Here is a 72,089-nt window from a genome sequence, read left to right on the forward strand (position 1 = left end):
GTGTCTGACTTCCAAGACTAGGACACAAAAGACATTTTGGACTCCTCTCTCTGATTGCTCACACTGAAGGAAGTCAGCTGTTGTGTTCTGAGGACACTAAAGAAGTCTTATGAAAAAGTCCCTAACTTGAGGAACTGAGACTTTCTACCAAAAACCAGAGAGGAACTGAGGCTTCTTGCTAACTGTCATATGAATAACCTATTTGGAGAGTGGATCCTCTAGCCCCAGTAAAGCCACCTGAAATTCCTGACCCACAGAGACTATGAAATGATGTTCATTGCTTTAAGCCTCTAAATTTTGTGGTAATTTGTTATGCAGCAATAGATAACTAATACAGATTTGAGTAATGCAAGTGGAGTGATATCAAATACCTAAAATTGTAGATGTGTCTTTGGAACTGGGTAGGTGGAAAGCTAGAAGGAAGATAGTTTGGTGATTTCTTACAAAACTAAACATACTCTTACCATATGATCCAGCAATCACTCTCTTTGGTATTTACCCAAAGGAGTTGAAAACTCAGGCCCACACAAAAACTTGCACATGGATATTTACAGCAGCTTTCATCATAACTGCCAGAACTTAGAAGCAACCAAGATGTCCTTCAGTAGATGAATGGATAAACTATAGTATATCTTAACAATGGAATATTGTTTACCACTAACAAGAAATGAACTATCTAACTATGAAAAGACATGAAGGAAACTTAAATGCATATTACCAGGTGGAAGCAGCCAATCTGAAAAGGCTACATACTGTTATGATTCCAATTCTATGATATTCTGGAAAAGGCAAAACTCTAGTGAAAAAATCAGTGGTCGTCAAGGGTTAGGTGGAAGAGCGGGATGAATAGGCAAAGCAGAGGTGATTTTTAGGACAGTGAAACTACCCTATATGATACTATAATAGTGGATACTTGTCATTATACATTAGCCCAAACCCAAGAGTATACAACATCAAGAGTGAACCATTATGTAAACAAGGGACTTGTGATAATGTGCCAGTGTAGGGTCATCAGTTGTAACAAATGGACCACTCTGGTGGAGGATATATATATGTTTTTAATAAACTTATTTATTGGCTGTATTGGGTCTTCGTTGCTGCACATGGGCTTTGTCTAGTGGCAAGCGGGGGCTACTCTTCACTGTGATGCGTGGCACACGGGCTCTAAAGCACAGGTTCAATAGTTGTAGCACATGGGCTTAGTTGCTCTACACCATGTGGGATCTTCCTGGAGCAGGGATCAAACCCATGTCCCTTGCATTGGCAGGCAGACTTTCAACCGCTACACCACCTAGGAAGTCCCTGGAGGATGTTGATAATGGGGGAAGCTATGCATGGGGTGGTGGGGGGGAGGAGGAGCAGGGGTATTAGGAACTCTGTGTACATTCTGCTTAATTTTGCTGTGAATCTAAAACTGCTCTAAAAAATAGTCTATTAAAAAAAAAAATCAGGACTGTTTTCTAAAATTCCCAGATCCAAAGTATATAGATAGCATTGCCTATCTGTGGAGATACTTGCACATAAGTAATTGACAAAGAATTGGTATCCAGAGCATATAAAGACCCCCTACAGATCAATAAGAAAAAACAAAAACAAAAGGCTATAGAAAGAGGAAAATCAAATGGCAAAACCCATGTGAAGCAACCTCAACCTTACTAGTAATCACTGAAATGCAAATCAAAACAATGATACCATTTCATCTACGACAGATTAGGGTTTTAGAGTCTAATAACACCAAGCGTTGACATGGATGTGCTAAAATAGGAACTCATATGAGTTGTTGGTAGGAATGTACAACCCAGCATTGCCTAGTAAAGTTGAAGACTCATGGGGAAAAAAAATTTTGAAGACTCATGAAATCTATAACCCAGGAGGAATTCCATTTCTAGGCTTCTATGTAAACTTTGGATAAAGAAAAAACTTTAAGACATATGTCAAGGAGATATGTACAAAAACATTAATTGGGGCAGGATTTTTAAGTAGCAAAAAAATGAAAAAAACCCAACTGTGCTTCAGTAGGTAGGATAATGATAAATTGTGGATTTATGGATAAATAAGGGAAAACTATCACAACAGTTAAAATGACAGAATCTTCATTTATCCAGAATCTAATGTTGAGTTACAGTCAGCACAAGGATATATACAATGATACTATTTATGTAAAATTTTAAGATACTAAATGATGCTTTCATTATATACACATACATACATATACATGCACAAATACAGTAAAAGGAAAAAAAACTAAAGGAATAATAGGCATCAACTGCAAGATAGTGGTTATCCCTGAGAAAGGGAGAAAATGGCTGAGTGGGGCTTCAGTTATACTCTTAACATTCTATTTTTTTAAAACAAACAAAAAAGGGTAAAAATTAATATTGAATAAATCTAGGAGATGGATGTTTCATTATTTTCTGTATGTTTAAAAATATCACAATTAAAATGGTAAAATATTTCCAAAATTTTTAAAAAGAGGAAGATTCAAGTATCCTAAAAATAAGAAGTGAAATATCATAATTTATTCTTAGTTCCCATGTTATTCTTTGGTACTTCCCCTTTTGTAACTTTCCAGAATTAGGTTCCCACATCATCTTAATTTTCCTTTACCCCTTGGCCAAATTCCCTCTTAAAGCCCTCCTGGATCTGATCTTAGTATCTAAATAATAGGAATACTAGGTACACCAAAAAAAAAAAAAAAAGGCCATTGGCACTCCTGATTCTCAGGCCTTCAGATTTGGACTGTATTACACCACCGGCTTCCCCGCTGATCACTTGCAGACAGCACATTGCATGATTTCTCGGCCTCCATAGCTCCTGAGCCAATTCCTATAATAAATCTTCTCATATACATAGGATATATGAGATATATATAATCCTATTGGTTCTGTTTTCTTTGGAGAATCCTAATACATGCTTAATATTAGAAAAAAAGAAAACCCAATCAGCTATATTTGCACCACACTTTTCATATTGCATATTATACCTATAAAATTGTAAGTTGTAAGAAGCACCATTATTTTATGCATCTTAAAAAGAAACTTGCTGACATTTAAACTACAACACAATGCTTTCTTATAAAAATTTTAAAATGCATATGTATTGAAAGAGTTCTGTCTTTTGTCACAGGCATTTAAAAAGCAAATACCTACTCTTGTACTTTTGAGAAAGTGAAATAAATTGGTTACCATATTGCATAAGCTTCTTTGCATTCAAAATCACTCTTGTGAATCTCTGCTTGACTTGGCATCCCAGATGCCCATGTTTTTCCACACAACACTTGTGTCATTAAGAACCTTGGTGTTGCGGCATTTCTTGAGTTCTCCACTGAAAAAGGGGGCTTCCAGGGTGTTGGTAATAACCAGGGAGCTGATAACCAGGAGTGTATTCAACTTGTGAAAATTCATTGAGCTTAAGTACAATTAACAATACTTGTGCTTTTCTTCATGTATATATTCTACATCAATAAAAAGTTGAAAATTTTAGAAAAATGTTCCACTATTTTATTTCTGGAATTTTCTTACCAGTACTGACTCCTCTTCTGCAAGTTTTGATGCTGGTCCTTGCTTGATCTAAGCAAATGTCAGCTTAAGATTTTCAGACCAAGTTTATGAATGTACATGAATGTGCAACTATGTCAAGACTGTCATTTGGCTGCAAAAATTTTGAGACATCCCAATTTCACGAATTAAAATGTGAAAAATGTTTATGTCTTAAAATCACATTATATTGATACTTTGCTTTTGAAAATAATGGCACAGTATTTTTCACATTGCTGTAGTGTTTATACCCTATCTTTAAAATAACTTTATCAAAGTGATTGTTTAATAGTTGAATATTCCATCCGAAGTTGCTTAACTAGTCCTACATTTTGAGATATTTTCTTGCACCTACTTTTGCCACTATGAATTATTTTGCAACGAATATTTCCCTACATGTTTCCCTACATGATATTCTATCATGTGGATAAATCATAGTTTATTTAATCATTTCTGGATTGACAAAACAAAAGCAGAATCTGCAAAAGGAAGTAAAATTACCACCTAAGGTATGTGCTGTCTACAAACATATGGTACTTAAATTGTACAGAATTAGCTATGCTCTCAGTTCTTATGTGCGTATCAAAGATTCTGCAACAGGGAAGGAAAAGGTCATTTTCGTATAAAAGAGAAAAGACTCCATGTCAGTGCCCTACCTTCTATTTTCAAGATCTTTTTAAAATCTCAAAAATATATTCTGAAAATATGTAAGCAGTAGTTAATTTTTAGTTTTATTTTTATACAATGAAAGGATGTCGCTTGATAGAACAGTTTAAAATGTGTTATTATCTAAAACAGTTTGAAGAACAGAATACTCTGACTGATTAAACATTCTGGTTAATACTGAGTTGCCATGTAACACTAATAGATTATAAATTTTCAAAGAATTAGGATATAAGGTAATGAAAACAAAATTTATATTAATCATAACCTTTAAAAAATTATACTGGGACTTCCCTGATAACGCAGTGGTTAAGAATCCGCCTGCCAATGGAAGGGACACGGGTTCGATCCCTGCTCCAGGAAGATCGCACATGCCACAGAGCAACTAAGCCCATGTGCCACAGCTACTGAGCCTGTGCTCTAGAGCCTGCAAGCCACAACTACTGAGCCCTCGTGCTGCAACTACTGAAGCCATGTGCCTAGAGCCCATACTCCGCAACGAGAAGCCACCGCAATGAGAACCCACGCACGGCAATGAAGACTAGCCCCCGCTCGCCACAACTAGAGAAAGCCCACGCACAGCAGTGAAGACCCAACGCAGCCTAAAAATTAATTGATTAATTAAAAAATTATACCAACTTTTAAACCCTAACCTTTCTTTTATGATTCGAGAATTTATCTCCTACTGCTGCCCTATTCATCATAAGTATCAATGTGTTAGCAAACAGGCATTTCAGCAATGCCCCTAGTCCTGTGCCTGTGCCTTTTTTATACAGTCATTTTGTAAGTCTATTTCCTTCACTGGATTAAAAGTTTCTATATGGCAGGAACATTGTATCTGCAACCCACACAGCTTCTAGCAGAGTGCTTTGCACACAATGAGCATTCAATATACATTTTTATATTTCAAACAAGCTCCCCCCAAATGGATAAGGGGAAAAACAAATATTTGTAGCAACTGAAATTGTTGTTTCAAGTATATTAAGCAAAACAAAACATCTTAACAGATATCTAATCTTTGATGAGAATTTACTGAATGCTTTGTGGCAAATACCATGCTAAGTGCTTATAAACATTAGTTCTCAAAATTCTCAAAACAATCAGTGAGGTAGGTGGTATTTTATTTACAGAGAGAAGACTGACAGGGTTATATCAGGTATTCAAATATTTGTTGAGCACCTACATACTGGACACTGAACTAGCACTGAACAGCGCAGAACAGACTCTGCCTTCTGTGGAGCTTCTTTCCTTTTTTTTTTAAATAAATTTATTTATTTATTGGCTGCATTGTATCTTTATTGCAGTGTGCAGGCTTCTCATTTCGGTAGCTTTTCTTGTGGAGTACAGGCTCTAGGTGTGTGGGCTTCAGTAGTTGTGGCTCACAGGCTCTAGAGCTAGGTGCAGTAGTTGTGGCATGCACGGGCTTAGATGCTCCACGGCATGTGGGATTTTCCAAGAAGAGGGCTCAAACCTGTGTCCCCTGCATTAGCAGGCGGATTCCTAACCACTGAGGCCACCAGGCAAGCCCCGGGAGCTTATTTTTGAGTAGAACTTGCTAAGATTATATATATATCAGTATTTTAGATTTACACATCACTTCATATATATATTATGAGTTTGGACAATCTGAGTTCACCCCTGAAATGGACCCATTCTCAGTGTTGACAAAACTTTGAGGCTAAAAAACTGAAGTTCAAACCCTGGTGACTTCTTCAAGGTAAATGTCACCCTGAAGGTCACTCTGTCTTTGCTGGCAGCATCCTTGTGAGGATCTGATCTCCAAATTTAGAGTAAACAGAAAATATTCTCAAGAGAAGACTTATAAAATAATAAAAGGAATCTACTACAGGATTAAAGAAATAAAAGTTAAGACTATAGCTTTTAAAGCCAGATACCTAGCTTCCATGTAAACCTTGGTTAAGAGCAGTAGAAGAACAGAAGTCAGAACACAGAACGGACTGGCCTCTTGGCAGCTAAGTGGGGTGGGAAAGTCTAGAGGAAGGATGAAAGTTCCAGGCATCATCACAATTCATACAGTAAAGCTATAGACCCTAGGTGCTGGCAATTTTGAATTTTATTTACTTCTCTCTGGAGCTAGACACATAAGGAGACACATGAGTTCAAAAATGCAAAAAGAAAAGAGAGCAGTTTCAGGTCTGAAACATTCAAATGTGCATGGGACACTTCCTGTGAAACACTGCAGTTGCTGGGAAGTTAACTGAGGGCTCCTCTCATTAGGCCAGTGCAATTTAATCAGTAAACCTCAAGGTCTTTATAATAATCCCCAGTGGTAGGAAAAGTCAAAGTTTCATTCAAATAAAACTGAAGTTGAACTCAGAAAGTGAACAGAAGATGCTGGAAAAGGAGTAAGAAAAGTGGTTTTAGAAGCTGCTGAGTGGGCACAAAATTGCCTTTTACCCTAGTTTGAAGCAATCTCCCCAACTACCACAATATTACCTAAGAAATCCGAAAGGGCACCAAACTATTTTCAAATGTAACAACTTGCAAACAGCTGACCACCTCTCTCCTGCTGTGTCCCCTGAAATCTACTCAAGCATGCCTAGGGAAGGGAGATAACATACACCACTCAGCAGAAAGTACCTATTTGACATTAGAAACCTTTTATTGAGACAAGGCAAAGGTGGGATGAAAATATCACAAGGTGAAGGAAGGCTGAGGAAACCAATCTGATTTCCTTTTCCTCTATGCAAGAATGAGCAGCCCCAATGATGAACTGAAGCCACTGCAAGATTACTATTTATGCTTAAGGCGATGTAAAAAGTGAGGTTTTAACCAAAAAGCCTGTATCTGGCATTAAAAAAAAAAAAAAAGAAATTCATCTTTTGGATGGATGGACTAAAAAAGCTAAATTGTCTACCCAAAATCTGTACAGCAGGGACCTGTTTTCAGCAGGTAAGCCTATTTACAAGTAAGATCTTCTTACTCTTGTAACATTGTCCTGTTTTAAGAGAATATATAACTCCCAACCCCTGCAGAGGTAGTCCATAAGGCCTCTGTGACCCCACAGAAGTATAAACCCATCTCTACTAGAGAACTATTTATACAGCACTGTAAATACACATATACACACTTGCCCCTTGCCCCATCCTACAAAGAGGCTATAAATACTTTGAGTGAGGAGTTGTGGCTCATTCATTTTTGTATCTTCAGTGACAATAGGCTCTCTCTCTATATATATATAATTTTTTTTTGCATGAACACTAAATAAAATGATTTTACAACACCACTACTGTTTACATTTCAAACATTCCCACTATTACCCATCTCTAAAATAAGAACACCAAAAGCTACCAGGTTTACTGTGGTTTTTACAATATAGTGCTTTTGGACTTTTTAATGTAAACAAACATTCTTAATGTACTAGTTTTCAGAGTAATGACACAAATTTAGCATTCTCCCTGGAATGGAAATCTTGCTTGGAAGTTACTTCATTCTTTTTCTCTTTTTCAAGAGTGCATCTCGTAACGCCAGCTGGAAAATAAAGAAAAAAATATGTAAACATGATCTAGAGAAAAAGACCACAGAACCAGCTTTCACAGTGAACCTATGAACATCCTTACAAAGTCTTACAGGTCCCAAGAGGAAATAGAATATTAAATAAGAGATTGTGAAGAATAAACCCAAATTATAAAAAGAAGATAACCGAGATCAATGTACACATCTTAAGTGTGTGATGGGTTATTATTCCAGTAATTCCCAAGCACCCACCACTCTTTGAGTCCTTGAAACTTTCCACCCACTTTGGGGTGGAAGTTGCCTGGCTCTACATCTAAATAATCAAGCTTTTTGAATTTTATGACTTTACGTTATTGACTCCTTGCCTTTAGCTCAGATCTGGGTCTTGGTATGTCTTTGTAGGTAGGCAGAATAACTGGGATGCTTATGGTAGAGAAAAAAAAAAAAATCAACCAGTTCATTTTAACCTAATTTGCCTGGCTTAGAAGGTATTTCTCAGATTCAGCTATCTGTGTCTTATTTTCTCATTTGTAGTATCTGCTCATACTGTTCACATGAACTGGCACATATCCAATGAACTAACTTCCTCTTGGAAAAATTCTTTAATCTTCGAGAGAAGGATTTTATGCCTAAAGATGTACTGACTAGAACAAAGCAAAGCTTCCCTATCACACCAAAAAAAAAGCACACTGGAAAAAGAAGTAGGGGCTGGGGGAACAGCCCTAGATAAAATGTAGCAAGGTCACAAAAACCTCAAAATGAAGCAAGGCTTGCCAACTGGATGATCACTATTTTCTCAACTCAAAATCTTACAAAAGGCAGGGGAAGGATAAACTAATGGATTTAATCAATTCAACCGTACATTTAAATTGAATTGGCAAAATTCAGACTATTTAATGGCACTTTTCCTTTCACCTAAACTTTCAACAAACGCGAATCAAAATTACCATCACTTTATTCTTACATAACATTGTTGATGAGTTTAGAACTAGAAAGATTAAATAAACAGAGAGTTAGTCATACTGACTTGGTTCTCACACAGATGGAGCCCTGCCCTGGAGAGCTGGCTGTCCCATTCAGTCCTGGCAGGCTCATCCTTGGCTTGTAATTTAGGAATGCTGGTTCAGAATGTGGTACTTCTTTACCCTTGACCTGATTTCCTAGAGATTCTTCCTAGCACATTTACATATACACTCTGCTACACTCCCAGTAGAGGAGGATATAAAAACATAACTATGTTTTACTACAATGAATTATGAAATAAGCAAGCCAACAGAGCAGCACAGGACTACCCATCAAAGACTGAAAATGGATAAAACGAAATCTCGAAGGCCTGTAAAGAGATAATGGCTTTGCAAAAGGGCACACAGTGGAAGGATCATGCCAACAACAGAACTGTTCAGTTTGTACTGCTTTCCTGAAACTGTTACTGAGATCTTACCACACATAATTATTGCTCTTTGGAAAAAAGTATCAGGCATACAGTAAACACTCAGAAATTATTCTTCAGTTAATTTTGAGATATTTCACAGATATTCTAACATCAAGGGAATTTTAGCATAGGAATGAACATCAGAGATCATCTAGTATAAACTCCTTTATTTACAGAGAAGAAAAATGACCTCCTTTTAGTCACACAGCCGAACCTCAACCAAGTCAGGTCTAGGGCTTACAAGCCCTGACTGCTTTCCACCTCTCACGCTCTCTAATAATGCACCCCATTAATCCTAAGACACACATAACACGAGGTTTCAGAAGGCACAATTCCACCCAAATGTAGACAAGTCTTAGAACGACAATACCACTCTACCCAGTCAAGCTTCAAGTTGAACTCACCTGCTTTTCTCGGAAGGAACGCTTATTCTTTGACCGAACATTATGACTATACCGCATCATCATGAAGTTCTTCTGTTTTTTCTTCTCTTTATTTGTGGAACTGGAAAACGGATTCATTTTGGTTTTCTTCCTCACAAACTCTTTTCGGTCTGTTTTTCCAGCCTATCAGCACACACACACACAAAAATACCATTGCAGGAATCATCTCATCAACATACACATCTCCCCTGTGCCAGCTCTACTGGATGCCAAGGACACTAAGGTGGATGGAACACAGTCCCTGCTTCCCAGTGACTCAGTTCAGTCCAGGAGAGAAATGGCCATGATGTATTGTAATGGGGTAAGGGGAGCTCAGTGAAAGAAAAGGTTTCTTAGAGGTCAGTGGAGCCCCTGAGAAAGGGAGACCCTGTGAGCTGTCTTTTTGCAGGATGAAGGCCTTCCCAGTGAGGAAAGGAAGGAAGGGTAGAGCATTTCAGGAAGTAGGAATAGTATATGCAAAGGTGCGGTAGAGAAAGAACATGAGTTTTCAAACTTATCTAAACAAGTGTCAGTACAAATGGAATAGAGGGTGGTGTGGAGCCCGTTTGGAATGGTGGCTGAAAACAAGTAAAGGCCGAGAAAACAAAGTTGGAAAGGTAGGCAGGCTGCAGTCACAAACAGCCACAGCACTTGCCAGAGGCAGGCTCCAACTGCCCCTGGCTTCTCTTAATGACTGAACATTCCCCTGCTTTTCTCATAGCTCTGCTAAATGTACTGAGCCTCCCTGATACTGTGAACATGTAACGATGCCTTTCTGCACTCTACAGCTTGTCTTGGACGGTGGTTACGTGGCTATCGGAGTTGCTAAAACTCATCTAATTAAACACCTCTTATTTGTGCCTTTTATTCTATGTTAATTATACCTTTATTTAAAACATTAAAATAAAATACTGCAGTTCTATGCCTATACAAGTTCTGAGTCATATTTTACTTTATCTGCTTTCTGTTTAAAGAACTAGGCAATGACATGCCTCACTCACCATTGCAGTTGCTAGTCTTGTCTCCTTGTCAGACTTTGGCTTTTTATGAAGGCGTTCAATGTCCCGAAGAGAAAGTAACTCACCTCTGGGGTGAAGAAAAAAATAAAATATGAAACAAGGATGGAATTCCTTTTCCTAATACTTTCATAATCACGTGAGCTGACTGAAGACCTGGGGGACGTGCCATCTTACCTGGGCTCCTCATCACTGTCTATTTCGATGTATTTCCTCTTCTGGGCTTTCCCAGGGGCAGCGTCGAGTTCTTTCCTCATTTGGGCTATTCGGATTTTCTGGAAGTCTTCCTGACTTAACACTCGGCTAGTACTGACGGCTGCAGCTTTGGCTTTCCGCTCCTCCAAAGGCATGCTGTTCAGCTTCTCGAACTTGAAAGCACACAACACAGGCTTAAATGGCTATTAGCTCCAGTGAGGGCACAGCCCCTCAACACCGGGAACAGGACATTTTAGGACTTACGACTTCTTTCTGTTCTTCATCAGAAGAATGGTGCACATCAACCCACTCGCCGTCAGAATCTGCCTCATCACTGAGACTGGTGCTTTCCCATCCATCTGCGTGAGAGAGGGCACACCGTAAGCACTCACTTTATGTTGGGTGCTCATGGCACACTGAGACAAATCAAGCAAAAGAAAACTTAGGTAACGAACCTTAAATAGATGCTCACCAAGAACTGAGCAATTTAATTACGTCAAGGAAAGGCAAATAAGCACTGACCAAGTATCCACCACGAGCCAAAACTTTACAATCTTTCTCTAACCCTCAGGACTCAACAAAAGAGGAATAGCCTCTGGAGTAAAGTAACCTGCCCCAGGCCACACAATGCAGCCTACACTGAAATTAGGAAAATCATACATGACTCTAGAGCCCGCATTCTTTCCACCAAACCAACTGTGTCCATCGAAACTGTACTTACACATTTACAGTGACCACATACAAATTATTTAACTTGTCTAAGCAAATTTACACGTTTGAGAAATTAGTTAGAAACAAGTCATTCAGAGAACCAAGGCAGAAAATTTTGGTTGTGCAAGAACCTTGTAGACACCTTAGTAAAGAGGTATCAGAATTCCTAATGGAGCCACCACAATAAGCTTTCAAAATGAAGGATACCTGCAGTCTCTCAGCAGATGCCCATGTTCTGCAAGACAGTGTCCCAGCTCTTAGGCATGGCATATACAACCACTCATGATAAGGCCCCGACTCTATCTCTAGTTTCACAGCTTTTTGTGCATCACCTTGTATCCTACTTTCTAAGTTTCCTAATTCCTTCAGTGCTTTGCTCACAGTGTGCCTGGAAAGTCTCCACTATTCCACCATTGTTCACTCATCGTTCAAAATATGGTTCATGAGTCACCATTTCCTTGAAGCCTTTGTTGAACCTCTGAGGTGGACCTGACATCTCTCCAGGCCTTCTACCCCACTCCAATCATAAATCTTGTCAATGCTTTATTAGTTGTTTATGAAAGACCCTCAAGGACAAGAACCATATCATTCATCTCTGCTTTCACAGTAGCTGGCTCATAGCTAACGCTTATGAAAATTTTGATGAAATAATGAATGAATGAACAGGAAGAAGATGGACCCTAGCAACCAATGCAATAAATGCTAACCCTGGAAATGAGAATGGAGCTCCTCAAGCGTTCTTCAACAAGTTCAATAAGCTTTCTCCTTCAACAGGAGGACTGCTACAGACGAATCTTCATCATTTTTTCCCAGGCAACAAAAAACCCCGTTATCGTTCCCAAGTGTCAAACAGCAGGCCCTTGATGAGGGGCAGCCAATCTGAAGGACATGAGAAGGCATTTCCTACACTAGAACGTAACTTCCCTCAGAGCAGGAACCATGCCCATTTGACCTTCAGTGCCTGCAACAGGGCTTGGCACATAGTCGTTACTCAGTAAACATCTGCTGAAGGAAGTCCAAACAGTATAAAGATTTCAAGATCAATACAGATATAGTAGGAGTGATTTTTGTCCTGAATAATGGTGAAATAAAAATGAACCTTCATCGTCCTCAGCATTCTCTTCTTCTTTTTCAACTTCCAGAATTTCTGCTCCTGGAATGTAATCTTTAGCATCTAGTTCTCCATATTCTTGCACTCTTGCTTCTACGGAGGCCTCTGTAGGCTTACCCTAAAGGAAAGGAACTAGTTTTTAATAAGGTGCTTAGACTGTAAAACACTACTCATGAAAAGGATTCTCTAGGATTATGAATTTAGAGGGAGAATCACAAAAAAATGGAAACAACTGAATGACAAAAACAGTCCACCAATGTCTTGGTCCAAGCAAATCCCCTAGCCAGAACTTTGCCCACTGTTTTCCTGCTTTCTTTTGATCCACCGCAGGAGACTTCGACTTTTTTTTTTTTAAAGATCAAATTGGCTTTATTTAATTATTCATGAACTAGGCAGCCTCCTATCTTAATAGGAAGAAAGGGGATCCAAGGAACTGCACAAAATGGAAGACTTATAGGCAGAGTGAGGCGCCCTAGGAAGTTATTCTAGCAAAGAGTGGATTGAGGAAACTTCGATTCTTAAGTCTCGAGATCTCTCTTTCTGTTACAACCATGCTTCTTTCTTTCTCCCAACTAGAAAGAGGTAGTATCTGGTTAGGGAATAGCCTGTTCAATACTGGCATCTGTTACTGATTTGAAACAGTCTAATAGGTCTATAAGAGTCATTCATCATCAAAGAGCATATACTAACTGTAAAATAGTTAAGCAATAGTATTCAATCAATTTTATTCTGAGCTTAAAGAACAAAACTACATGTATCACCAATACTCCTAATGGAAGCATCAGAAATACTCAAACTCAAATTGTAGGAAATTACCCTCACTTTCTGACCAAATCCTTGATTAACATATGTGTGCTTCACCTACCCGGAATTTCTTTTGCAGCATCTGAGGATTCAGTGTTCGGAAGAGCTGAATCAAAGTTCTAGCAGACATCATCACATCTGGAAAGTAATACCTTTCATTAGAAACTTCAGAGCAAAGAGTCTATTGAGGTAAAAATAGTTACTCTATAATCTTTGATCTACTGAGAATAACACACCACTTACTCTTATCTTTGTGTGTTTTATACTGAGCCAGGTCTTGGAGAAGTTCTTCAGTCATGGCTAGAGGACATCGAGCTGTTATCTCTTTTATAGCATTGATTCTAAAAAAGGAAAAAAATGAATTAAAAAAACAAAAACAAAACAGCAGTTTCATGTGGTTCAACCTAAGAAAATTTTCTAAAAAGACTAAATCAAAAGGAATGTAAGTTGGGTTTTATAGGTCTTAGGTCTCTAAAACTGCAGCATGGTAGAATGTGAGGGTGGGCAGCCTCAGAGGGCTTTGATTCCAGACAGTTTACTGCTATTTCCTCTACTAGAAGAATAAGGAAGAGTGTAATCTCTGTGAAATACCGGCATACCTCAGAGATATTGCAGGTTTGGTTCCAGACCACTGCAATAAAGTGAGTCACACATACTTTTGGTTTCCTAGTACATACAAAAGTTATGTTTAAACTACACTGTAGTCTATTAAGTGTGCAATAGCATTGTCTAAAAAAAAAATTGTACTCACCTTAATTAAAACATACTAAAATTGCTAAAGATGCTAACTTTCATCTGAGCCTTCAATGAGGCATAGTCTTTTTGCTAGGAGTTTGAAATATTGTGAGAATTATCAAAATGTTACACAGAGGCATGAAGTGAGCAAATGCTGCTAGAAAAATGTCGCTGATAGACTTGCTCCACACAAAGCTGCCACAAACCTTCAATTTGTAAAAAACACAGTGTCTGCGAAGAGCCACATAGCAAAGGGCAGTGAAGGAGGTGTGCCTGCACATGAGTGGCGTTTACTCGCCAGCTCTAGGGGAGACAGTACTGGGTCAAAGAAGAAGAAGTTAAAGGTCTTTAGGGCTGTTATCCCAGCAATATCTTCCAAGGGAGATAAAAAGCCGTTGTTCAGAGTACTGCTTAGTTACCAGAACAGATAAGACATCCTTAAACTAGTGCTCACACTCATTAAGTGTTTTTGAATTACTCAAAAGGGCCACTGAACCGCCTTGGGACTGAAAAATGATTCAATAACGAATCATTTGTTCTAGGGAAAATAGGAATTCAGGGTAGAAGACAGGAGAAAAACATTTAGATTGCCACGCTAGCATTTATTTGAAAGAGGAAGAGCTAGTTAAAAAACAAACTGTTGATTGGAAGGACAAATATCTTTTCTCTGGCTCAAAATTCTGACCAACAAATTAAAAATACCAAGCCTCCTGAGAAGACTGAAATGTATTTTAAACTGTTTTTGAGGGGGCACATTATAGCTGAAATTTTACATCTTGGTAATGGAAAGCAAATGCAGGATATTAAAACCATATCCACTGCCCCAGCCACGTTCTACGTACCCCACTGTCATGACTTCTCCAGAGTTCTTGTCGGTAACAAAATTGTTGGCCACAGTCATGAGCAATGACTGTATGATCTGAATGGGAGTGAAAGAAAGGATATGAGTGCTGGTAAAACGTCTACACCTACTCAAACACTGCACAATGAAGGGACAATCAACTATTAGAGTGGAAAACCAGCTCTCCACCTTCAGTTTGGAAGTTAGAAGGGTCAAGACTGAGGAAGACAGAAAGAAAAACATTCCACTTTGGGTTTCAGCTTTCTTCTTGGCTAACCTCAGATTAAATTTGGCTCTCCTTTAATATTAGTTTTCAACATGGATAAAAATTGCTTTGACCCAGGATAATCCAACACTGTTTAAATCAAAGAAAGGAATTATCAGCTTTAAATAATAATCACTATACATTCACTGATATTCTTGCTCTCTCCAGCATAAAATTTGGCAATTAAACAAAACCAGAATTCTCAACAACTTGTCTAAAATAAACCTTACTTTCTAGAGTAAAATGTTTTTATTTTTATAAGTAAACGTCTATGTATACCTCCTTAAGAGCTAGTGTCTCTTCTACTCATTTTAAAAAAGGCAGGGAGGACAGTAATCGCTGTGGGTAAAGCCACCATGATATACTTCATGGCACTGCTCTATGTGCACGAGATCCTGAGAGAAGTAAAGTTTAAGAGTTCTCACCTCTGGGGGTACTAAGTGATGAGATGCTTGTGCAGCAAACAGAAGGATCTTCGTTACTTCTAAAAATGCAAGAGATCAGAAAGGCCACAGTCAGTTTATTGCCCTGCCCTCAGGACCACAGCAAACATGGCAAGTACCCACCAACTGCTGCTACTCCGCCTGGAACACCCAACCCCCAGACATCTGCATGGCTCACTGCCTCGTTTCCTTCAGGTCCCTGCTCAACTGTTGCCTTATCAAAATGTCTTTCCTGACCACATAACCAAAATAGAACCCACCCCAACACTCTCTATTGTCCTTACTGCTTCCTTTTTCCTCAAAATACTTACCTTCACCTGGACATATTACACACAGCACTCTGTGGACCTCCCTCTAGAATGTAAGCTCTATGAAGGTAAGGATGTTACCTTGTGTTCACTGGTGTCTAATGTAGTGCTCAGACTAGAAATCACTAAATAAATGAATAAATACAAATATATATGTATACACACACTCTCCCTTTAAAGGGGCAGTATATATAAAGAACAAGGCTTCTGGCAAAAGAAAGAAGTGAGGTGAAGCCTAATCAGTCATTATTTACTGAGTGATCTTGGTCTTTTAAGAATACAAATGAGGGCAATGAAAGCAGTAAAATAAACCCTGGTATCTATTATGAAGTTACAGTAAATAGTCAAAATTCATTTTTAGAATTTTCCACATGGGTATTTATGGTATTACAAAATGACTTCCTTTGAGAAACCAACATTGTTTTGTTGTTTTTTCCCCCAAATAATTGTTTCTTAAAAGTTGATGAGCAGAACAATTATCCCATGGCATAATCTGGAAAGAAAATACACGAATTTCTCTCCTTGTCTCTGAAACAGAAAGCATTTCACTCCTAACTCTTGTCTTTATGTTAATTTCAGAACAAAAGACTCTGGATGGTTATTCTAACCCTAAGGCCACCAAAGGAACATGGCAAGTGGAAGCCTTACCTCTCTGGTGGGGCTGCAGAAACCTCTGCACAAAGGGGTAGAAGTTGAAGAGAAAAAGCTGTGGAAAGAAGAATGCACTGGCTTTAATATTTATCTAGCTGAGCTGTGGAGTTTCATTTCTCCATGATGTAATTATATCACCAAGCTCAACTAACTGGGAATCATTTTTTTACTTTCATTTTTTTCTCATTCATGCTCCAGGATGATTCAATGTGCTGTATTAACCAAGGAAAAGAAGGGCTTGTTGCTATCCTCATTATGTCAAGGAAGAAGAAAGTGTACACAGAATAAATGTGTGTGTGTGGGGGGGAGCCAGTCAAAATGCAACATTCTTCTACTTTTAAATTAATGTCGCAGCAGAACCAATTTTTTTTATTCTTCAAAGGTAATAGTAATTCAAATCTGAACAGCGCCCAGTGTAATTTGATCACCAAAAAACCCACAGTCTAGTTTTGTTATTGGATACTAGTCTAACCATACTAGAGGAATTACTCTGAGCCCCATATTTTAGACAGAAAACACTAACACTCTGGAGTCTACCTAGATAAAGGTGACAAGGATCTAGTTATTAAAGCAATTGTAATGTTTAACTTCAAGAAGAGAAACTCTGGAGTCTTTTTCAAAGTTCATCATGTGAGAATAAATTTTTTTTCCATTTTAGCCACAGAGCAAAACCAGGACCAGAGAAGTAAAAGGGAAGACTTGGGTTCAATACAGAGACGGATGTTCAACTGCAGCCAGTTGTAAGACTCCAGTATCATTTCCATCAAACCATGCTCCAATTATGAACCACTTCTGCTTTTCCACTGAGCTCAAATTCAGGTATGACTTGAAATTACTGCACAAATGTAACAAGAATTGACCTGGTAATCCTGCTTTAGAATTGCAGCCCATGGAGAAAAAGCAATTTATTCACTAAAATGTTAAATTTTTCTTAGAGAAATGGAACAAGTGCATTCACTCATGTCTACTTTCAGTTTTAACTTGATATATGTCTATACTGTTTGAGTTCCAATAAAGAAAGCCTGTTTTACTTTTTTTTTGTTTGTTTGGAAGAAAGCAACACACTCACTGACGATCAGAACAGCGCTAGTTACGAGAGCAAAATGACAGGGAACAACCTCAATGGTCACTTCTTCATGGACTGAATTTTCGAGAATCCCTCCTTTTCTACAATGGCAGTTAGTCTGAGTATGTGTGAGGTTTCCATATGTATACACAATATAAATACATTATACCACCAAGGAGCTCTTGCAATCTAATTTAATACAAAATGAATGACCACAGAATTCAGCTTTGCAAACATGACCCTCCTACTAGAGTGGGCTGCAAGTCAGGAAAGCTATGAAGGGGTAAACTGTGAAATGTAGTAATAGTTGATAAAAGTATGTGGGTTATGTTGGCTCAGGAAAATGTATAAGTGAAACAAAGTTAAGCTGAATACGTGTACAATTCAACATTCATACTGACAAAGTGACAAAAACAGGTATTTTCAGAGTGAAAGATTTTATCCTTCTGTAAACTGTATGGGTTTAAATGGTTTGGGAGGATAAAATTAAGCCACTGCTCTACCTTTGTGTCCTTTCACCAAGAAAAATTCTACTGCTAATATTCACTGAGAACAGAATGCAATTCAAACCTCGTGAATTCCCACCAATCTGGAGATGAGGTTCATGAGCATCATCTTCACTTCAAACCTGTCCTTAGAGCCCTCTAGCTGCTTCAGCAGTTTTTCTGCAAAATCTGGAAAGGAGAACATCAGAGAAGTATTCTGTGGGCCCATGGTCTGCACAACACAATCTAACAGGTGTGGAGAAAAGCAGTAGTTTCATCACTGACTCTTGTATGGCTGTGTCTGAAATCACTCTGCAGAACCAGAGGCGAAAACAGCAGCATGACAGAAGGTGAAAAGAGACACACTGGCGAATACACCTTCAATGGTGCCCAAAGTTAAGTCTTAAGGATTTCCAAGATTTTTAGCATCAACATCTTGAGTTACTGTTGATAGATGTATTATGATAGAACTATTAAGGGTAATAGTTCTCTGGGGCCTTGCTTTTCAAATGTGGGCTGCAGGCCACCAGCAGTTGTCCAGCTAGTAGCTTGTTAGAAATACTGAACTACAGGCCCCAGCCCCAGACCAACTGAATCAGAATCTGTACTTTAACAGGATCCCAAGGTGATGTGCCTTAAAGTTTGAGAAACACTAACCTAGGGGAAGGGACAGCAAACTAAAACTAAAATATAGAAAGCATTTAAAAGCCCCACTGCCCAGCCATACCCCATATCAACTAATCAGTCTCTCTGAATAACAGGACCCAAGTATCAGTATAGTTTTATAAATTCCCCAAGTGATTCCAACGTGCATTCTAGTATGAGAACTAGTGTTCTAGAATAGGGTTTCCACAGACCAGTTCAAAAAAAAAAAGGGACTAATAAAAGATTGTCAATTTTTCATTTGGTCAAGTATAACGTCCTACAGTACAAGCACTGTGTTATTAAGCAGACGAATTGCAAAGAAATCTGTTCCTCCACATTTTTATTTTGCTGTGGATCTGGAATCACTGCTTTAGAATATAATTCTCTAAGCTACAACCAACAGGTAACAACTAAGCATTTACTGATTGTCTATTAAGTGCCAGGGATTTTATATTCCCCAGTAACCTTGAAGTTAAATAGGCAGATGAAGCCAATGAGGAACTTGTAAGGTCATAGTTACAGTACCTTGTGGATCATGAATCAAGTGAATAGCTGAAAAGTTAAACACCTCCGGTTTTTTCTTCTTCTTTTGTTTCTGAAAGAAAGGGAGAGGAAAATATTTACATTCTGAATTACAGGGAAGAGGCCCTGGGGATTGAATGTGCTAATGTGCTAACGGATGTTATCAAGTCCATCACACTATTCAAAAAGAAAAAAAACTTTGTTCCAAAAACCTTTCTTTCAACTTGAAGAACTAAAGGTGGTTTTTATCTTTTAAGATTAAACCTTGGTAATGTTCCAGCTATTAGCACCTCTGAGACTTAAAGGCATTTGGAAATATGAACATTGAAAAACACACAAGGGGGACTTCCCTGGTGGCACAGAGGTTAAGAATCTGCCTGCCAGTGCAGGGCACACAGGTTCAAGCCCTGGTCCAGGAAGATCCCACATGCCACAGAGCAACTAAGCCCGTGCGACACAACTACTGAGTCTGTGCTCTAGAGGCCTCAAGCCACAACTACTGAGCCTGAGTGCCACAACTACTGAAGCCTGTGCGCCTAGAGCCCATGCCCTGCAATAAGAGAAGCCACCACAATAAGAAGCCCGTGCTCCACAACAGAGTAGCCCCCACTTGCTGCAACTAGAGAAAGCCCACACGCAGCACCGAAGACCCAATGCAGCCAATAAATAAATTCATTAATTAATTTAAAACAACCACACAAGGGCCAAATTATGACTCAAATAATCATTACAAAACATAAAATGTACTTCATTTGTGTACTCTTCTGACATTGAGATCAAAACAAATGAAAATGAATTTAATCAAATTAATTTATTCAAGCCACAGATTTTGCTAGAGCTAAGAACATTTATTCATGTAAAAAATTAGTGCTTATGGGGCTTCCTAGGTGGCGCAGTCATTAAGAATCCGCCTGCCAATGCAGGGGACACAGGTTCGATCCCTGATCCAGGAAGATCCCACATGCCTCGGAGCAACTAAGCCCGTGCACCACAATTATTGAGCCTGCACTCTAGAGCCAGCGAGCAACAACTACTGAAGCCCATGCACCTAGAGCCCGTGCTTCACAACAAGAGAAGCCACAGCAATGAGGAGCCCGCACACCACAACGAAGAACAGCCCCCAGCTCACTGCAACTAGAGGAAGCCCGTGTGTAGCAATGAAGACCCAACACAGCCAATAAACAAATAATAAATAAATTTATTAAAAAAAAGAAATTAGTGCTTAAAAATTCACACATTTCTAAGTCTTTCAAAAATGCCATTTTCTTTATTTCAAATGCTTAAAAGCTTTTGCTAAAAACCACATATTCTGCATTCTAATGATTCCTATCTCATTTCCCAGGTACAAATCTCACCTTGAGGACTTTCATAGCCTTTTCCAACTTTTTCTTGTTTTTGGAGCTTTTCTTCCCTGTGGCATACTGCACTAGCAGGTCTCTTGCTGTCGGTCCTTCATCCTGAAGAAGAAACTACTTTGTAAAACTATAAACAAGGAAAATCTGCACAGAAGCAAAGAATAACCCTTTCAATCACTTCTTTGTACTTACACTCTTCACATGCAGCTATTAAAAATAAACACAACTTTAAAAATTCAATAAAAAATATGTGCCCATGTGCAGAAACAGGCACAAAGAAAGATTTTCACTGCAGCACAGACTTGTTTTTATTTTGCTTTTAGTTTTTACTGAGGTATAATATACAGATAGAATGCAACTTTGTTTTTATTTGAAAAAATAAACTGGAAACAAGTATTTATCAACAGAGAAATCAAACTATAGTACATCCATATTCTGAAATATTACATGGAGGTTAAAAAAATGAGGCAGATCTATATATACTAGTAGAAGAATATCTAAATGCACTGGTACATCTATACATGTCATCACAAAGAAAGGTTGCAAAATAATACATATATTACTTACATACATTCTAAAAACAGACCAGACACATAAGACAATATATATACACATCCACATATAAATGCACGGGAAATGAAATGGTTATCTATGAAGAAGGAACTGGAAAGTGGAAATAAGAAAGAATCAAGAAAACTTTTATCTCGAGTATTTGAAGTCTTTTACAGTAAGACTGTATTGTTCATACATTATTTAATTAAGTAATAACAGAACAAAAGATGTTATCTCACATTCCCGTATTCTTGTTACCAAAATGCTAAAATGGGAAGGGAATTTTTTTTTGAATTTCGTTTTAATATTAATAAAAATATTTTTAATAAAGAAAACTTCATGACATCATAAACCCTGATTCTTCCTTTTAAAGATGCTGTACTACCCTTCTCCCTTTCTCCACTCTAAACTTCCATGATGTCGACACTCTACCTCAAAAATATATTGGCAGTAATTTTTATTCTAAGTTTATATAGTGAGATACAGGTATAGCTTTAGCACTAAGAAAAAGGTTGAATGAATCTAAGTTTTATTAGTTATTTAACCAATCTTTCTGAATGTAAGTGACAAATTCTAAACAGAATAAAATCTCAGCATGGCAGAACTCAATAAAGGATAAGGGTACATTTAAGTTTCTTTCCAACTTTTACGATCTGTACCGAAAACAATAATAAAATCTGCTAAACTGTAAAAAGTTTAGAAGTATCTATGGTTAAACCAACCTCAGATTCTGAGTCACTGTCCTGTTTCTCCTCTTCATCTTTCCCAAGGAAGAATGTCAAAGCAGCAACTAATATCTAAAGACGAATTCAAACAAAGTCAATTACTCATCCCAATTTACAACAAAGAATAAATACTTCTGTCTATATTTTATACATGCATATGAACTAGGATCTGAAGGAAAAAAAACAAAGAGTGATAGGATTTGGGCTCATTTTTCTTAGCCAGGCTCTACACAGTTGTTATCCTTCAAGTAGAAAGTCAAGAACTTCTACATCCCCCAAAAGAAAAGTGATATTATAGCCCCTCTAACAGAAAGGCAAACGCGCCCTTAAATTTCTTTCAGCTGTGCCTGAGACCAATAAAAGAACAGTCAAGAATTACAGAGGAAAACATAAAATGAAGGCTAAGGCTATCATTTAATACAAAGCACTTTAAAAACTCATAATTTTGTTTGACTCCTCCAAAGCACAGATAAACCAGAGAAGCAGCCTAAGCACAAGCACGAACAGCATGTCCGCACACCACCTCTTCCTCGTATACCCACCTCTTTCACCTTCTAGCTGGAAAAGCTGACTACTCACAGACAGTGCCTTCACACAGCCCTACAGGCACTCACCTTGGTGACTTTAGAGAAACATGCAGTTGTGATCACATTGACAGTTTTGGCATCATTCCTGGGGGAAGACAGTTGAGGGTTTTAAAGTAAATTTTCATCCTACTGTATTTGACAGCATAGACAATGCCACAAAATAAATAATAAATATTTCTGACGTTAAAATTCATAGTTTGTAATGTTTCAAAAAGTCATGGGTTTCTAAATAGTCGACTACAGACACACATTTAATTCAATTTTAGCCCAGTCTTATGTCAGAAAATTACACAACCATTAAGATGTATTTTTGAAGAATTTTTAATGACATACAAACTTCTTCAAGATAACTGAGGAAAAGAAAACAATAAAAAAGTGCGATACAGCAAAATTCCAATCATATTTTAAAATTCACATTAAAGAAAAAGACAGGAGGAAATATAAAATATTAACTGTGATTATCTCTAGGTGGTGAGATTATCAATTAAAAAGTTTCTAGCTTCTCTAAATTTTCTGCTGCAACGATTATTTTTATATTTAAAAAATAGCAGTGAATAAGAAAAGCAAAAGATATGAGTTGGGGGCACTGTACCAACAAGCCAAAGTTTATAAAACATGATAATTTACATATACAGGATAAACCGATTTGAAAATCTGCAGAGAGGCAGAGCAGAAACAGCCTGGATTTCAGAGACAGATCTGGGTTTGAATTTCAGCTCCTTCTTTTACTAGCTACTAAACTTAAGCTCATGAACCAATAGGTTTCATTATCTATAAAATGGGGATAATTCCAGATAAGCTGCATTACACTGATCTGCAGGTTGAATGAGGTAAGACATGGTGCAGGTGCTCAGGAAATGGTAGCCAGGGACTTCCCTGGTGACACAGTTGTTAAGACTCCAAGCTCCCAATGCAGGAGGCCCAGGTGTGACCCCTGGTCAGGGAACTAGATCCCACATACATGCTGTGACTAAGAGTTTGCATGCCACAACTAAGGAGCCCACATGCCACAACTAAGAGCTGGCAAGCCGCAACTAAGGAGCCCACCTGCCGCCACTAAGACGCTACACAACCAAATAAATAAATAAATATTAAAAAAAAAAAACAAGAAATGGTAAAATGTTGTCATTAGTCCTTTGGATTGTCTCTGTATTTTTACTTCCAACTTAATCTATGACATATATTAAAGAGCTCAAGATCAAGAAAAATATTTATGCATGTGCTCTGCAGTAATTACAAATGAATAAAAGATTATCTCTCAAGAAACAAGTACATATATATTACCAGATGTTTCTTCTGTAGAGTTCAATCATCACATCCAAAGATATCTTGGCTGCAGTTGCATTGCTGTCTCTTAACATGGTATACATGAAATTCTGCAATACCTGAAGCAAAAGAGGAGAAAGAAGACTTACTATACTGCACGATACTGTAGTACTATGCTATAAACATGAAAAACAAAAGGGTACTTACTATATTCACTTTATTGTTCTTGTGTTTTGCATTTATATTCTTGATATCAGTCACAATATGAGTATATAAAGTCTGAGGAAAAGAAATAAAACCACATGCACATTAACCAACATTTCTAACCTTGCTTAATTTGCAGAGAAATACAAATGTACAGAAGGATTTAATTTTACCCACTTCTCATTCTATCACAAAATAGACCAAAAACAAACAAAACAAAAAGCAGGTAAAGCAAAATAAAGTTACTCTTAAAAGGTTAAATATGGAGTTATATGATCCAACAATTCCACTCCTAGTTATATACCCAAAAGAAATAAAAATACATCTCCAACCAATGTTCACACAAATATTCATAGCAGCATTATTCATTAACAGCCAGAAAATGAAAACAACCCAAATGTCCATCAACTGATGAGTGTATAAACAAAATGTGGTATAACCACAAAATGAAATATTATTTGCAACAAAAACTCGTGAAGTATTGACACATGCTACAACATGGATGAACTGTGAAAACATTTTAAGTGAAAGAAGCCAGTCACAAAAAAAATCACATATTATATGATTCCATTTATATGAAATATTCCAAGCAAGCAAATCTAAAGAGACCAAAAGTACACTGGTGGTTGCCTAGGGCTGGGATAGATGGGAGGATGGAAAGTAACTGCTAGTGGGAATGCGTTTCTTTTGAGGGTGCTATAAATGTTCTAAAATTGACTGTGGTGATGGCTGCAAAACTCTGTGAATGTACTAAAAACCACTGAATTATACACTTTAAATGGATGAACCATATGTAAATTACATCTCAGTGAAATTGTTATTTTTTTAAAAAAAGGAAAGTCACTCCATTTACCAAGCCCCTAAAGGCATGCAAAACAATACTGGGATTCTTACAAACATCACTGGTACCCAAGATATGCTCCTCTGGACCACTTTTATTCCACAAGTTAGACCAAGAAGTACAATTGCTAAAATCAAATGGTTGTAGTCTCTTAATACTTTGAAAAAAAAATTAAGTTAATGGATGTAAAATTTAGTTTCTCTTTCTTAAACCTTCAGCTTCTGGTCTTATACAAGCAAACACAAAGTCACAGGGAAATATTAATAACAAAAAGGTCAGTTTTGAGGGGAAGAGGGTGGGAACAGTTATAGCCACGAACGTCCATGCTCTAATTTAGCTAGTCAGTACAGTACAGACTTGGGTTCTCCCTCTTCCAGGGAGAGCCAGGCTGCCTGGGTTTATGTTCCTGCCTCACCACTTAGAAGCTGTGTGACTCTGGGCACATTACTCTATTTCTCTGTGCCTCAGCCTTTTCATCTGTAAAATAATAATAATAATAGTAAACCATATCTCATAGCACTTTGTGAGTAAACAAATACATAAAATGCTCTGAAAATGATAACCTAGCAAAAAGTAAACATTAAATGTTAGCTATTACCACTATACTGCATGCACATAATGGTCAGTTTTTTTCCTGTTAAAATTATTCTTAACTGTATTCAATAACATGAAGCATCAAAAATTCAAGAGACTCCAAACTCTGTTGTAAGTTTTATGTTGCTGCAAGGAACAATGAGATATGGGGGGATGGGGGAGCGATTTCGCTCTTTACCTTTCGCAGAAGCTTATCGTGGCAACGCAGAAGTTCAAAGAAGAGTTCTAGCAAACTTGATGGATTGATGAGATTCTTATTTCTCAGCAAGATCAAAGCTTTACAAAATGTCTCAGGAAGGAAAAAAAAAACAAACTATAAGATAATGATTAACTTAATATGAGAAAATGGAGCAAGTATATTCCAAAAGCGCTTTATGTCTTCTACTAACCAGGCATCAGAACAGAACAGATAGCCTCTGCCCTCGTGGACCTTACACTGGGGCTGGAGCAGAAGAGGGGACACACAAGCAAGTACGCATATAAACAGGTGTATCTCAGATACGAAGGAAATAAAACAGGGTAATATAGTTGATACATAGCAACTGAGGGAGGGCTCATTTACACAGGAAGTCAAGGAAGTGTCAACATAAGATAAACGCTAGTGATCAGTGAATCCACTGAGATAAGAAAGGTGGGTAACATTAACCTAACACACTAAATTGGAAAAATCAATCTGAATTTGTGACATTACAAGGCATTCTTTTGAAGTACTGTTAGTAGTAAGAACGGCCCAAAGGCAGTTGTAACACTCTTGCTTACCACCAACTTTCACCAGTACCCTTACCCCTCAAATTTTGGCCTCTAATACTATTCTCCATTAGATGGAACAAGTAATCCTTGGAGATTCAAGTCTTGGGACAGGAAAAACAGTGAGAAAGGATTTGGAACTATTTCTGCCAGAATGCAAGGATGCTTTCAAACACATTAGGGGCATTGCTAAAAACACTGGCCAGGTGGTGACACCTTGAACACGAAATAATAGGTAGTTATGATGTCAAAGAAAGAAAAATATAACAAATTCATTTCATTTATTTTATTAAGTAAATGTTAACATACATGCGTATTTTGTTTCTTCCATTAAGAAACACAGTCTGTTTATACCTATGTAGGCAGAAAAGAGTCAACAAAAATTTGGAAATGATTCAAAAAGTCCTGGAAAAATAGCAAATACGCTAGGGAGAAAAAGCCCAGCAGTTGATAAGGATTGGTGGTTATCACTACAGCTAACTAGAATGAGGATTCACCACTGTGTTCTAGTGATCCCTCTAAGAGGGATGCTAATTATACAGACTCAATCCCTTGTTTCCTAGCAATTTCCTAATTATTTTTAAAAACTTACTAATCATCATAAAACACCATAAAGAAATATGCACACACATTTATTTATTTAACAATGCCTGCAGACCAATTTTGTTGAGTACTGTTAGCACACAAAACTTAAAGAAATCCTAATTAGCTGGAAAGACACTAAGTCTCTACACTCAAAATCTCAAATTTGTATGGCCCTCAAGGACTCGAAAAGTTCCATGACCTAAGTAAAAGTCTTCTGTAATGGTTCAAATTTGAAGCCTCTTAGGCTGTGCAGCCAGGTTGCATGTCCCAACTGAGAGTTAATCAAAGACCCCAACCTTGGCTTGTCTGAGATGATATTGTTTTTCTTTTGGCCCTAACCAAATTAAGACAATCCTAGAGAAGTATAAAAACAGAAGAATTACAGAAACCCTGGGAAAATGTAAGAATAAGAAACAAAGTTGAATCTACAGACTTAGAATTTTTGTAAGTTTTGGTAAAGGATATTAGTATGTTTTGTGATCATAATATTTGTATAAGTTCTACCAGCTGTAAAGGTGTTTGAAAAGCTGATGTATGAAATTTGAAAATGCCTCTGGTTGGGTTCCCTAGAAGCAGAGTCCAATTCATTACAGAGGTTTATCCAAGGTGTGCTCTCTTCTAGAAAGAGGTAAAAGAAGCACGATAGGGCAGAGAAAAGCTGGGCAAGGATGTGTCCTTGGCTGGAGACTAGCTTTAATCTCATCACAGAGAAGCCCTGGAGTATGGGCTGCAACACAAAATTGGATCCACCTTGTGGGAAGGGTTTGGGCTTTTGAACCTCTGGGTTAGTCAGATACCACCTGTGGGCTGGGAGAGCACCTCCCAGGGGCTAGGGCTCCCATTTAGCTGAAGACAGTGCTCCAGAGAAAGGGCAGCTGGGGGCCATTAGCATCCAACATTCCCCACAGGTGGGGGAAGTGGGAGCACTAGCCTAGTAAAGGAGATTCCAGCCAGGACCCAACATCAGCCACTAAGGTAACAATATTTAAATGCTGAAACTGGCTACTTAATGGATAAATGTCTAAATTAAGCTTTATAAAAACTATAAGTTGTAATTAGGGTTCTTCATGCACACGCAATTTGAATGACTAGAAGGAATCACCTACTCAAAAGAGGGAAAAGAGCATCCTGGCAGGGTTAGCATGCTGGCCGAACAGAGAGATGAGAGAGAGAGAAGCGTAGCAGAAAAGGAGATGAGGTCGAAAATACAGTCAGGAAGCAGATCATGTAAGGACTTACAGGCTCAGTTAATAAGTTTGAGTTTTATTCTGTGTAAATGAGAAGCCACAGAAGGATTTTAAGGAACGGGTGACACACTAATTTACACTTTAGAAAGACGTTTAGATGACAGAATGTTCTCATTTAAACATATATTATACACACACATGAACACAGCACAATTTATCAATCCAAGTACTGGTCCTACCATTCGGAGATCTGGGTCCAAGACAGTGTGGTTGTAGGAGAGAAGATCTTTCAGCTCTTGGGGAAAGTTACTTAAATGTTCTGGGTAACAGTGACCAATCTGTAACAAAGCAAAGGCTCTTCTGAAGTTTTTCTTTCTCTCCTATAATTCATATGCACATATTACGGACTTTCTGCAAAAGGAGAGTAAAAGGCTACGTTTCACAGAAGTAGATGGCTCCAAATCATCTTTTTTTCTTCTACATGCTAATCTCTCTGACCCCTTTCATATTTCCTCTAGTCTTAGTAAATTATGTGACATGATTCAGAATCTGCTTTTATGGTGAATTTGAAGAAAACAAATAGTTTGAAAGCTTTTCTGCTCTGGGTTGGTTCTGTGAAAAGCTCTAGCGAAATCCTCTAACTCAACATAAGGAGAAAATAAGTTTTGCAAAAAGGGAAAGTTAATTTTTTTTTTAATTAAGCTTCCAGTGATGAATGGAATGAGGTTGTATATAAGCAGAAAAATATTTTGCAAGCTGTGTGCAACAACTGGTCTCTGTTTTACTCAAAAATCATCTTCTTACCTGTGCCATAAACATCACCAGCTCTGCCAGTTCTTTGCTGGGTTTATTTGGCTGTAATTTGAAAATCTCCACATTGGATTTGTAGTGGTTATACTGCTGTAGAAACTAGAAAAATAAAATTGAAATTGGTCACCTTCTATTATAAGACTTTCTCAGTACAGAATAAAAAATTACTTAGAAATCTTTGATAATGGCATTGAGCAAAGGTATATAGAAACACTACGTTTTCCTTATCAGCATTCTTCAAAATGAGTTTTGAAAAACCTGCACATATCACAGGTAATCTAAAGACCCTTTCCCTGATCATTAGAAATTTAGGTAGCAAGTTATAAAGAACAGTGAAACAAGAATCAAAAACTGAGATCTGGCTCTCTACTGCCATCTACTACCCAAATGACCCCCTACTGTATTGTCTGTGCATATACAGCACTAAGAGCTGCAGAAGTATGTGAATCAGAAAATGGGTGAGAAAATGTACACAAAGCTCTCCAGTCAAAATCCCCCTCCTTTTAAATAATAATTATGATTTTATCCTGGAGTTTTAGGTAACATGTGTTAACAAGCAAAAGCAATAGACACAGAAATAATAATAGCTTCCATTTATTCAGCACTTGCTATGTGCCAAACCTATCATGTACATTATTTCATTTAATTATGTTTAATCCTAACAACAACCCAACAATCTAACGTTGGAACTCACAAGGCCTCAGTTCCATGCCCTACATCTACTCTCCATGCCTAGGCCATGGCTTTAAACTATGTGTGTATGTGTGAGACAGAGTGACAGTGAGAGGGAAAGAGGGAGAGAAAGGAGGAGAGTGGGAAGGGAAGGGGAAGGGAGAGGGAGAGGCAGACACTCGGGCATGTCTTTTTTTTTTTTTTTTCATATATTTCTTTTTATTCTTAAAATTTTACTGTTAATAATTATGAACGGTGGTCTTAATTAGTCTTTTAATGGCTATAGATTAATTTTACCATTTTTTTTCTATTATTTTTTCTGGGGTACACCAAGTTCAATCATCTGTTTTTATACACATATCCCCGTATTCCCTCCCTTCCTTGACTCCCCCCACCTCGAGTCCCCCCCGGGCATGTCTTTTTTTTTTTTTTTTTAATTTGGCTGTGCCTGGTCTTAGTTGCAGCATGTGGGATCTTTGTTGCATTTCATTGCGACTTGCAGGATCCAGTTCCATGACCAAGGATCGAACCCGAATCCCCTGCACTGGGAGCACAGAGTCTTAACCACTGGACCATTAGGGAAGTCCTGAGAATAAGTATTTCTTTATATTATCAGCTCTAACTGCTTCAGTGAACTCTGAATTCACATATCCAACTGCCTGTCTAGATGTCTAACAGACATCTTAAACTTAGCCTGGTCAAAAAACATAACCCCTGATTTCCCCAACAAAACTGCTAAGTCTCCAGTTTCCTCCAAGAGTAGGAATCAAGAGGGAGGCCTGCAGTCCCTACATGCTTCATTTAAGACACTACCTCTCTTGACTCCACAATGCCAATGACAAGTGAAGAGAGGGCCCCAGGACTCAGTGTGCTCCTGGCAAGATTCTTATCCCACTTCTTCCCCTAGATGACTAGAATGTAATTTAATGACAATAGTATTTTTATCTGTACATCTCACTACCATAGTCCCAGTACCTAGTACATAAAAGGTACTAAATACTATTTGTCAAATACCCAGATGCAGAAATAAAAAAGCCAGAATCATCCTTCCTTCTTTTCCTTATCTCCCAGATCACTCCCCCAGGAAGTCCTACTAGCTCTACTTCCATGTAGAGCTAGCCCCAATCTGCTCACTTCTCCCCACTTATGTTGGTAATTCCAGTGGCATCACCATTCCTTGCCTAGGCTATTCCAACAGCTATTATATTAGTTACCTTGCTTTCAATCTTGCTGCTCTACAATCCATTCTATCTACAGTCTCCAGAGTAATTTTTTAATAATATAAATCAGATCATGTCACACCTCTGCTTAAAACTCTTCAATGGCTCGCTAACACACTAAGAGGAAAAATCTTAACTCCTTAATCATGTTTTAAAAGGCACCACATGATCCCACCTCTGCCTGCCTGCATTTTCCACATCATCTTACACTACCCTTTTCTGTGCTCACCACAGTTTAGCCACACTGGCTGCCTCTCTACTTCTTTTCCACCAATAGCTTCTGCACTCCCCTTCCCCCCATCTAGAATGCTCTTGATCTGTCTCAGTATCATAGCAGAGATGCCTTCCCTGTTCATGGGAGTCAAATCAACAGCCTCCAACTCTAACATGTTCATATCCAATTTTACTTTCTTCATAATTCTTACCAATACGTGTCTTCCATCACTAGAATATAAGTTCAAGAGAAGAAGGCTCTTATATCTTATCATTGCATCCTGAGCACTTAGAATCATACTAACACACAGTAGCTACAAATGTGTGGATTTGCATAAATATTTGTTAAGTGAATGAAAGAGTAATCCTCTGAGGTAGGTATTATCTCCTTCTCACGTATTAAAATACACATAGGCTCAGGTGGTTAACCTGCTCTGGTTACACAATTGGTCAACAGGTTGGGCCAGGATATAGAATTAGTTTTGAAACCAATGTTTTTAAATACAGTGCTGCACAGACTCTCAGCTATTGCTTTGTCTAATGGTTTACAGTGCTTTACACATCTCAAAGCCTCACCTATATTACTTAACTTCTTGTATTTGTTCCTTACTCTTTATTTCCACTCCCTTGAATCTCTGGAAAGGTTCTCTCTACTGGTGACCTAAACCACTGACACTGCTGTTTGTTAAAAAGCATTCACATAAATATTTCTATGTGAAAATCTGGGGGAGGAGGGAAATGAGAAGCGCAATCAAAAGATGAATAAATTGTGTCAGCCATCTGCACAGACAAGAAGTTGAAGCAAATACTTGTTTAATGTTGGTCAGACAAATGGGTGTCTGAAGAAAGCGCTTGCCAAATTAATATATCAAAGTCGCCACTTTCATTTTGTCACTTATGGGCTCAAACACCCTTAATGTTTACAATCTGTATGAGGTCAGTCTGGACCTAATCTAATTTCCAATTTCATCTTTCCTCGAGGTAAATTCTGATATCCAGGTCATGCCAGCTTCCGATGAGGCTGAATCCTGCTTTAACTAGTTATACTAAGCTCCTGTGTCTGTCCCTTATACTTAAGAATCACCCCTCCTTCCAAAGTCCATGGCACAGAGAGTGGGCTCCCGGAAACAGACGTCGGTCGAAAACAATCGAAACAAAAGTTACACCAAGTGTTAAAGACTAATTCAACTTAGGAGTTTCAGAAAAGAAAAGGCTTGAGAAACTTGTCTGGAAGTCGGAGGTTGGGGGCGGAGACCACTCGTCTCTCCACCTCAGTGAGGTCCGGAGAACCCCTAAAAAAAGGTCTTTTAAAGGGTGCTTCTGTGGCAGCGGGGTCTACCGAGCTGGCAGAAAATCCACACGCGCAGCAGATTTCAAGAGGTGGGGAACGAACCTTGAGGCCTGTCTCTCCCTTAACCCTTTTTCTCCCCTCGAGGAACCCCTGAACTTAAGAGAAGAACACGCAGCTAGCCAGGATCCCAGCTCCACTCCACGCCACCCTCCAGACACTGTCTCAACAGGCCGCGCCCCGGCTTCCAGCGTCACCGCGCTGCATTCCCACCTCCTCCACGTAGGCCGGCGGGTCCCGCTTGATCAGATTTTGTAACTGCGGCAGGTTGCTGGGCAGTTTGTTATTGTTTCTGCTAGACATGTTAGCTGCTGACTGGCTCCGCGACCAGCAGTTTCAAGAAAACCCACACCGCTGGCACTTGCCAACGGTCTCAGCTGCGGCTGGGGAGTCGTGCTTCCGAGTATGACCGGAAACAGCACATGGGTAGCTCAGCGGGCGGCGCCATCTTGGCCCTTAAAGCGAGCTTGACTACGGGAGCCTCAAAGTGTCAAACTTACTCTCACGGTCGAAGTGCAGTGCACCAGTTTATACGAAGTATTTTTTTCCTCTTTTGTTTGTTAGTTTTTCCCATCGGCCAACCACTACTACTATTTCGCGTTTCTGAAATAATCTGAAATGAAAAGTTTTTTTTCACATGTTAGTTTATTTCATCATCCTGACATTATTATGAAACAGATAAGAATAGTTTTTTAAAAAATCCCACAGCCTAAAGTTAGAAGCTAAAAATATCCGTAGGGAGTAGATAGCGCTTATCCTGTTTTAGAGAGAGGGAAGATCAAGGAGGGGCGTAAATTAGTTCTCCTAAGTGATTTTAAATACTTGCTTCAGTGTTGTTTTTAATTGTTTAAACCCATTGTGACCCAGACAAGGGAAAAGGGTGTGAACTGGATGAAATGTAGTCCTGTGGATTGTTTTAAAATGCAAATGAATTTGTATTTAAAAGCCAACTATTGTTATAACCTTTGTAAGCACTGTTCAGCCAGAGTTTTAAATTCAGATCCTGGTTTGAAGAGTATACGTTTCCACAGTTTAACAGTGTGCAAAAATAAATATGTGGCAAATGAGTGAATGAAATAGGGTGTTGTTAGTATAAAAAGACACTTGATCACTCACCGTGTTCCAGCATTTCACTGGTACTTAATCCTGAGAAGAGTCTTCTAAAATAGGCACTATAATTATCTGCACTTTGCAGATGAGGAAACAGGCTCAGACAAGTTGACGGCCCAAGTTCACAGCAGGTGAGGAAGCTGGGGTTTCAATCCAGGCAGTCTTGACTGTAGCTAGATGAGAAAGGAAAATGTAGTCTGATAGTTGTCAGCTGGTAAGCTGGTCTGGCATCCGTAGATGGACAGTGGTATTCCCCTACTTAACATAAGCAATTTCACAGAACATCAACTTCAGTCCAGGTCATCTGTGGCCATGTCGGAATGAGCCAAAAACAAGACAACTCTGTAATCACATCTAGGCACAAGCAAATTCAAGAATACTGTGCAAACCACGATTAGTTTTTCAGCCACATTTGGAGAATGACTATTCTATTTATTAATCATTGGATCAGGTACTCATGAAATTATTAAGAAGTAAATGTGAGCAATAAATCTTAAAAAAAAAACCTTTCACAGATTTAAATTAAAAACATTGTTGTTGGTTGGATTAGTGAGAAAAAAAGCACTCAAAACAAAATACACTGAAATTATTTAATGTAATTCCTGTCAAAATCATAAGCTTATGTGCTATGAATATTTAAGTCACTGAAATGTGACTTATGAGCAAAACACTCAGGCCATGTCACAAGCGTTTACAGTATTCACAATCTGTACCTCAGGCACTAAGGAAAGTGTTTTTTTGTTTGGTTGTTTTTGTTTGTCTTTTTTTTTTTTTTGGCTGCGCCATGTGGCTTGTGGGATTTTAGTTCCCCAACCAAGGATCAAACGCAGCCCAGCAGTGAAAGCGCCAAGTCCTAACCACTGGACCACCAGGGAATTCCCTAGAGTAAGTGTTTTGAATACAAAAATAAATAAGGCATGGGTGTTGGCCCTTAGGAAACTCACCGACTAATAAGAGAGAAAAATAGAATGCATAAATGTTCTTACAATAGAGGAGTGGGAGCAATGGGATAACCTAGTCCGGAGGAATCAGAATATTTCACAGTTATGGTACTATTTGATTGAAATTCTGGAAGATGAGTTTTTTTTTGAGGAGGGAAAGAAAGGCTTTCTACATAAAGAAAATAACCAGTGGAGACGTCCAAAAGCTTGAAAAAGTTTGGTGAAATTGACAACCAGAAGCCTGGGTGTGACTAGTGGTTGGGAGGGGTGTGTGCAGCAGGCAAGGAGCTGAGAAAAATGAGTCAGGTGAGGGTATGCAGTCCTGATGATGAAAGGCTTTACATGCTAATCTAAAAGGGCATATGGGTCTGCTCATTTTACCCCTAGACACCCTGAAGCAGGGCTTTTTGTCTGTATGTGTTTTGTTTTGTTTTGTTTTGACAGATGAGAAAACTAAGGCTGAGAGTGGTTAACTGAATATACGTTCAGAGTGCTAACTAAATATGTATTTTTTAAATGTTCAATAATGCCTCTATTATGTGCAGTGCAGTGTACATATGTTTCATGTATATTAGCCAGATCAACACCAAGAAAACTCCATATTCACTTCTGTATTGTCTTGAATTGGCAAAGGAACTTTCCATCTTTTTCTGATCCCCAAATGATTTTTAAACTAAAGTGAATTATTCTAGAAAAGAAAATATCCTTTATACCTTTGCAAAAGAGACCCTATTATAATTATAAAATGGATCATAATATCTGGATTCAAATGGCTTAAAAATTTCTTATTTGAAGGATCCTAGACTAGAGGGCTATTTTAAGTTGCTTGCACAAGAAGTACACTCAAAAAAAAAAGTAGACTCTTTTGACTTATATCTCTACTTGGGATGCCTTTTTGGCAATAGTCCAGACAGCAGCTTGAGCACCAGTCTTGAGCCATTAAATCTCTGTTACAAGTTCATTAATAGGAAGGAGGAAGGTGGAGCAAAATTGTACACCTCCCAGCTGAATTAGCCCTACAAAAGTTCCAAACAATATAGTACTTGGTCTTTTTTTTTTTTTTGTGGCCATGTCACACACCTTGCAGGACCTCAGTTCCCAAACAGGGTTTGAACCCGGCCACAGCAGTAAAAGCCTGGAATCCTAACCACTAGGCCACCAGGGAACGCCCTCGAACAATACAGTATAATACTTCTGTATCTATCTCCTTGGTCAGAACTTAATGAAATGGATAGTACTGCAAGCAAGCCTTTGCTGGATACAATGAAGATCTGACTAAAGGAAGGAGAGTTCATGTTTGTTTTGAGGAATAAGGAAAGGCTTCTTGAGGATGGATGATGTATTTGAGATGTCTTGAAGGATCTGTAGGGTTTTGATATGAGAGGATACACAGGGGATAAATAAACCATAACTCAATTGGGACAGGTAGTAATCTCCATAAGAGTTTATTGGTATCATTTATTTAATAGAACTTTGTGGCATTCCTTAGGAAATCCTTCTTTGTAGAATGACAGTGTTGAACAAAGCCAATTCTCCTGCCAACCTTATGACTTTATTATATTGCCACGTGGACATACAATCCACATGATGATCGACTGAATCTTTCTTCAACTTGATGTTTAAACATACTCTTTATTCATTTACCCTTATCCAAAGCAATAACATCTGGGAATGATGGGTTTGATGTGCTGGTTATATTTTCCAAATACACATCAAAATGGGATGGAACATTTCTGAGTCTAGCTAAGACCAAGACCTCTACTTCCACATGAGGTCGCACCCTTTGTTTTTTCTGATAATGTATTTACTTATTTTATAGCTTTATTAAGATATTAATTTATAAGAAACTAGCCACAAATTGTACAATTTGATATATATATGCACCCATGAAACCATCATCACAATCAGGTTAATGAATATATCCATTATCCCCAAGTTTCCTGTGCTGCACCATCCCCAGACAAACACACATCTGCTTTCTGTCACCAGAGATAAGTTTGCACTTGCAGAAATTTTATACAAATGGAATCATACGGTATCTATTCTTTTGTGTCAGACTTCTTATAAGTATTTAAAAATTCATCCATGTTGTGAATATCAATAGTTCACCCCTTTTATTTTTGAGTAGCATTCCATCATATGGATATATTGCAATTTGTGTATCCATTCACCTGTTGTTGAATATTTGGGTTGTGTCCAGCGTGGGGCTATCAATATATGTGTTCAAGTTTTTCTATGGATGTATGTTTTCTTTTCTCTTGGTAAATGCCTAGGAGTGGAATGGCTAGACCACAAGATAGGTTTGGACTTAGCTTTTTAACAAATGTCAATTAGTCTTTTGCTTCTACCATTCCACTGAAACTGTTTTTATCAACATCGCCAATAACTTTGATGTTGCTAAGTCCAATGGTCAGTTTTCATTCTTTATCTTACCTGCAGCCTTGGGTACAGTTGATCTCTCCCTCCTTCTAGAAACACATTTGGTAATTGGCCTTTAATGGTCTCTCTACTCCTTTCCATGCTCCTATTGTGTATTTTCCTGTAGTGGTGGCCAGAGGGATCCTAAAATAGTTCCAGTTATTCCTCCAGCTTCCCTTCTCTCTCAGATTTAAAGCTAAAGTCCTTAAGGAACACAGAAGGTCATATATAACCTGACCCCACATTACCTCTCTGGGCTCCCCTCCCATCACACTCCCCTTTGTCCACTCTGCCCAGGAAAATGGCCTCTTAGCTGCCTCCAACATGTCAAGCCTCAGGGCCTTCACACTTTGTTTCCTTTGTCCTAAGCACCACTTGCCTTGCTCCCCTACTTTCCTCCATTTCCTGCTCCAGTGACATCTTATTAGGGAGACTTTCCCTGACCCCCCATCCTGCCTCCCACCCCACACTCCCTTCCCCTGCTTTATTTTCCTCCATTACCCTTATAAGCCTCTGGCACAATATATATTCACTAGCTTAATTGTTTGTTGTCTGTCTTTCTGCACTGGAATGAATTTAATTAGGACCTTTTCTTGTTCACTGTTCTATACTCCACACTTGGAACAATACATGACACATAGTAGGTAATCAGTTAATACTTATTGAAGGAATGAATAAATAATTTCCAGTCTTCCAATTCTTCAATTATGTGATTTATTAAAGTAAGAACTTAAAATTAAAAAAAAAAAACTAAAATATCTTAGCTATCCATAGACAAAATTTGTCTCAAAATCAGTGAGTGACTAACGTGAATTACTATCTCTCTCATTAGAAACCAGTGATGGTGAGTATGTTCAGAAAAGCCAGGCACGTGTCAGCATTTTTCCAATTAAAAAAATTTTTTAATTGTTAGATTAGCCACTGGAGGGAGCTCATGCTTTTCTTTTTAACAAGAAATTATACCATTTTACAAAATGACTACATACAAACTCAACAGGAAACTGGTATTGGAAGAAATTTTAGTTTTCATATTTTCATTACTTCTTTTAATTTGTTATTGTTCTTTCTTTTCCCCCCATCTCTTTGCAGCTTTATTGTGAGTTTTAACCTCAACTCCGTCTATCCTTTCCTCCTTGCGGACAATGAGGACTATTGGGTCGGCCTTTGGGCAAATCTATCAACCCCAGGCTCAGTAGGGACTAATTCCACCATCTTTCTCAGATTTTTTTCTATTAAACCACAGTGGCCAAGTTCTTAAAATCAAAATGTTTCTCAAGAACAACCAGGGACTTCCCCGGGGGCACAGTGGTTAAGACGCTGCACTTCTAATGCAGGGGGCCTGGGTTTGATCTCTGGTTGGTGAACTGGAGCCCACATGCTTGCCGCAGCTGAGAGCTCACAGGCCACAACTAGGGAGCCAGTGAGCCGCAACTGAATCTGCCTGCCGCAACTAAGAAAGAAAGAAAGGAAGGAAGGAAGGAAGGAAGGAAGGAAGGAAGGAAGGAAGGAAGGAAGGAAGGAAGAAAGAGAGACTAATTAAAAAAAAAAAAAGAACCAGCTAATGGTTTTTATCTTCTATGTGGTTACACTTAAAACCTCGAAGCATGATAACATTTCAGTTGGCTTTGAGCAAATAATTTTGTGAATAGAGAGGATATAACCAGCTCCTCTGTAGATAGACCACTGCACATTGTATCACCATTTAATCTCATAATGTGTGATGGAAACAAAGGCTTGCTTTTATCCTTTTGCCGGATTTCTTGAGTGTGCCAGCTGAATCTGATGCTGTTCACTGCCTTATTCTCTAAAAACCTACTGTTACGCAGGATGAATTTAGACTGTGTAAGACTGTTAATGTGGTTGAGTTTGGGTGTTCCTGATTTTCACTGTTATAGGAATCCATTAGGAAATTTTCCCTCCGGGGGCCCCAAATCTCTTAATACCACGACATACTTTTTTCCATTTCATGAGAAACAGGGTGTGCTGTGGATAGTATTTTTGAAGTTTTTAAGCAAGATATAAGATTTTGGGGTCCTTTTTCAGAAGACAGGTTACAGTAAGGGGAGAGAACATGTAATGTGTATAAATTCCCTATTTCTTTCCTTGCTTATAAATCATGCTTGCTTGCTTTTTAAAAAAATTCTATAAATGTTTAGGAAGAAAGCTGTTCCTCTGTAACCCAAATGACGTGAAAGTTGTGGAGGGTTGTCCTCAAGGATCCTGTTTATTTTGGGAAATAAATACAAATGGTGAGACCACCTTTCTCTCCTGCCCTGAAATGTTCCCCTGGTTATATCCTCAGAGACTCAGTTACAAAAGGAATGACATCCCTTCTTTTGTCTATCCCCAACCTGGGGGACACACAGGGGTAACTGGACAATTGGAAGGTCCCACCTTCAGGCAGAAGGATGGAGCAATGTGAGAACTACCTGGACACTACTTGGCATTGCACTTGATAGGGAATAAAGAAAGAGAGAAACCTTTTTGGAGTCTTCTAATTTCCATCTCATGTTATCAAAATAATCTAAGACTGGAGAAATGGGCTTCTCACATTTCGGCAGTCCTAAACTAGTTCCCCAGGGCAGTTTATCTTAAAATACGAATATATTTAAAGGAGTACAGGGAGCATCATTGTAAAATGTGGCCAAGTTAAGGTATCCATTAAGCAAAAACTATGGTGTACTGGGCAGAAAGCTGGAAAAGGGATAATGTTTGGGAACCCCTTAAGGATCATAGTCTCTCATGCTTCACTATGCAGATGAAGAAGCCATGAGACTTAAGGCGACACAGCCCATTGGGAATTCCCTGGCGGTCCAAGGTTAGGGCTGGGCACTTCCACTGCAGGGGGCACGGGTTCAGTCTCTGCTTGGGGAACTAAGATCCTGGATGCTACGCGGAGTGGCCAAAAAAAAAAAAAAGAAAAGAAAAAGGAAAAAAACATTTTTTAAAAGGCTACACGGCCCACGAGTGGCAGGACCAGAAATATCTTCCAGTCCTGGTTTTGAGGCTCTTGGTTGTCCTTCCATCTGGAAGGTTTCTCCCAGTGTTAAAAGTCTGTGTTTGGGGATATAGGGGATAATCATAAAGATAATAGCAGCTAATACTTATTGATGAAACTAAAAAGTATGTTATATGTAACCTGTGTCATTTGGGCTCTCTGGGAAGTAGGCACTGAGACAGAATCGGATGTGCAAGAGGTTTATTGGTGGTAACCTTTATAAAAATAGAAGTGTGAGGAAGCAGAATTGGGCAGAGACTGTCTCAAACTTGGAGGCAGATCTGACAAAGTTTTAGTCAATCCAGTGCGGAGCTCCTGATAAAAGACTGCCTGCCATCCGGGCGGAAATGACCAGGCCGTGGTATTTCTTCTATGCTGAGTCATTGGCTGGAGGCTGCCCAGTAAGAGCATGGTCTCAAAATCTGGGGTGAGTCCAAGGTGCTGCAGACCACACTTATTGCAGCTGAACAGCAAGTTCTTTGCTGAAGGGTGATCCAAGCAGCACACCTCCGTGGCTGCCACATAACTCGAGCAGCCCCAAGGTCCTCTACTTTCCTGGAGTTACCTTCAGGATCCAAATAAAGTGACTTAGGCCCCTGTTCCCACAATTATGAAAAATCTAAAATCTTTCCCAATGTTTTCAGAGTTCCTGGCAGGCTGGCATTTAAAACTGAATGTGTAAGTGGGAGGGATAAGTTGGGAGATTGGGACTGACATATAGACACTACTATATGTGAAACAGATGACTAATAAAAACCTGCTGTATAGCACAGGGAACTCAACTCAATACTCTGCGGTGGCCTATACAGTATGGGAAAAGAATCTTAAAAAAAAAGAGTGGATACATGTATATGTACAACAGATTCACTTTGTTGTACACCTGAAACTAATACAACATTGTAAATTAACTATACTCCAAACAAACAAACAAACAAAACCACTGTGACACAGTAGTGTTTTAAAACTGGTCATCCCTTGGATTTTTATCTTTTTGGTTAATTCTAAATAGTTTTACCAAAATGGAATAGCAATTTTTGTCCCCACAAACAGTATCTGAGAGTTCCTGTTGCTGGGTACCATCGTGGACAAGCCATATTGTCTGTTTTATCAATTTTAGCCATCTGGTGGGCATGTAGTCATATTGTTCCAACTTTTATTTTTATTTCTTTTTAAAAAATAAATATTTTAGAACTTATTTACAAAACAGAAATAGACTCACAGATGTAGAAAACAAACTTTTGGTTACTGGGGGGAAAGTGGGTGGATAAATTGGGAGATTGGAATTAACATATACATGCTACTATATATGAAATAGGTAACTAATAAGGACCTGCTGTATAGCACAGGGAACTCTACTCAATACTCTGTAATAGCCTATATGGGAAAAGAATCTAAAAAAGAAGGGATATATGTATATGTAAAACTGATCCACTTTGCTGTAACCTGAAACTAACACAACATTATAAATCAACTATACTCCAATAAAAATTATAAAAAAATAAAAAACATAATTAAAGAAAGAAAGAGAGGAAAAGAAAGTAAGAGAGAAAAAGAAAGAAAGAGGAAGAAAGCTGGTCATCCCACCATAGGAAATTTCTCACTGGTCATCTATACCTTTATTGCAGCCTGCCGTCATTTGTACAGCAGCATTTTACTCCCATCTCCTTCTTCTGCCTGTCTTTTTGCTGTTCCAGAATTTGCAACACCCTCCCTAGCTGCCAGAGGTAATTTCTGTTTCCTTATTATCCAGGGAAATTTAGCTTGCTTTTGCTTTAACTTCCATTGCATAAAAACCCCCAGCCAGTCTGGCCCTAATTAAAGTCCCCAAACATGAGACATGTGCCTTGAGGTATGTTCTGCTGCTTTTAATATTGTAGAAGGATTGCTGGCATTACTCTTTTTAAGTAACAACATTTTTTCCCTCTCTGTTAATGATTTACTTTGACATTTCTCCTCTCACACTTACAGATTTTCATGTTAGTTCCTCCTACTGGAGGAATTTCAGGCTGTCTGCTCAGATGGTTAAGGAGAGCTGATAGTAGGTGGCTGGGCCCACTTGGTCCTACACTCTACACAGAAGGCAGAGGCCAAGGCCTCATTCCCTGGAGATAGAGGTACCAGTAACCTTTTCCTTCTTCTTTTTTTTTAAGCAAACAAAATTCCTTATGAAAACAGTCGGCTTGAAACAGTAGGTGAAATAGTACATTTAAAGGATGAGATTTTAAAATTTGTACAGCAAGCTTTTTTTTTTTTAATTTATTTACTTGGTTGCACTGGGTCTTAGTTGCAGCAGGTAGGCTCCTTAGTTGTGGCATGCATGTGGGATCTAGTTCCTTAACCAGGGATGGAACCCGGGCTTCTGCCATTGGGAGCGCAGAGTCTTAATCACTGGACCATCAGGGAAGTCCCCTTAGTAGGAGTCTTTTAAAGCCACTTTCCCATTTTGTCAAGACTGGCTTAGATTGCAGTCTGTCTTATCATCCTTATAATCCTGGTTCTAGTTTAGAGTTAGCCATAGAGGACTGTGCCCACATAAGTGGTAACCCATTGTTGTAAAGTGCAGAAAGTGACTGACTGAATGAGGGCACGTGTCAATCCCTCTCAGGTGAGGAAGTCTCACTTTTTCCATAGGAAATCAGTATGTGACACAGGGTCACCTGACAAATGCATTGAGTGAAGCTGCCAGTATCAGTTGCTGACTTCAGATTTATAGTAAATCTTCACTTCCTTTTTATTTTTCAGACAAAATATGTTATAAATACTCTCATTTTATCTACCCCATAGGGTACACACAGTGCACTTTGGAAAGCACTGCAACAGACAGTGTCTGGGGAGAGGACGGTTATTTCACTAAGGGTGATGAGGGAAGGAGACTGTGAAGTGACATTTAAGCTGAAACTCAGATGAAGAGGCAGGAACATCTGTACAAAGAAGAGTGCTTCGGGCACAGGTGTATCAGCTAGGGAAGCAGAGTCACTCTGAATATTATGGGATTAAAGGATTTACTATAGGAATCAGATGTTATGCAGATGAGGGAGGATCTTGGGAAATGAAAGTCTGGGAGGATAGTCAAGGGACTGTAGAAAGAGTCACCGACCAGACCTTCAGAAGCACTGGCACAGTTATACACGTAAGAGCTTCTGAGAAAAAAATCCAAGAAGCTAAGACTGTCCAACTGCCAAACTGGGACTGCTAGGGACCTATGGGAAGCTGTTGCTTCTGTGTAACTACTGCCTCTCTAGGTCCAGTTTCAAACATTTGGTGGAGGGCCTGGGACCATTGTTGGTCACAAGGCCACCAATCATGAAGACGAAGTGAACTCAGAGGAGAGCAAGGGCAAGCTGGGATCCACAGGATCCACTGTGTCTGTCACTATATATAATCAAGAATAATGGCCACTCCTTCACTTCTGCCTTCCAAATCTCACACACATACCTCTTTGGCTAACTCTAACCTAGCACCTCACAGGGAAGAGGAGTCTGGGAAATAGAGTTCCCAGCTAAACGAAGTTGATACAGCACAACCCAGCATAGCAGGGAATAGCATATGCAAAGGCTCTGAGAAGGAAATGAACTCGGTGTGCTTCAGAGTTAGAAAGAAGGTGAGGCTGAGGCTCAGTAAGTGATGGGGAGGGTAAAGGCAGCATGGTCAGGGAAGAAGGCGGAGCCTAACTCATGTAGGGCTTGGTAGGCCTTGGTATTTTGACTCAATCCTAAATTACAGGATTTTAAGTAAGGTGGTAGACTTCTGTGAGTTATGCTTTGAAAGGATCATTCTGGCTGTCATGTGTGGTAAGGAAGCAAGAGAAAAGTTGAGAAAAAGAAGCAGCAGAGAAAAGAGGAAGCTATTGAGGTAGCCAAGGAAAGAGACAATGATGGCCTATAAAAATATAGATACAGGGAACTGGTCAGGTGGACTTTTGATCTCATTTCTCCAACCTATTTCTGCAGTCCTGGAAACATCTTTCTGTGTGTATGAGATGTGAAACACCCTCTGTTGCGAAGAAAATGCAGCAGAGGTAAATGGTCGGGGGAGGCTGGGACTGACACAGAGGACTTTCTATGCACCAAGATTTATGCTGGGCCAGTTCCTCAAAACAAACCTGGAGGAGGAAACTGGTGTACAGGGAGGTTAAAAAGTGTACTTGAACCAAGGTCACACAGCTAATAAGTGGTGGGCTTCTGGTCTTAACCCAGATATCTCAGAAGTCAGAATCTTAGCTCTTTCCATAGCATCCTGCTGTGTCTCAGGTTAAGGTCCTTGTGGGCTTTGTCATGTCCACCATCAGCAGCTGCTACCTGCCCAAACATCACACATGTCTGGACTATCAAGTTTACCTGAATGTAGAAGGCTGGTAGTCTCTGTCCACTCCCAACCTTCTTAGAGACTCCACACTGCATAATACCTCTGGCCTCAGTTTCCTAAACTCTGGAATAACTTATCCTATGTTTGGGTCTCCATAACTACTTGAGGCTTTATAATATTTATTTATTTATTTATTTATTTGTCTGTGTTGGGTCTTTGTTGCTGCACATGGGCTTTCTCTAGTTGTGAGGAGCCAGGGGCTACTCTTCACTGTGGCCCACGGGCTTAGTTGCTCCGCGGCATGTGGGATCTTCCTGGGGCAGGGATTGAACCCGTATCCCCTGCATTGGCAAGCAGATTCTTAACCACTGCACCACCTAGGAAGTCCCGAGGCTTTATAATATTTAAACATATATAGTTTTAGGATATGGAAAAGAGTCAGGACATTTTTGGTCTCCTGGGTATATTTCTTATTGGAATAGCATTACCCTTGAGGATTAGGAAATAAATTGCATTCCACATAACTCTTGTAAGTCAACGTTGTTATAAGGTATCATTGTCAAATTTTTCATAGACGTTTTCTTCTGTCTCCGAAGAGTAATTTAAAGAGCTTGTATGTCTTTATCTCAATTATACCTTATTTGAGATGAAAGCAAATGAATAAGGGCACATGAGAATTACTGTTACACATGCAATAGCTGAGGTGCATGTACAAGACATTAAAAAAATCGACATCTTCTGATCAATGGTGTATTTATTGACAGCATTGTCTTTTAACAAAGAAAATATTTCAAAGTACAAGCTATATATGTCAATACTGCTTTGCACTTAATTATTTGCTTAGAGTATACGTGTATATATAAATGATGAATGATTATCATGTATATATGTCATAGCTACTTAGTCAAAACATGTAGTATCAGTTATACATTGTCTACTTTACCAGTGAGGTGCAAGGTAACTGGGTCAGACTCTCAAATTATGAAACATTTAGATTTTTCAGGGGGAGTTACATGAAAGGAGCCAAAGAGTTTTATGACTATTTAAGATGCTGTTTGGGATCACCACTGGGCAGCACTGAAAATCATCTGTAGGGTAAGGACTGACAAAAATTGGGAAAGTAGGCACAGATTTAAATTCTGGCCAAAGACATTCTCTCTTACACAGTTCTCAGAACTTTCTCTTTAAGAGGGTTTCCAAGCCCTGCAGAGGCTAACTGGGCACCAACCATGCCTTCACAACAGGATTCACTGCTCCCTCTAGCTCTTGGTAACTTCATACCACCTTTCTTCATGAGAGCTGGTGCGGTAATCAATAACCACAATACTTTACAAACTTTGAAAGAAGATAAACTGACAATGAAATCCATATCTACCTCCTGACAATGAAATTCACATCTACCTACAATGAGTTTTTGAAAGGATCTATCTCGGTAGCTTTCTCATAAGATCAGAGAGAAGTGAGGCTTGTCACAAATGATATTGAAGGAATTTTTGTATTGGGTGGGGAAAGGCTGGACACTGGGTGATCTCTAAAGCCCCTTCCCATTGTAAGCTTCTGTGATTCCAAGTATCCTGTATATTTAATGAAAACAGTTTAGAATATCCACAAGTGACTTAAACATTTCCTTCTTATCTGTTGGAGAGGCCAAGTTAACATCCTGTCATAAGAAAACAAGGATGTTGCATCACCCCCAGTCCCCAGAGTGTAATGGTCTGAGGATAATGAGTGAAAGATGTTACCAGGGGTTAGACTGCATGGAGTAGCCAGTACTCCACAGTAGTATCTATGGAGTAGACAGCCAGCTTCTGCTCTGAGGAGATGCTCTGGTTGCCCTCCTATCAGTAACAACTGCAATTATGAAATTCTTCAAAGCCTAGTTCTGCAGTATATTAGGAACGATGGCAGATTCAGGGAGATAAGCTGTGTCCCCTGCCCTCAAGGAGCTGACAATCTTGTTGGAGAGTTAAAATTAACAAACAAAAAATGATTAGAAAACAAGTGCTCAGCTGAACACGAGTGAAATAGGAGTTTAAAAATAATCCAAGTATCCAGAAGATTTTATTTAAAAGGCAGGATTAAAATGAGCTTTGAAGACTGAATCAAGTGAGGATGAGTGACGAGAAGAAGGTATTTCTGTGGGATGTTGGGGAAAGGATGAGAAAGCAGTAGACCCAGGTGAGTGAGAACCTGACCTGTGTAGCAGAGGGGGCAGGCATTGAATGGTGGCAGGATGGTGAGGATCTGGCTTGACTGAAGCAAAGGGAACAGTAAGGAATAAAGCAGTCAGCTTGGGCAGGCAAGATGGAGTCACCTGGCCCCAAAACCAGGCAGAAGGTTCTAAAAGGCAAGTGCTGGTGTTCTCCGGTGGTGGTCCCCAGAAACCACCAGCACGAGTATCTCAGATGCCTTGTACGCAAGGCCCACAGGCGGATTCAAACACAGATGCTGATGGCTATGGCAGCCTGGTGAGGTCCAGCTCAATTCCAGACTGCTTAGCTTACCCGCATGCTGCCAGGCTGGCCTGCTGACGTGTTTCTCGGGATATTCTCTGGAGGCCTGGGAAGCCTTCAGCTGTTCTCCCAGGCAGCTGCTGTGTGTGGGATGTGGTTGTGAGCACATTTGTCCAGATGTGGGCGTTACTGAGATGGCTGGCTTAAGCATGATGAGATTCAGTTCTTCGGAGGTGGGAGAACAAAGAGAGAAGTACAGCCTCTGACAATTCTTCACATTTGGATTTTAAAAGCAACTTTCTAGCTTTAATTACAATTTCAAAATAGTGCTTTAAATTTTCTACTCAAATCAACAAGCTTATGTATTAAATGCCACTACTTTTTGGAATTAGTTCAGTATAGCTAAAAGGGACCTTTTTTAACACAAAAAGAACTTGTTGTTAAAGTGGTCGCTCATGTAGTCTTCCTTTGAGGAGGACGAAGAGATTTTTTAACTTTTGGAATTTTCTTGGTTTTTTGATATTTTTTCCCTTTCTTTTGCTTTTTCTTTTGGCTGACCTGTGAGGAGACAAAAAAAAGGGTGATGTTTCTGTATCTTACCATTTTTCCTTCCATATATTATATTTGGACTCTCCAAACTGTGGTCTTTCTTTATCCTCAGAACCAGTTCAAAGTTGCTTCAGTCTCAGAGGGGCTCCTTTGATTCTCTCTATTTCACTCTCTTTGATGACGAGGTAATAGCCTTCTAACTGGTTTTATTTTGTCCGTTTTAACTACCCCCACTCCAATCTTGCTTATGACCCACCTCTCCCAACTCTAGTTTTCTGATGTTGGTAGTATTATCATCTAATTTTTACAGATGGGGAGACTGAGGCTTGGAGGGGGTGACTTGCCCAAAGTGGCACAGCAAGTGTGCGGCAGAACTGCTCGTCTGTCTGAGTCTGGAACCAAGCTCCCAACTACATATTCTGTGGCCCTCTTCAAACTTAACTCCTTAGCGTATCATACAGGATTCTTCCCCCTTTGTCCCGGTCTACTTTTCTACCTCAGTCCCTTCACTCCCTCCACACAAACTCCAGCCACATTACTTGAGGTTCCTGGAGCACAGCAAGCTCTCTCATGATGCTAGTCTTTTTTTCATGCTGTCCTTACCCTCCTGGTAAACTACTTATCTTTCAAAACCCAAATCAAATGTCACCTTATATAAAAAGTCTTCTTTAACACTTTCTCCCTGTCCTCTCACCTCCGGCAAAGTTAATTACTCCTTCTATTATCTTCAAGATTCTTGTACATATCTTTATTTTATATTTTTCACATTGTACTATAATTAATTGTTAGTGAACTTGCTACAGCAGGGAGGGACTTTATCTTATTAACTTTTCTTTTTTTTTTTGCTGTACCATGCAGTAGTTCCCCAACCAGGGATTGAACTCAGGCCCTGGCAGTGAAAGTGCTGAGTCCTAACCACTGGACTACCATGGAATTCCCTATCTTATTTCCTTTCTATCCTCACTGTCTACCATTCAATACATGTTTACTGTATTGAATAAGAAAGACAAGCTCCCTACCCTCATGGAACACCCATTCTAGTGGGAGAGAGAGATAAGTGATACTGTAAGCAGGACTACAATTACACCTCAAGGTGATGACATCATCCTAGGAGAAAAATAGGCACAATAACATGAATGAAAAATGTATCCTTAAAAGAACTACATAATTCTTTGTCCTTCAAAGTTAATTTCTAACAGAAAGAAAATTTTGTTACTTTTTTTACCAACCTGTTTCTCCCACTGTTTAATCAATTGTTTCACATCTGGTGAATCTGGGTTTAGACAGGTTTGATACCCATTCTTCATTGTAGCACTAGCAAAGAAATAGCAACAAGATTTTTTTTTTGACTTTTAATCATTTAAATGCTTCATCTTACCCACAGAATTCAATTCCCCAATTAAAATGTATTTGTGTCATCACTATAAGCATCTGAGACTTCCAGTCTTTTTCCTGACTTTTTATTTTTTAAGTGACTGAGGGGACTTAGATACATTTCTAGGATAGCACATAACCCTAAGTTAAAAAAATCCGATGGATATATGCAATGGGAGAAACTTATGTCTAAAGATAACATTGGTTCTGTTATGCTGGAAAAAGCTATTTATGTTTAAGTGAAAACATAAAATAGAAAAGTTGTCAATATATCTACATTTTTCCCCAAAAAACTATGAAAAATGAACATGAATTTTGCTAAATTTTCCAGTGAAACAACTTAAAACATAATAAAATGTTTTCCTAAGACAAGATTAACAGACTGGTTGAATTTTTAAAATTACATCAGACTCTCCAGGAATAATTTAAAGACTTTTTTCTTTAACTTCTGTCTAATCTAAGAATAAGAGTAGTCATTCTATACATCATCCTTGATTTAGGTTTCAAAAAACTTAAAATATGCATATCCTTTAACCTAGCAATTCTAATCTCTAGAAAGGTATTACTGATAGGAAAGAATTAAAGATACAATGTTGCTACAATAACAGTTTTTCTATAGCAAAAAAAATTGGAAATAACCTAAATTTAGGCATTGGTCACATAGATTATGGTACATCCATATGATAGAATAAAATTTGGCCATTAATAATGACATTATTAGGAAAAAATGATGTTATTACAGAAGATTTACTAACATGAGGAAATGCTCATGATATAGTATTAATGAAAAAGCAGATTACAAAATAGTATTCAGTGTATGATTTTACTTTTGTGTACATATATTGTGTATCTAAATATATGTACATATATTTTGTATCTATATATGTACACACAAAGCAAATGAGGAAGATTTGGAAGACTATGACAAGAGATTAACACTACCTAACTGGATGGCAGGATTATAGATGATTTTTAATTTCCTCTTTTGGGCTACTTACATTAAACATTTCTACAATGAACATGTAATACTTTGGTAATATATCATCCTTGATTCCTAATCTCTACCAGAAATTGCTTGTTGTTTTAGAAGAAGAGAAAGAAGTAGACCGGATTTACAGAGGGGCAACCATCTGCATTGTAAGTGTCTGAATGGGCAAGTATTCTGAGGGTAATACTCCCACTAAATTTAATGCTGGAGCATGTGTGTTGGATGAGTTTTTACTTACATGATTTCAGTTTTCTCACAAGAAGGGCTTGGGGCAAATTGTTTAAGGTCCTTTAAGGATTTTGAACGGATCGTCCCTCGGGTGGTGTTGATGCAGGAACAGCGTCCATTCCTCATTGTTGGAGATCCTAAGGGAAAGGGGGAGGCAGAAAACATCGATTTAGAGCAATGTCTCAATTTAGGTGATCCACCAAAATAATACCTTTGACTTAGTCATGATTATTACTATCATTTACTGAGTGGCTGTTCATTACCATGTGATTTTGAAGTAGGTGTTATCTCCATTTTATAGAGAAGCTAAGGTTCAGAGAAGTAAAAAAAACAAAGCTTTCAGCTTTTAGGGGACAAGTGCAGGGTCTCAGCTCAGGTCTCTTTGGGTCCAAAGGCATTACTCTTAACTACCATATTTTACAACCTTAGGAAAAGAGATTTTTATAATAGTCAATAAATGCCTATCACAGGTCAGACACACAGATACCTAATTCATCTGACCTTAAGTGAAATGGAATTGGTATTGGTTTTGAGAAAAAGCTCCACTTATAATAACTAATTACCACCACCATCCTGGTCTTCCCCACTGCCTTGGTTTTCAGCAGTGCTTTAAACTTTTGAAAACCCTTTAAAATATATTATCTTCTTTCCTTAATTGTTTTCATTTATTCAACGCATATTTACTCAGTGCTTCCTATATGCCATACATTGTGTAGCAGGTAGAAAAAGCATAACTGTAAAATCTCCATTTTACAGCTGAGGAAACTGAAGCATAGAAAAGTTCATTAATTTGCCCAAAATAACAAAGGTAGTTAGTAAACAGATTAGGGACAACCTCTGATTACTGGATACTTAATTGGTTAACCACTAACATACTTACCAAGAAACACTGTTAGGGTGACAAAAATAATTTAGGAGACAAAATCTTCCCTCTCATCACCACCCAGTTCAACAAACATTTATTGAACATTTACTACATGACAGGAATTCACACACGTAGACTGAGAAGACTTGTATTTGACTTGGCAGGTCCAAGAGATGAACTTTGGATAATCGACCACAAGTGACTCACATCACTTTCTGATGCATGCAAAGCAATTACCTTTACTGGGCAAATCAAGAGGCTTTTACAGCAATTCACATGTCTGACTTTACTAACCCAATATAACTCAGAATCCCTTACCTTGCATTCCAATCAGACTCAGGAAGATGATACCCAAAAGGAGAGGAACACCACCTTTCTTCATAGTGGTAAAATGGAGTCACTCCTGTATTAGATTTTGAGCCTGAGAAATTCTTTAGAGAACATGCCCTTGGAAATCATATTTATTTAGGACATCCATTTCCCTCGTAAAATCTGATTGGCTGGTGGTCTTAGCTGATCCAGCTAAACTGACCACAATCTTAATTGTGCTGAGGGAAATCCCACTCTCTGATCCAAGGGAATTTCTGCATGCTTTATTTCTTTTCATTTCACATAAATGGGTAGTTTATAATAAGAGATGTGAAACCATCATCACTGGCAGCCTTTAGCACACTCATAGCTGTTTACCTGGATGAAGAATACGTTATATAATGAATATAATAACATCATACAAGAAGGGTTGGAGATGTGGTTTCCAGATGGGAAATATTAAAATCCAGATAAGTAAAACACTCTTCAAATTTTCTTACTATACATAGACTATGTTTATGTATAATATATGGCCACCTTTATTTTTTCTTATATTGCTTACCCAACAATCTTAAACAATCAAAATACATTAAAATACATCTTAATTAACTCAGGGACTAGGTTATTTTCTACTGTGGTAAGCTCATTTTGTTTTTTATGTCATTGCTGCTACAGATTATTATTTTTTAAAATAGTTAATTAGTTAGAATAATGGTGAAAATAATAATTAGAATAATGGATCAGTTGAAAATCGACAATTGGTACTACAACAAACTTAAAAACTTCTGTGTATCAAAGAAAACAATCAACAGAGTGAAAGAGCAACCTATGGAATGGGAGCAAATAATTGCAAATCATATACCTGATAAGGAGTTTATATATATATATGGAACTCCTACAACAACAAAATCAAAATAACCTGATTAAAAAATGGGCAGACTTGAATAGACATTTCTCTAAAGAAGATATACAAATGGCTGATAAGCACATGAAAAAAGTTCAACATCACCAATCATTAGGGAAACGCAAATCAAAACCACAGTGAGTTATCACCTCACACACATCAGGATGCCACTATTGAAAAATAGAAAATAAGTGTTGGCAAGGATGTGGAAAAGTTGGAGCCCTTGTGCACCGTTGTGGGAATCTAAAATGATGCAGCCATTATGGAAAATATAGAGGTTCCTTAAAAAATTAGAGGGTTCTCAAAAATTAAAAATAGAAATAACATATGATTCAACAATCCCACTTCTGGGAGCATGTTCAAAGGAATTCAAAGCAGGATCTTAAAGAGATACTTACACACCCATGTTCATCACAGCATTATTCACAGTAGCTAAGAAATGAAGCAACCCAAATGTCCATTGACGGATGAATGGATAAAGAAAACATCATATATACATGCAGTGTAATATTATGCAGCCTTAAAAAAGAAGGAAATCTTGTCACATGCTACAACGTGGATGAACCTTGAGAATATTATGCTCAGCAAAATAAACCAGTCACAAAAAAACAAAAAGTCATAGGAAGTGTGTAAAGTCAAATCTTAGAAACAGAAAGTAGAAAGGTGGTTGCCAAGGGCTGTGGGAAAGGATGAGATGAAATTAATCTTTAGTGGGTTTAGAGTTTGTGTTGCAAGATGAAAAAGTTCTAGAGATCTGATGTACAGCAATGTGAATATACTTAACACTACTAAACTGTATATTTTGCAATGGTTAAGATAGTAAATTTGATGCTACATGTTTTTTACCACAATAAAATAAGAGTAAGGGATCAGTTGCATGCAATAAAAATCCAAATTAATAGTGGCTAACTAGATTGAGGTATATTTCTCCCTGACAGAGGCAGGTGGACTAGGGCTTGTACAATGGTCCTGAAGCCTCCATGAGGTCTCCCAGGCTTCTTCTATCTTGTTGCTCTATCACCATCTCTACATTGCTGCCCTCATGCACGTGGCCAACTGGGGTTTGCCACCATGTCCACTTTCCAAGTATAGGCTGGTGGGAAGGCAGAAAAAGGGCATGCTTCTCATTTTTGCACCTATCACTTTCCATCACTTATCCTGCGTTAGAATTTATTCACATGGCCACAACTAGCTGCAGGGAAAGTTAAGAAATGTGATCTTTGTTCTGGTTGATGCACTAAAATTTGAAGGTTCCATTACTGTAGAACAGTGTTTCTGAACTTTTTTTTCATAAATGCTTCTCTTGAGATAAAGTAAGTCAAATTTAAATTAACAGAAATCTAAATTAAACTTTTTCCTAAAGAGAAAAATTAAATATTAAGAAATAAAATTTTGTTGGGTAAGGTTGAACTTTGGTGGACAAGTCATTGTAATATATAAGATTTTTTAGCCCCCCAGGAACCAATTTTTTTGTCCCCTTGAAGGCAGTCCTCCCCCACATTGAGAATGCCCACTGTAGAGTAGGAGGGGAACAGATACTAGCATTTTCTGTTACATGATGTACATTTTTGGACTGGTTTCTACATGGATTATTACACCTAAATACAATTGACTGTGACTATGGGTAGGGTGAAGCTGGGTTCAGGTCCCGGCCTTGCTACTTGATGCCTGTGTGCCAAACACTTAACTTCCCTCAGCTGAGAAAACTATTACTGACCTCACAGGTTGGTGAAATTAATGGCAACAAGGAATTTCAACGGCAAAACATCATACAGCTAGTGCCCAGTTTTTCTAGCAAACAAAGTTAGATGGAAACTTTAGGATAAAGTCCAAAGTCCCGAACGGTCTGCCCTTGCCTACCTTTCAGGTCTCTTCTTGCATATCTCTTTGCTCCATCAACTCACCTTTTGCTCCCTCGGTTCCTCAGGGGGGCACTCTTTTTCTCATGCTGTTCTCTGCCAGGAATGCCGTGCCTAATGTGCCTCCCTACCCTACTGCTTAGTAATTTACGCACCTTACATTTCCAGGTTGGCACTTCCCCTGGGGAGACTTCCCTGATCCTCATCCTTGGTCAGGTCCCCCACCATGTGATTTCAAGGCACTACGCACCTCGCCTCGTTCAAATGCCATGCAAGGCGATATTATGTTATCTGCTATCTTATGGTTAACATCTCCTCCCACCACTAGAACAAGGAAGGCTTGTGGGGGGTCCATGCCTGCACACGGTGCTGCCGAGCACAGTGCCTGGCACTCACCAGGCGCTCAGCTCACCCGCGCGCAGCAGTGAGGGAACCAGCGAGAGCACTAAGGCCCCCGGCCCGGCCCCGCACTGCGCTTGCGAGGTGCTTCCGGGCTCTGCGGGTGTGAGCGTACTGCGCATGCCCAGCCAGTCAGCTTCCAGAATCTTCAGTGGGGAAGCTCCTGTCGCCGCTAGAGCGTCTGGCTGCGCTCGTGGCCCTGTTTCTGCTACCCGCGCTGCTCCCACCGGGAAGGTAGTGTCTGTGCGCCTCGGGATCTCTCCCCTCTGCCCGCTCCGTGTCCCGCCCCGCCCCCTCCACCCCCCAAACCCGAGGGGGCCGTGCTTCCCCAGAGGACCTCGGGAGCGGGGTCTGGCCTGCGGCTTCCACGCGGGGCTTGGGCTGAGGCCAGAGGGAGTGTTGGCCGCGGTAGGGCCTGGTCACAGGAGCTGAGGCCGCCAGGTGAGGCCTAGGAGGGTCGTTCGGTCTTGGGTAGCGGGGACTGGGACAGAAGTCTTCCGGACAACAGGAGGAGGTGTTGGGGTCAGTTAGGAGTCACTCGAGGCCCAGTCTTGTTTTTCTGTCCAGAGGTGGTGAACTTTCTCTGGTTGCCAGCCGGCGGGAGGCCCCACCAAGAGGTAGGGCCGCGCCTCGTTAAGCAGCGTGGAACAGGCTTGGCCCCGGGGGCATGAAGGCTGGGCCCGCCGCCCTTAGATGAGGCCTGTTCCTCCCTTGTTTCCCAGGCTTCCTATTGGAAATTGTCCAGAAAAGTCGGAGAGAAAACACGTTTCTGACTGAAAACCCCACCGAAGTGGCGTTTATGGCTAGATGGGGCATTTAGAAGAAACAGAAACCCATGGAGAGGACCTTGCCGGCAGTTCTCACAGTCTTGGGAAGGGAGCCAAGGATTTTCAACCCTGTTGAAACAGATAATTCCCAATTTCCCTTTGAAGGGAGTTTTAACCTCATTTGCCTCAGAAAAACCCCCAGTTCCTGTCCCCGAGGAACGAAATGCTGATAACACCCTCCCAAACAGAGCAGGGTTCTGTTTTCACATGTGCTCGCCCGCCTCCCTCTTCCGTCTGTTTGGTTATGGGGCCCGTGTGGTCTGTTAAATTATGTACACAATGTGACCCTGCCGTGGTGAAAATCTGTCTTCCCTTTTACTTTGAAAGGGGAAGTAAGTTTCTCTCATAGTGAAACCGCTAGTCCCGTTTGGATTTCTTGAAATGTGGACTTCCCCTCCTCTCAGCAGCTATTGCTGGTATTAAAGGATGCAGACTTGAAAAGAGTTTATTTCTTGAAAGTCTCAGAAGCCCCCGCTTAGCATTTCTGATTTTCCTTCTTTACAGGGAGTCATTCCTTTCTTCCAAAATATTGTAGTATGGGAAGTTGCCTGCAAGCACATCGTAGTTGGTGGAGGGCGGCGTGGGGGTTCATGTTTTGTCTGTGTCTCAGGTAACAAAGAGAAAGGAACGAGTTCTTCCTTTAGTGATCTTAATATCTGGCCTCCTGGTTTATATTTTTTATCAAAAGTTTATGGAGTGGATTAAATATGTGAATAAACTGTCCCGAGAGGAAACGTCAGTACATAATTTAAAAGACAGCTGCAGCTGAAATTCTGGCAGTAAGACAACATTTTTGCTCAGTGACTTCTGGGAAGTCAGCTTATAGCTTGATAAATGTAACCATAGTAATTAAGAAGCTGCTGCCTAACTTGAAAAAAAGTTATCCCGAAAGGGAAGAAAATATTTTTGTTTAAAATATCCATGTTTATTTAAAGTGATTTACATTGATTGCTTATCTAAGTAGCTTTACAAGAAAAACAATCCATGTTCTTGAAACCTTTCGTTTACTGTTTATCAGTCATTTATTTCATTCATCAAGCTTTTATTATCATTCTAGGACACAAATATGAACAATAATCTCTGCCCTCAAAGAGCTCACAGTTTAGTGAAAGAAAGCAGCATGTAAATCAGCAGTTAATGTAGAAGAAGTGGTATGATTAAAGGATTGTACACAATTATTGGAGGTGCAGGCAAGGTCACGACTTTGTCTCATGGCTTCACGGTTGTTTGAATTAGGTATGGAAGGGAGATTTGGTTGAAATTAGTTACTAGGAGAAGGTGGAAGGCAGGGAGGCATTCTGAGCAGGAGGCATGAAAAAGTATGCTAAGTTTTAGGAACTGCAAAAACTGCAAGAACTTTGGTTAAGGGTGAAGGGTAGAGTGATGATGGGGGAGTGTTGAGAAATGAGGCTAGAAATGTAGCAGGATCCAGAGGATGAAGGGCCTTGTAAATCCTGGTGTGGTGAGGAGACAATGAAGGATTTTACCCAAGGGAGTGACGTGAGACCATTCACAAACACATACACATGCGTATACATCTGTATCTAATCTGACTTTTGTCGCTAAACAATATCATTTAATTTATCTTACTTTACATAAACATTTCCCGGTGTCTACGTAGTTTATACGTTTTAAAAATGGTTCTTTATGTTTGCAGTCTGTTTATTCTCAGTGCTGGGCATTGTAGTTTCTGTTGGTTCAGTAATACAACAAGTACTCTTATTTTTTCAGAGATTTTACTTTCTTGGGATATTTTCCTTCTTTGAAAGTTTAGAGAGAAAGGTTAAGAACATTTTTATATCTTTTGTAACATTTTGACAGTTTATTTGTCAGAAAGATTGGACTAATTTTGTAATGCCTTCATCAGTGTATAGATGTACCAGTTTCCCAATTCTGTTGTCATTTGTATTTACTTTTGTTCAATTAATATGTGAAGCTTGATGCCTGAGATCAGTGCTTATTTCAGTTTTTATACTTATGATATTTTAGTTTCTGTTGGCTTAATATCTGTGTCTTCTACCTTTTCAGGATCACTTGTCAAGTGGAGTCAGGGTGTTGACTTTATACACGTATGTCATTTCTTTACAGATTTTGAATAGGAAGATTTAATCCATTTTCAGTTAAAATACCTGCTTTTTTTATCTTGTTGCCTTCATTTTTTGCATATTTCTTACATGATTTTTTGAAGTATAACACGTTATGGGCTGAATTGTGTCCCCTAAAATTCATATGTTGAAGTTCTAACTGCCAGTACCTCAGGATGTGACTTTATTTACAGATAGGGTCTTTAAAGAGGTGATTAAGATAAAACGAGGTCATTAGGATGGTGACCATAATGGTCCTAATCCATTATGACTGGTGTCCTTATAAGAAGGGATCAGGACACAAAGATGTACAGAGAAGACCATGTGAAGACACAGGGAGGAGATGGCCATCAGCAAGCCAAAGAGAGAGGTTTCAGAAGAAACCAGCCCTGCTGACTCCTTGATCTTGGACTTCCAGTCTCCAGAATTGTGAGAAAATAAATTTCTATTGCTTGAGCTGCTCAGTCTGTGGTATCTTGTTATGACAGCTCTAGCTAAATAATACAACCTATATACAGGGGGAAAATGTATATGTGTAGAAGAGTGCACCAGTATGGGTCAATGAATTTTAACCAGGTGTCAGTGGCATAACAGCACCCTTCCCTTCTTGCCCAAAGGTAGCTCGTATCGTAGTGAGTTTTGTCATTTTTGAACTGTATAAATGGCATTATATGGTTTGTCCTATTTAGTGTCTCATTCCTTTCTCTAAATATTATATTTGTGAGATTCATCCATGTCATGTGTTCAGGAGTGGTTTGTTCAGCTGCTCTTATAGTATTCTGTTGAATGACTTACCGTAAGATATATATCCAGTTGATGGACATTTTGATTGTTTCCCATTTGCTGTTATGAATGTTCTTGTGTATATCTTTTGGTGCACATATATATGCATTTCTGTTGAGTGTATCACTAGGAGTGGAATTGCCGGTTCATAGAGTGTGTATATATTCAGTCTAAGAAGTTGTACCGTTTATGCTTCCACCAGCAGTGAATGAGAGTTTCATTGACCCTACATTCTCACATATATTTCATACCAGGCTTGTTGTTTTCTTTTTATCTTAGTTTTTTGCTTTTAATGGTTTAGAAGTTTTTCATTGTTATAAAATACTGACTTCTATTTATTTTTATAAAATATAGATAGTCCATAGTTGATTGTTTCAAACAATGAATTATTGCCTGATATAAAGTGTGGATTTGTTACTTGATCTCCAAATTAATATCTAACTCTCCCACTGAAGTTTGTTAAATAGTGATTTTTCTCTGTTACAATCAGTTAGTGACTGAGGCTAGAGTTTTCTGAAGGCTTTACTGGACTGGATGTCCAAAATGGCGTCACAGACCTTCCCCATGTAACCTCTTTCTTCAACAGTATAGCCCAGGCTATTAAATGTTCCCTTAAGACTCTTCCACGTGGCTTGCCTCTCCAGCAATACAGCAGGTAGTGGCGGCTTCACCTCCTCCTCCTTCTATCCTTTTTTCCTCCTCTTTCTTCTTCGCTATGTAGTTACCTTTACCACTGTTTTCTTTTTTTTCATACAGTTTCAATTTATTGTCTGGTGTCCTTTCATTTTAGTCTGAAGTGCTCCCTTTAGTTTTTCTCATAGGTTAAGTCTAATGGTAATGAAATCCCTTAGCTTCTGTTATCTGGAAATGACTTTATTTTTCCTTTTTTCTTGAAGGATAGTTTTGCCAGATGTAGAATTCTTGGTTGACAGAATTTTTTTTTCTTTTAGCATTTAAAATATGTCATCTCACTGCCTTCTGGTCTCCATGGTTTCTGATGAGATGTTGACTATTATTCTTATTAAGAGTCTTTGTATATAATGAGTCACTTCTCTCTTATTGCTTTCAAGATTCTTTCTTTGTCTCTGAATCTTGACAATTTGATTATTGTTTATCTCTGAGTTTATCTTGCTTGAAGTTCATTGAGCTTCTTGGATGTGTAGATTCATGTGTTCCATGAGATTTGGGAAGTTTTTGGTCATTATTTCTGTGCATATTCTTTCTGTCCCTTTTTCTCTTTCTTTTCTCCTGGGACTTGCATAATGAGTATATTACTTTATTTGATGGTATTCCATAGGTCCCTTAGGCTCTGTTTTTTCTCAGCTTTTTTTTCTGCTCCTCAGACTCAGTAATTTCAGTTGCTCTATTTTCAAATTTGCTGATTCTTTCTTCTGCTGGCTCAAAACTGCTAATAAATCCCTCTAGTGAATTTTCCATTTCAGTTCTTTACTTTTCAGCTCCAGAATTTATATTTGGCTCCTTTTTATGGTTTCTATCTCTTTATTGATAGTCTCATTTTCTTCACACCTCATGTTTTCCAGTTTCCTTTTATTCTTTGTACATGATTTCCTTTAGCTCTTTGAGCATATTTAAGATGGTTGATTTAACATCTTTGTTTGGTAAGTCCAACGAAAGTCTGGGTTTCCTTAGGAATAGTTTTCTGTCAGTTTATTCTTTCTTTTTGAATGGACTGTATTTTTCTGTTTCTTTGTATGCTTTATGATTTTCCTGTTGTTGAAAACTAGACATTCTGAGTATTATAACATAGGAAATCTGGAAATCGAATTCTACTCCTCAGGGATTGTTGATTTTGCTTGTTGATGGTTGGAACCATCCACTTATTACCTTACAAATATTTTTGCAAAGTGGGTATTCCATGTTATGTGTGGTCACTGAAATTTCTTTCATTATCTAGTGGTCAGCCAGTGACCTGACATATCTTTATAAATATAGGTCAAAAGAAGTAGAATGACACACAAAGCTTGTTAGGGTAAATTTTACTCAAAGTAAATTTCAGGAAGTTATCTTTGAGACCTGACTCAACGTTGAATTTCAGATATTATTTTTGGATTTCTTCTCTCAAAATGAGGTTAGATTTCATCCTTTGTAATATATACTTAATTTGTACCAGAAATAAGTAAACATTTTGTTCGTTTCTTTTACATGTCAGTGCCTACAACCTAATAACTATCCCCTTCTGATCCCACCACTTGTTGGTACCTCAGGTCAGAATCTAAGTGGTGTAATTTTGAAAATGCCCTTGGTTTACACCTTACAGGGTCAAGAGGATCTGCAAGTCCTGAAATAGAAGAAATAGCAGATGCAACAAAAGTTAGCTTTTGGGAACTAAGCGCCTCTTTTGTACTGTACTATAGTGGCACAAAAATCAAACTTGATTTTGAAATAAAACATATATACTTATCTTGAAACAAAAAATGTCTGTTATTTTCGTAACAAGCAAATGTTAATATATAGCATTTATACTAAGGCTTACTCTAAAAGCTTTTTTATTCTATCTTCTGAGAATTCCTTTCAGCCAAGAGGATTGTATAAACTTATTTTTTTGCAGTTTTTATTACAAAAATAATAATTGTAACTGTTTTTTCAAATTACAAGATTGGATATTTCAGATTGTATTTACTACTTACTCCAAGATTCAAATGTACTTCTCCTGGTAAGAATGATGGCAGTGCTCCCAGTTGAAAATTGTGTTCTAACATTTCACCTCATGTTGTAGTGTCTGCTGTTGTGGATATATTCTTTCTTACTTTTCTCCTCTGATGTTTGTGGTATTTATTAGTTAGGCTTTGTGGTTACTCATGTGTAATTGGTGAAAATTCATTTGTTACTTTGTGAATTTTTATTTTGAGTGATTTAGCTAGATGAATATATTGTTATTAATCATAATTCTGTTTCCCCCAAAATGTGTAATTCCAATTTAATTGGGTTTTGTTTTTATATTCCTAAACACATATGAGATACTTAAGTGTCTGATGATCTATGACTTGGGATTTTAATGTTTCTGGTATTTTCTACCTCAATCCATTCTTTCCCTTCAAGCTAAATAACTGTTTTACTTAGTCCCACAGGCATGTTGAGCTATTTACAGAGGTGTTTGTGTGTATATGGATGGTGTCTGTCTACAGTACTAATTCTGTGGTTCTTGCTTCCTGGCCAAGCTGAACTTCTATGCGCTTCTCAATAAGAGTTCAATTACTTTAGTAGACAACTACTTCAAATTCTGTTTTCTTTGTCAAAGCTTCCCTGAACACACTACAGCCCTAGGTCATCTCTCCTTTTCCTGAGTAACTCTTACACTTATTTTAGAATTTATAATGTTGACTTTTTTATCTTACTCCCGTTCGTATTCCTTCTCAATAACGATGAGCATCAGTAAGAATGAGACAACGTGGATCCCCATGCGTTTCATTTTTTTATACTGATTAGTCATCAGAAGTTATAATTGCTCTGCAAGGCCTAAATTCATTAGCATATATGCTTAGTGTTATTTCTTATAACTGTAATCAAAATTTAAAAAATGAATTGTTAAAGTAATTAAACAAGAAGGAGGTCATTAGATTGAGGTGTCTCTAATGCCTTAGTAGCCTGCATAAGCAAACCAAAACCAGAGTCAATGCACTTGAATCTGAGAAAATGAAACTTAAGGACAGCTGATCACAACCAACCAACCAGGCTTTCCCAAGTATAATAACTGTTTAAGTTACAGCCAATCGAATAATTTCCTTGCTTTGTTTCTACGTCTCTCTATAAAAACCTTTCCCCTAGCTCCTGTCAATGAAGTGTTTCTATTCACCTTTGGTTTGGCGCTGCCTGATTTGAATTAATGTTTGCTCAAATAACTTTTGAAAAATATCAGTGTGTGTGCCTTAGTTTACCTTTTAACAGGACTGTCCTTGTACATTGTATAGAAGCTTCCCAAACTCTTCCCAAGTACCACTGTTAAGGTAGAGCTAGCTAGACCATATATTGTTCTGCTTCTGCTTATGGTTGACTTCATTACTATGTGGGCTTTTCTTAATAAAACACCGTTAACAAGATGAGAAGTCCTGTTACCTACGCAGTTTAAAGTGGCACATACATGGTTTAGTCTCAATTTTACGCCTGTTCCATTTAGTCAGAATGTGACTTTGATCTCTGCTCATCTCACATGATTGCAAGAATATAAGCATTCCTTAATTTTATCTTGAAAAAAGTTTGTATCTGTGTGGTGTTTTAGTGATATTTACATATGCCTTTGAATTTGTAATTCAATACACATCGTATTTCTACTAACTATATCTAAGATGTTTTATCATTTGCAACATAATAGATTTCTTTTTTTGTTAGCATTACTTAAAATGCCAGTTATCTAAATATGAGTGCTTCCTACCTTGGTTGTTTGTGATATTTGCTTTATATATGTGCTTTGTTTCCATTAGATTATAATAATTTTTTTAAAATTGGCTGTATTAGGTCTTTGTTGCTGCGTATGGGCTTTCTGTAGTTGTGGAGAGCAGGGGCTACTCTTCATTGCAGTGCTTGGGCTTCTTTTTGCAGTGGCTTCTCTTGTTGCGGAGCATGGGCTCTTGGTGCGTGGGCTTCAGTAGCTGCGGTGTGTAGGCTCAATAGCAGTGGCTTGCGGGCTCTAGAGTGCAGGCTCAGTAGCTGTGATGCACAGGCTTAGTTGCTCCACGGCATATGGGATCTTCCTGGACCAGGGCTTGAACCCGTGTTCCCTGTGTTGGCAGGCGGATTCTTAACCACTGTGCCACCAGGGAAGCTCATCCACTAGATTATAATAATTTTAAGGTCAGATACCATGTTGTCTTTGTTTACCTCTTGGATCTTGAAGATAGTAGGTACACAGTAAGTATTTACTAAGTTCAGTTTGATTGAATTGAGAATATTCCGAGAATCTTCCCTTTCATCTCATGTAATGATTTGAAGGAGGTCTTTAGTGTCTAACAACAGAGCAAATTTGTGCCCGCAGTGGTTCTAGAAATTAAAAATAAAAAAAGGCAAAAAAAAAGTGGTATTATGGTTAATAAAATAGTTCAAAAAGTCTTGAAATTCTAAGACTACCTTGGAAATAATGACTTTTAATATCTCCTTTAGGGCCCAGATCTTGAAGTGAGCTCACGCTTCTTAAATAAATCCCCAAACTAGCCCAATGTTTCCAGTGTTATTTGCATGTAAGATTACCCAGACATGAAGTATGTATATTGACATCTCTAAGGCCTGAAGTGAATGCTCTGCAAACTGATATGGTCTGTTCAAGGTCTGTGATGAATTAGGAAAGACTCATGGTTTTTAGCCATTTGGAGGTTATAGAGCTGAATGAGAATCTGGTAAAAGCTACGGATATGTACACATTTATACAATTTGTTTATCATTTTAGGGAATTGTTGAGCCCTGAAAACCACACATACCAAGGTAAAAGTGTTCTGGGAATGATGGCATTGCAAAGACTCTAACTCTCCTTAAGCTCAGATTGATGTTAAACTTTTTTCAATTTCTCCTTTTTTTTCTCCCCTTTTCCCATTCTAAAGTTAACTGAGGGAGTCTCTCTGCTGCACCTGAGGCTAGGAAATGAGAAGGCCATGTTATTCTGGCTCTAATTAGATTTGAGTGTCCTGGGAAAATGTTGCATAATATGTAAACAACATGCTTGTCTTTATCGCAAGTGAAAATAAGACAAGTTATTTCTTATTTTGAAAGAAGTGTCTCTCAGAATGAAACCTTGAGGGGCATGGATTTTCCCCTCCTCTTAATAGCTATTGCTGCTACTAAAGCATTAGACTTAGTGTTAAAGCACTTTTGTTTTTGAAATTTATATAAATCCCTGCTTAAAACTGTAATTCTGTTCCCAATGGGGACCTCTCGTCATCTAGTACACAGTTTGCCAGTACACATATTGGACATTGTAATGGGAGAAGGTCATCATTCCTTCTGTGCCTATCTGATGATTCAACAAAACTAGTAAGCTTCTCTTTAATTCCAAATTTACTTTCTCCTAAGGTTTAAGAACTACCTAATGTCTTTGGAAAGTTGTCTTGTTCTTGGAGGGAACACTGATTTCCAAAGGATTCTAGCTATGGCAGATGTCAATAACTCACTTTATATATCTGGTCAACAAGTATTTATTGAACATGACTGTGTGCCCAGTACTCTTGTAGATACCAAGAATACAGTGGTAAGTTAGACAGGTATAGTCCATGCTCTTGTACAGCATTGTGGGTATAAAGAATAAACAGATAAATAAAGATATACAGTTGACTGTTGAACAACATAGGCTTGAACTGCATGAGTCCACTTTTCCGGCAGATTTTTTTTTAGTAAATACTACAGTACTACACTGACCCGTGGTTGGTTGAATCCACAGATGTGGCACTGCTGGTACAGAGTAACCTTGGAACTGGAGGGCCAACTAGAAAGTTATACTTAGATTTTTGTTTGCCTGGGGGGAGAGCGGCACACCTAACTCTTGCAATGTTCAAGGATCAACTCTATTTACACATAGTGATAAAAGCTATAAAGGAGGGTAATGAGATTGAGAGAGAAATGGTGCTATTTTCAATAGCTTGGTGAGGAAAGCCTTGGCGAAGGTGATATTTGAGCAGAGATAAGGAATAAAAAAGGAGCAAGCTGTGGAAGGGATGGGAATATGTTTACTGTACTTGAGAAGCACTAGGAGGCCAATATGGCTGGTGTGGAAAGGTGGAGGCGGAGAGTGGGAGGAATGAGGTGGGAGGTTTATGCAGAGCCTTACAGACTATGGTGGATTTTGGATTTCATGTAAAGTGGTGGAATTCTGTTGGAAGGATGAAACCAGGGAAGAAACATAATCTTATTTATGTTTTATAAATATTGCAGTGGCTGTTGTATAGTGAATAAACTGCAGCAGACAAAAGGGTTAGCAGGGAGACTGATGACAAACACATCTGGTGACCTGAAATATATTCACTAATAGTTCAGTGATTTTTAACACAAGGCATTAAGTTTTAGTCTACTAGCATGGAGAAGTTCTGGAATCTAAATGACTCTGTTTTCAGTTCAGATCTTTTTTTCAGAGATAATTAGTTTCATGAAGGTCCCTGAGAACATAAATCCTAGCCCTTTAAGATTGACACTTAAAATTCAGTGTCTTTGAAAATTGCTTATGTTTTCTTTTTTGTCTGATTAAAAACAGTGAAAATGTTCTGTATAGAAAACTTGGAAAATAGAATTAAAAAAATTATATATAATCCTATCGTGTAGAAATAGTATTTTCATTAACTCTCAACAGTTGTTTCTCTTAGCAACATTTCTGGAAGATTTCTGTTTCTACTTCTCTTTTGAGAAAACAGAGGCCCACACAAGCTTTAATGACTTTTTTCCCCCCTCAGATCTTTATTGGAGTATAATTGTTTTACAATGTTGTGCAGTTTCCACTGTACAACAAAGTGAATCGGTTGTATTTACACATATATGCCCATATCCCTTCCTTCTTGAACCTCCCTTCCCTCCTCCCTATCCTACCTCTTTAGGTCATCATGAGGCATCCAGTTGATCTCCCAGTGTTGCAACTGCTTCCCACTAGCTGTTTATTTCACATTTGGAAGTGTATATATATCTATGCTACCCTCTCACTTTGTCCCAGCTTCCCCTCCCCACGACCCCCACCCCATGTCCTCATTCTCTATGTCTGCGTCTGTATTCTTATTCTGCCCCAGGTTCATCAGTACCATTTTGTTTTTGTTTTAGATTCCATATATATGCGTTAGCATACAGTATTTGTTTTTCTCTTTCTGACTTACTTCACCCTGTATGACAGATTCTAGGTCCATTCACCTCACTACAAATAACTCAATTTTATTCCTTTTTATGGCTGAGTAATATTTCATTCTATATGTGTGCCATGTCTTCTTTATCCATTCATCTGTTGATGGACATTTAGGTTGATTCCATGACCTGGCTATTGTAAATAGTGCTGCAATGAACATTGGAGTGCATGTGTCTTTCTGAATTATGGTTTTCTCTGGGTATATGCCCAGGAGTGGGATTGCTGGGTCATATGGTAGTTCCATTTTTAGTTTTTTAAGGAACCTCCATACAGTTCTCCATAGTGGCTGTATCAGTTTACATTCCCACCAACAGTGCAAGAGGGTTCCCTTTTCTCCACACCCTCTCCAGCATTTGTAGTTTCTAGACATTTTGATGATGGCCATTCTGACCAGTGTGAGGTGATACCTCATTGTGGCTTTGACTTGCATTTCTCTAATGATTAGTGATGTTGAGCATCTTTTTATGTGTTTGTTAGCCATCTGTATGCCTTCTTTGGAGAAATGTCTATTTAGGTCTTCTGTCCATTTTTGGATTGGGTTGCTTGTTTTTTTGCTGTTGAGCTGCATGAACTGTTTATATGTTTCAGAGATTAATCTTTTGTTGCCTCGTTGGCAAATGTTTTCTCTAATTCTGAGGGAATAGCCAAAGCAATCTTGTGAAGGAAAAATGAAGCTGGAGGAATCAGGCTCCCTGACTTCAAACTATACTACAAGGCTACAGTAATCAAGACAGTATGGTCCTGGCACAAAAACAGAAATATAGATCAACGGAACAGGATAGAGAGCATTTGTAGTCAGAGATAAACCCATGCACATATGGTCACTTTATTTGACAAAGGAGGCAAGAATATACAATGGAGAAAAGACAGCCTCTTCAATAAGCGGTGCTGGGAAAACTGGACAGCTACATGTAAAAGAATGAAATTAGAACACTCCCTAGCACCGTACACAAAAATAAACACAAAATGGACTAAAGATCTAAATGTAAAGCCAGACACTATAAAACTTTTAGAGGAAAACACAGGCAGAACACTCTATGACAAATCAAAGCAAGATCCTTTTTGACCCACTTCCTAGAGTAATGGAAATAAAAACAAAAATAAACAAATGGGACCTAATTAAACTTAAAAGCTTTTGCACAGCAAAAGAAACCATAAACAAGACAAAAAGGCAACCCTCAGAATGGGAGCAAATATTTGCCAATGAAGCAACTGACAAAGAATTAATCTTTAATGACCTGTTAAATATTGTATTCTTCCTGCCTTATTGAGGTTCTGGGCCAGTCTCTGAATGGAGGGAGAACAGTGTGAGTCAGTTATCAAGGTCTAGATATGGGACAGTGAATTAACTAAGTATGGTCTGACAAAGAAAATTGAGACAAAATTATAATCATTTTTCCCTTTCTCATGTTCCCTTCTTTGTAAGAGGCCAGTGTTCTTAAATCAGGTTGCAACATATTGATCGTTGTGGGGCATTTATTTCCCCAGAGAGGTTCTCCCACTGAGATTCACAACATGACTGTAATGCAGTAGATATGTCCATTTTGTTCACTGTGTGCATCATATTTTATTTACATCAAACATAGCTTTTTGCTCAGAAAAGACATTCTTCTTCATCTCTTATCTAACTTCCCTAAGAATAGAGACTTATTTTTTTACATATCTGCCTAGACTTCTCTTTCTGAACTAGATTTCTGCATGCACCTTGTTTTCTGGCTTATATAATTTTTAAAGATCTCACTAAATTTTTTTTTTCTATTCATGGAAGAGATAAGTACACTTTCCCTTTCAAGTTTATATCCCTCATGGCAGTTAAGTAAGGCAGTACCTTGTTCTGGAGAAGGCAGTGTAGACTACAACATTTAAGAGCCAGTATGCCACTTACATCCTTCCCTTTCTGACATGGCAGCCCTCAGTTGAGATAGAGGGAGACTGTATTCCTGAGTTAGCATAGAGGCCCTGCCTACCTGCATGGAACTTTGAGCAAGAAATAAATTTTCATTGTGTTAAGTCTTTAATATTTTGAGAGCTTTATTACTGTAGCATAGTCTAGCACTCTTGTACATTTTTTGGTGTATGTTTTGTAATATGTATATAGCTTATAAATATGTAATGACGGTAATGGCATACTTAGAATAGAAGGGCTTTCATGATCTAATTCCTGTTTTCTCTCCAACATCATTTCCCACAATATCCATACCTCTGACTTTAAGCTTACATTCTTTCAGATTGAAAACACTATACTGTTTCACACCTATGCCTTTGTACGTGCTTTTTCCTCTACTGGAATTCACTTTTATCCTTGCACCTATCAGATACATATGTGTCTTTCAAATTCCAGATTGCCATCACTTTCCCAGGAAAGGCTTCCCTGATTTTCTCTACTTCCTTTGTACATTTGGAGGTTTTTCAGTCCATGGCGTTTTTTCAGTTCAAATTTATTTACCTTTGTCTCTGTCATTAACAGTAAATTATAAACTCACGGTGCAGTAATTTCTCTTAACCTGGTATATAATGGGGATAAATAAATGTTTATTAAATGTATGTCCTGCTTTGAACAGAGAGCAATTTAAATCTCTGTTGCTTAATACCTTTCTGAGAATTAGTTGACAGTCAGTTGAGAATAAGATAGGGATCTTTGTACAGATTCATGGGATCAGGAAGAAAAAGAAAATGAGAGGGCAGGAAGGAGAAATTCTGCCCCTTCAATTTTGCTGTGATCCAGTTAAGGTTTTCACAATAATGGTTGTATACTGTATTCCTTTGTTATATACCAGAATGTGTTAGTATTTGCACTTTCTCTGTCTTTTTCAATATTGTGTTAGATTTTTATTTATTTATTTATTTATTTAGTTTTTTCTGTTGAGGTATAATTGACATATTAGTTTCAGGTTTAGAATCTAATGATTCAGTATTTGTATATATTGTGAAGTGATCACCACAAAGTCAACATCTGTCACATAGTTACAAATTTTTTTCCTTGTGATGAGAACTTTTAAGATTTACTCTGTTAGCAACTTTCAATTATGCAGTACAGCATTGTAACTATAGTCACCATGTTGTACATTATATCCCCAGTGATAGCTCTCTTATTCTTTGATATTTGCTATGTGAAGTTGTTTGATATTCATGAAGACATCTCACAGTTGGTAACGTTCTGCAGTTTTTTGTTTCTTTGCTAGTTTGTTTTACTGTGTTAATGTAAAATAGAGCATGTGTTTAAAAATTAGAAGCGTATAGGTACAGATTAAAGAACAGATTCTGTGTACCCGCTATCTAGGTAAAAAATAGAACTTTACCTTCCTTAGTCCAGAAGCCCCTTATATGTTCTTCCTTGATTGCATTTTCTTCTCACCTCCTGAAATAATCACCATCCTGAACTTTATGGAAATCATTCCTTTGTTTTTTGTTTTTTATCATATATGTCTTTACTGCCAAGTAACAGTTGACTCTTGAACAGTGTAGGGATTGCAGCACCATCCCTCTCCCCCCAAGTCAAAAATCCATGTATAACTTTATAGTCAGCTCTCCGTATCTGTGTTTTCACACCTGTGGATTCAGCCAACTCCAGATCATGTAGTACTGTAGTATGTATTGGAAAAAAATCCCCATATAAGTAGACCCACATAATTCAAACTTGCATGTTCAAGGGTCTTTGTACAGTGTTAACGTTGCTTGTTTTAAAACTTCATAGTAAATGGAATCATGCTGCATGTACTTTTCTGTGACATGCTCCTTTTGTGCACGATTATTTTTGAAATTCATCTGTGTTGATGTGTATAATTGTACTTCACTTATTTCCATGCTGTGGAAATATTCCATTGAATTAAAATACTCTAACTTGCTTATCATTCTAGTTATGAACATTTGGATTTATATCGAGAGTTTTACTGTTATAAACAATGTAGCTATAATGTTTTCTCATGTATATTCTCGTCAGTAATTTATGGTGTCTACATAGTAATAAAATTGCTAGGGCATAGAGTGTGCGTGTGTTAAATTGTATAAGATAATACCAAGCTGACTTTCAAGGTAGTTATAGCTATTTTCTCTTTCATCAAAAGTGGAAGTATCTCATTGCTCTAGATACCTTCCTAACACTTGGTATTACCCAACTTAAAAATTTTTTCTAGTCTGGTGGTATGAAATGGTATATCATAATGATTTGCACATACATGTCCCTGGTTGCTAATGAAATTGAGCATCTTTTCATATGTTAAGGGCTTGTGTTTTCTTCTTTCGTGAAATTCCTGTTCGTTTCCTCTTTTTCAGTTAGCTATCTTTTCCTTTTTCATTCATAGGTGTTCTCTATATGTTTTTTTAAAAATATTTTATTTACTTATTTAGGTTTTGCCAGGTCTTAGTTGTGGCACGTGGGATCTTCCTTGCCACATGTGGGATCTTTGTTGTGGCATGTGGAATATTTAGTTGCAGCATATGGGATCTATTTCCCTGACCAGGGATCAAACCTGGGCCCCCTGCATTGGGAGCGTGGAGTCTTAACCGCTGGACCACCAGGGAAGTCCCCTCTAACTGTTTTAGATATTAATAATTTGCCAACTAAATGCACTATGAATACCTTTTTGGTGACAAATTGCATATGGGAGGTGAGGGAGAAGGAGTATAGAGTTACTCCCAGAATTCTGGTTTGGGGAACTGGATGGATGATGGTGCTGTTAAACTAGGGTATAGAGTAGAGGAGGAGAAATAGATCTGGGGGAGAGAGGAATTTAAGATATTTTGGAGTTTGATGTTTCCATGGGATGTCGAGTTGCAAATGTCTCATAGAAAGCTGACTCTAAGGATCTAAAGCTCAGGCCAAGCTCTGTTATGCCACAAAAGTCCCAGAGGAATCCTGTATGATGGGCCTTTCAGGAGACTATAGTTGGAGAGAATATGGTGATTCTCAAACTCACTTGTCCTCAACCTATCTCTTCTTCTTCTCTAGGTTGTGGGTTCTCCAGTTGAAGCTTTTTATGAAATAAATGTCTCAGTTAAATGACACACCAGACACTTCATCTTAGTTATAATTAGCTTTATTATGTTTTGGTCTCTAAACAGTTAAATAGTCTTTCTTAATATTTCTAGGAGAGAACATTACTTTTGTTTTGAAAAGCATTCAGTCTATTTGTCTTACATAACATGCAGATCATTATCTAAATTTTAAAATTTCTCTTATTGTAGTACTTAATTACACAAGTTATTCATAAACACTGAAAACAATATAAGAAACATATACATCTAAGAATTTTACTTTGTGTAGTCTTTGACTAAGTAATACTATTTTCACATACATTTCCAGCTATTTCTAGCTGCTTCTGTGTATTTGGAATTATGTATATAACACTTGGAAGAATATGGACCCCTTGAAGGGATGGCAGTAGAAACCCGTGAAGTAAAGATCTTTCTTTAAAAAGCAGATTGTATTATTGCTTTGAATACCTTTGAGTTATTTGAGATTCTAGGATCTCTGATAAGCCCAGAGGTGGAAAGATCCCTTAATAACCTTTAGAAAATAGGAAAGGTGAGGAAACTGTCAGTAGCAGGGCTAGGACTTGGCACATCCACTAAGAACGTAGTGCCTCAGCATAGCTTATAGTATAGTGCCAGGGCAGAGTTACTACTGAACAACTCAGGATGATGAGCCGTCCACCGCCCTGCAGGAGTAGTAGCAGCTAATTTGGTGGCTGTGATTGGTCACCTTTTAGGAGAACTGCAATCCACAGACAATTAGGGCTTGACATAAACTGTATGTAGGAAAATGATGGCAGAGGTAGCTTCTCTCTGGTCGATTCTTATCAGCATTGCAGTGATTATGCCTCTCTCTGTGTTCAAGGAGATCTTTTAGACCTGTAAGAAGAAAAGGAGGGTGTAAATGACACTGACTTCAGTCTGAATTCTGCTTGGAACATGCCGAATTCATAGATAATCCCAAGTCTTCGGGTGAAATATGTGGCGAGCTTCTTTCCTGCTGCTACACAATCATTGTGGGTTGCATGGGATGTATTTTTAAGGCCAGGAAAAGCTTGGGATAAATTTGACATCTTTGTTTGGATAGTTATAGCTCTCCTTCAAGGTTGAAGTGACCTGTTGACACTTCTAGGCAGTAATCAGGGTAACTTTTGATACCACACAAGATGACAGCTCAGTATATGGAGGCATGGTGGTAACACCGTCTAAAGCCAAGAATTCCACAAGAAAGCCCGATGCAGATATTTCTAACTTCCCAAGATCGACATTTCTTAAAGAGCAGTTCTTCTGCGAGCAATAGCAAACCTACCTTTCCTTGTTAATTGCTTTCAGTAAATTCTTGATGGTCTTAGATTCTGGATTCAGACATCTTTTCTCCCCATTCTTTTTCATTGTGGCACTATAGAGGTAAATAGGAGTGAGAATATTTAAAACAGTGATGGGCCGGTAAAACGAATGGAGTATACAGTTTTAAAGTCAGACATTTAGGTTTCACTTTAGATATCTCCCTTTGCTGTACAGAAGTCTTAGAATCATCATAAATCCTTCACTGATTTTTGTGATCATCATGTATTTAATATATGATTACAATCAGGGAGGTGATCATTAGGTGGGATTTTACTTACATGATCTCAACACGTGGGCAAGATTGACTTGCAGGAATCACTT

At 38.4% G+C, this 72,089-nt stretch overlaps 3 protein-coding genes across 3 annotated transcripts in view; all 3 read right to left on the reverse strand.

The window, feature by feature from the left end:
* Window positions 1–6,801: 6,801 nt before the first annotated feature.
* Window positions 6,802–32,694, reverse strand: SDAD1 (SDA1 domain containing 1). Its single transcript, XM_057727999.1, has 22 exons — window positions 32,448–32,694; window positions 28,776–28,880; window positions 28,211–28,309; window positions 25,631–25,741; window positions 24,021–24,092; window positions 23,832–23,932; window positions 22,575–22,632; window positions 21,958–22,032; window positions 20,684–20,785; window positions 19,332–19,401; window positions 18,247–18,350; window positions 16,608–16,665; window positions 15,634–15,692; window positions 14,945–15,021; window positions 13,611–13,708; window positions 13,429–13,505; window positions 12,552–12,681; window positions 11,006–11,100; window positions 10,724–10,914; window positions 10,532–10,616; window positions 9,513–9,674; window positions 6,802–7,691 (listed from the first exon to the last, which is right to left on the reverse strand). Exons 1-22 carry the CDS (start codon window positions 32,535–32,537, stop codon window positions 7,644–7,646), a joined length of 2,067 nt encoding a protein of 688 aa, XP_057583982.1. The 5' UTR covers window positions 32,538–32,694; the 3' UTR covers window positions 6,802–7,643.
* A 13,371-nt stretch (window positions 32,695–46,065) lies between these two features.
* CXCL9 (C-X-C motif chemokine ligand 9) lies at window positions 46,066–50,877 on the reverse strand. Its single transcript, XM_057728832.1, has 4 exons — window positions 50,782–50,877; window positions 49,609–49,735; window positions 48,238–48,322; window positions 46,066–47,017 (listed from the first exon to the last, which is right to left on the reverse strand). Exons 1-4 carry the CDS (start codon window positions 50,843–50,845, stop codon window positions 46,913–46,915), a joined length of 381 nt encoding a protein of 126 aa, XP_057584815.1. The 5' UTR covers window positions 50,846–50,877; the 3' UTR covers window positions 46,066–46,912.
* A 19,926-nt stretch (window positions 50,878–70,803) lies between these two features.
* CXCL10 (C-X-C motif chemokine ligand 10) overlaps window positions 70,804–72,089 on the reverse strand; it is a 2,019-nt gene continuing 733 nt past the window's right edge. The window contains exons 2-4 of the mRNA XM_057729160.1: window positions 72,047–72,089; window positions 71,731–71,820; window positions 70,804–71,300 (exon numbers count right to left, since the gene is read on the reverse strand). The exon at window positions 72,047–72,089 is cut by the window's right edge and continues 84 nt beyond it. Coding sequence (XP_057585143.1) covers window positions 71,282–71,300; window positions 71,731–71,820; window positions 72,047–72,089 — 152 coding nt within the window. The 3' untranslated portion in view covers window positions 70,804–71,281. The remainder of the gene's footprint in view (window positions 71,301–71,730; window positions 71,821–72,046) is intronic.

The sequence above is a fragment of the Hippopotamus amphibius genome, chromosome 3 (genome assembly GCF_030028045.1).
Source record: "Hippopotamus amphibius kiboko isolate mHipAmp2 chromosome 3, mHipAmp2.hap2, whole genome shotgun sequence".
NCBI lineage: Eukaryota > Metazoa > Chordata > Mammalia > Artiodactyla > Hippopotamidae > Hippopotamus > Hippopotamus amphibius.

Coding starts and splice junctions, on each gene's coding strand:
- CXCL9 (XM_057728832.1), bottom strand. CDS start 50,845: ATGAAGAAAGGTGGTGTTCCTCTCCTTTTGGGTATCATCTTCCTGAGT. Junction 49,736..50,781: donor GAGTCTGATTGGAATGCAAG/GTAAGGGATTCT, acceptor CCTTTCCCTTAG/GATCTCCAACAATGAGGAAT. Junction 47,018..48,237: donor TTAAACAGTGGGAGAAACAG/GTTGGTAAAAAA, acceptor GTCTCCTCACAG/GTCAGCCAAAAGAAAAAGCA.
- SDAD1 (XM_057727999.1), bottom strand. CDS start 32,537: ATGTCTAGCAGAAACAATAACAAACTGCCCAGCAACCTGCCGCAGTTA. Junction 28,310..28,775: donor TGGTGATGTTTATGGCACAG/GTAAGAAGATGA, acceptor GCTTTGTTACAG/ATTGGTCACTGTTACCCAGA. Junction 10,617..10,723: donor GACAGTGATGAGGAGCCCAG/GTAAGATGGCAC, acceptor TCTTCACCCCAG/AGGTGAGTTACTTTCTCTTC.